The sequence below is a fragment of the Ranitomeya imitator genome, chromosome 2 (assembly GCF_032444005.1).
Source record: "Ranitomeya imitator isolate aRanImi1 chromosome 2, aRanImi1.pri, whole genome shotgun sequence".
NCBI classification, from domain to species: domain Eukaryota; kingdom Metazoa; phylum Chordata; class Amphibia; order Anura; family Dendrobatidae; genus Ranitomeya; species Ranitomeya imitator.
Window position 1 is genome coordinate 833,167,817 of NC_091283.1, and position 72,089 is coordinate 833,239,905.

Below are 72,089 nucleotides of genomic sequence, written 5' to 3' on the forward strand. Positions count from 1 at the left end.
AAAGTGCTCACCACATATCTAGATAAGTTCCTTGGGGGGTCTAGTTTCCAAAATGGGGTCACTTGTGGGGGGTTTCTACTGTTTAGGCACACCAGGGGCTCTGCAAACGCAACGTGACGCCCGCAGACCATTCCATCAAAGTCTGCATTTCAAAAGTCACTACTTCCCTTCTGAGCCCCCACGTGTGCCCAAACAGTGGTTTACCCCCACACATGGGGCATCAGCGTACTCAGGAGAAACTGGACAACAACTTTTGTGGTCCAATTTCTCCTGTAACCCTTGGGAAAATAAAAAATTCTGGGCTAAAAAATTATTTTTGAGGAAAGAAAACGTATTTATTATTTTCACGGCTCTGCGTTATAAACTTCTGTAAAGCACTTGGGGGTTGAAAGTGCTCACCACACATCTAGATAAGTTCCTTTGGGGGTCTAGTTTCCAAAATGGGGTCACTTGTGGGGGGTTTCTACTGTTTAGGCACACCAGGGGCTCTGCAAACGCAATGTGACGCCCGCAGACCATTCCATCAAAGTCTGCATTTCAAAAGTCACTACTTCCCTTCTGAGCCCCCACGTGTGCCCAAACAGTGGTTTACCCCCACACATGGGGTATCAGCGTACTCAGGAGAAACTGGACAACAACTTTTGTGGTCCAATTTCTCCTGTAACCCTTGGGAAAATAAAAAATTCTGGGCTAAAAAATTATTTTTGAGGAAAGAAAACGTATTTATTATTTTCACGGCTCTGCGTTATAAACTTCTGTAAAGCACTTGGGGGTTGAAAGTGCTCACCACACATCTAGATAAGTTCCTTTGGGGGTCTAGTTTCCAAAATGGGGTCACTTGTGGGGGGTTTCTACTGTTTAGGCACACCAGGGGCTCTGCAAACGCAATGTGACGCCCGCAGACCATTCCATCAAAGTCTGCATTTCAAAAGTCACTACTTCCCTTCTGAGCCCCCACGTGTGCCCAAACAGTGGTTTACCCCCACACATGGGGTATCAGCGTACTCAGGAGAAACTGGACAACAACTTTTGTGGTCCAATTTCTCCTGTAACCCTTGGGAAAATAAAAAATTCTGGGCTAAAAAATTATTTTTGAGGAAAGAAAACGTATTTATTATTTTCACTGCTCTGTGTTATGAACTTCTGTGAAGCACTTGGGGGTTCAAAGTGCTCACCTCACATCTAGATAAGTTCCTTTCGGGGTCTAGTTTCCAAAATGGGGTCACTTGTGGGGGGTTTCTACTGTTTAGCCACATCAGGGGCTCTGCAAACGCAACGTGACGCCCGCAGAGCATTCCATCAAAGTCTGCATTTCAAAACGTCACTACTTCACTTCCGAGCCCCAGCATGTGCCTAAACAGTGGTTTACCCCCACATATGGGGTATCAGCGTACTCAGGAGAAACTGGACAACAACTTTTGGGGTCAAATTTCTCCTGTTACCCTTGGGAAAATAAAAAATTGCGGGCTAAAATTCATTTTTGAGAAAATAATTTTTTTTTTTTATTTTCATGGCTCTGCGTTATAAACTTCTGTGAAGCACTTGAGGGTTCAAAGTGCTCACTACACATCTAGATTAGTTCCTTTGGGGGTCTAGTTTCCAAAATGGGGTAATTTGTGGGGGATCTCCAATGTTTAGGCACACAGGGGCTCTCCAAACGCGACATGGTGTCCGCTAATGATTGGAGATAATTTTCCATTTAAAAAGCCAAATGGCGTGCCTTCCCTTCTGAGCCCTGCCGTGCGCCCAAACAGTGGTTTACCCCCACATATGGGGTATCTGCATACTCAGGACAAACTGGACAACAACATTTGTGGTCCAATTTCTCCTATTACCATTGGCAAAATAGGAAATTCCAGGCTAAAAAATCATTTTTGAGAAAAGAAAAATTATTTTTTATTTTCATGGCTCTGCATTATAAACTTCTGTGAAGCACCTGGGGGTTTAAAGTGCTCAGTATGCATCTAGATAAGTTCCTTGGGGGGTCTAGTTTCCAAAATGGGGTCACTTGTGGGGGAGCTCCATTGCATAGGCACACAGGGGCTCTCCAAATGCGACATGGTGTCCGCTAACAATTGGAGCTAATTTTCCATTCAAAAAGTTAAAAGGCGCGCCTTCCCTTCCGAGCCCTGCCGTGTGCCCAAACAGTGGTTTACCCCCACATATGAGGTATCGGCGTACTCGGGAGAAATTGCTCAACAAATTTTAGGATCCATTTTATCCTATTGCCCATGTGAAAATGAAAAAATTGAGGCGAAAATAAATTTTTTGTGAAAAAAAAGTACTTTTTCATTTTTACGGCTCAATTTGTGAAGCACCTGAGGGTTTAAAGTGCTCACTAGGCATCTAGATAAGTTCCTTGGGGGGTCCAGTTTCCAAAATGGGGTCACTTGTGGGGGAGCTCCAATGTTTAAGCACACAGGGTCTCTCCAAACGCGACATGGTGTCCGCTATCGATGGAGATAATTTTTCATTCAAAAAGTCAAATGGCGCTCCTTCCCTTCCGAGCCTTACCATGTGCCCAAACAGTGGTTTACCCCCACATGTGAAGTATCGGTGTACTCAGGAGAAATTGCCAAACAAATTTTAGGATCCATTTTATCCTGTTGTCCATGTGAAAATGAAAAAATTGAGGCTAAAAGAATTTTTTTGTGAAAAAAAAGTACTTTTTCATTTTTACGGATCAATTTGTGAAGCACCTGGGGGTTTAAAGGGCTCACTATGCATCTAGATAAGTTCCTTGGGGCGTCTAGTTTCCAAAATGGGGTCACTTGTGGGGGAGCTCCAATTTTTAGGCACACGGGGGCTCTCCAAATGTGACATGGTGTCCTCTAAAGAGTGCAGCCAATTTTTCATTCAAAAAGTCAAATGGCGCTCCTTCCCTTCCAAGCCCTGCCGTGCGCCCAAACAGTGGTTTACCCCCACATATGAGGTATCAGCGTACTCAGGACAAATTGGACAACAACGTACGTGGTTCAGTTTCTCCTTTTACCATTGGGAAAATAAAAAAATTGTTGCTGAAAAATCATTTTTGTGACTAAAAAGTTAAATGTTCATTTTTTCCTTCCATGTTGCTTCTGCTGCTGTGAAGCACCTGAAGGGTTAATAAACTTCTTGAATGTGGTTTTGTGCACCTTGAGGGGTGCAGTTTTTAGAATGGTGTCACTTTTGGGTATTTTCAGCCATATAGACCCCTCAAACTGACTTCAAATGTGAGGTGGTCCCTAAAAAAAATGGTTTTGTAAATTTCGTTGTAAAAATGAGAAATCGCTGGTCAAATTTTAACCCTTATAACTTCCTAGCAAAAAAAAATTTTGTTTCCAAAATTGTGCTGATGTAAAGTAGACGTGTGGGAAATGTTATTTATTAACTATTTTGTGTCACATAACTCTCTGGTTTAACAGAATAAAAATTCAAAATGTGAAAATTGCGAAATTTTCAAAATTTTCGCCAAATTTCCGTTTTTATCACAAATAAACACAGAATTTATTGACCTAAATTTACCACTAACATGAAGCCCAATATGTCACGAAAAAACAATCTCAGAACCGCTAGGATCCATTGAAGCGTTCCTGAGTTATTACCTCATGAAGGGACACTGGTCAGAATTGCAAAAAACGGCAAGGTCTTTAAGGTCAAAATAGGCTGGGTCATGAAGGGGTTAATTCCATGGTGCTGTACAAGGGGTTACATATAGAGTTATAGATATCATTTACAGTAAACAAATTTACAGTGACAGACTGGTACAGAGGGGAGAGGACCCTGCCCTTGCGGACTTACATTCTATGGGATAGTGGGGATATAGTCCATTTTCAAGAATTCCATGATAAATATAAGTAGTGTATGAAAAGTGCCGGATTATACGGTTCACTAAGGTAAATTTAGTTTTCATTTAGGCTCCCAATAAATGTGAGAATATCTTTGTTTTCTTTGAACATACATAATTCCCATTTGTTATGATAACACCCTTGTTTTCTGTGCTACTGGGACAGTAGAGCTACAGCAGAGCATTGGGTGAAAACTGAATGGCCTCAGCGACAGAGTTTGGCATCTGGCGATAAGAATGTCATCCATGATCCTCTAGTGCAGTGGTTCTCAACCTTTCTAATGCCGTGACCCCGCAATACAGTTCCTCATGTTGCGGTGACCCCCAACCCAAAAAATAATTTTGGTGGCTACTTTAAAACTGTAATTTTATTAGTTATGATTCGGAATGTAAATATCTGATATGCATTATGTATTGTATTCTCATTGCTACAAATCAAACATAATAAATAATCACAAAAACAATTACCGTATATACTCGAGGAGGCTGCGGCACCACTATACCAAGACCAATAATATCACACAGGAAGAAACACCACCACACCATGACCAGACCACATAGGGACCAAATAATACTATATACAAGGGACAAATACCGCCTCACCATGACCAGATCACATATTACCACCACTTGGTGACCAAATAGCACATACAAGGGACAAATACCACAACACCATTTCCAGACCACATATTATCACCACATAGTGACTGAATACTACAATACTGATCAGTAATAAAAAAAAACACAATACTATCACCATAAGTGCCATTATACACAGGAGATCTGTACTTAGTATGCAGTGTCTGTGTAGAGAGGTAATACAGAGATCACTGGTGACATTATACACAGGACCTCTATATAGTATACAGTGTATAGTGTCAGTGTATAGGTAACACTGACTCACCAGTGACGTCTCTAGGTGAAGTCCTTCATCTTTCATCCAGCACAGACCGCCATCATTTCTTCTAGCCAGGACTCATTTCTGCAGGAAATAACACAGTTATCTCGAGCTCCGCTTGTAGAACACATTACTTCATTTTTAATAACTTCTACATTACACCACGAAGAAAAAAAGGCGATATAGTGTCACTCTGCACAGTAACAGGACCGCCCCCCCATTTAAAACAGTATACTAAAAAAATAAAATAAATACATCACTGCAGTAATAATATCCCTTAATTAGCCCCTATGGTAATAATATTCCCCACCCTGGCCCCGTTTATCTCATTCCTGGCTCCAGCCATATGTTCTCGCATCCTGCCCTCATGAGTATCCATTCTACCCCATATGATCTCCCCATCCTGCCCCATCAGTCTCCATCGTATCCATCCTGCTCCATGTCTTTCATTCTGCCCCGTGTCTCCAATCATACCCCGTATCTACATTCTGCCCATGCCTCAAGTCCTGCCCCCAGTGTGTCCAGCAATCTGCCCCAATGTGTCCAGCAATCTGCCCCAGTGTGTCCAGCATATTACCCCCAGGTTGTCCAGCAATCTGCCCCAGTGTGTCCAGCATATTACCCCCAGTGTGTCCAGCAATCTGCCCCAGTATGTCCAGCATTGCCCCAGTGTGTCCAGAAATCTGCCCCAGTGTGTCCAGCATTGCCCCAGTGTGTCCAGCATTGCCCCAGTGTGTCCAGCATTGCCCCAGTGTGTCCAGCATTGCCGCCAGTGTGTCCAGCATTGCCCCAGTGTGTCCAGCATTGTCCCAGTGTGTCCAGCATTGCCCCAGCGTGTCCAGCAAATTGCCCCAGTGTCCAGCATTGCCCCAGTGTCCAGAAATCTGCCCCAGTGTCCAGCATTGCCCAGTGTGTCCAGAAATCTGCCCCAGTCTGTCCAGAAATCTGCCCCAGTCTGCCCAGAAATCTGCCCCAGTCTGTCCAGAAATCTGCCCCAGGGTCTCCAGCATTGCCCCCAGACAGACATAAAGAAAAAAAAAAAAAAAAGTAAAATCCTCACCTCTCCCGTTCCCAGTGCAGGTCCGGTGCAGTCAGCGTCTCTCCGGCTCTGCAACACTCAGGACAGAGAGGCAGAGCGCGCAGTGATGACGTCATCGCACCCTCTGCCCTGAGACGTCGCAGAGTCAGAGGGCGCTGAAGACGCTGGCTGCAGCTACCGCGCAGCCGCAGGAACCAGGAGAGGTGAGTATTAGCGCTGGCACCGGGGGAAGGGGGCGGGCGCCCGAAGACTTAAAGGGCCCACGGTTTTTTTTTTTTCTCCTTCTGCAGCGCCGGCCGACCCGCCCCCCGCAGTGTGCCGCCCGGGGCGGCCCGCTTCCCCCCCCGCACCCCCCTTCCTACGCCACTGGGAAGGTGGATGGGGAGGTGAGAGAGGTGGCGACCCCTGTGGTTTGGTCGTTCGACCCCCCCCTCGGGGTCGCGACCCCCAGGTTGAGAACCGCTGCTCTAGTGGATAGGAAGGACATTGTCTTTCCTCCCTTACACATAAAACTTGGATTGATGAAGCAGTTCGTCAAAGCTCTCAATCACAGTGGAGAATGCTTTAACTATATATGGTCAACTTTTCCTGGTCTTAGTGAAGAGAAGAAAAAGGCTGGAATATTTGATGGACCTCAAATAAGAACACTTATGAGAGACCCAAATTTTATCACATCAATGCATGAGACAAAAGAAAGAGCTTGGAATGCATTTTGTAATGTGGTGCAGAATTTTCTAGGGAATAAGAAGGCAGACAACTATGAAGAGATAGTGGAAGAGCTACTAATGAGTCTGCGGAATCTTGGATGTAGAATGAGTATCAGGATTCACTATTTACACAGCCATTTGGACTTTTTTTTTCCAGAGAACCTTGGGGATGTGAGCGAGGAACAAGGGGAGCATTTTCATCAGGACATTAACCCCTTAAGCCCCAAGGGTGGTTTGCACGTTAATGACCGGGCCAATTTTTACAATTCTGACCACTGTCCCTTTATGAGGTTATAACTCTGGAACGCTTCAACGGATCTTGGCGATTCTGACATTGTTTTTTCGTGACATATTGTTCTTCATGATAGTGGTAAAATTTCTTCGATATAACTTGCGTTTATTTGTGAAAAAAACGGAAATTTGGCAAAAATGTTGCAATTTTCCAAATTTGAATTTTTATGCTCTTAAATCACAGAGATATGTCACACAAAATAATTAGTAAGTAACATTTCCCACACGTCTACTTTACATCAGCACAATTTTGGAACCAAATTTTTTTTTTGTTAGGGAGTTATAAGGGTTAAAATTTGACCAGCAATTTCTCATTTTTACAACATCAATATTTTTTAGGGACCACATCCCATTTGAAGTCATTTTGAGGGGTCTATATGATAGAAAATAACCAATGTGACACCATTCTAAAAACTGCACCCCTCAAGGTGCTCAAAACCACATTCAAGAAGTTTATTAACCCTTCATGTGTTTTACAGGAATTTTTGGAATGTTTAAAAAAAAAATGAACATTTAACTTTTTTTCACAAAAAAATTACTTCAGCTCCAATTTGTTTTATTTTTCCAAGAGTAACAGGAGAAAATGGACCCCAAAGGTTGTTGTAAAATTTGTTCTGAGTACGCTGATACCCCATATGTGGGGGTAAACCACTGTTTTGGTGCATGGCAGAGCTCGGAAGTGAAGGAGCGTTGTTTGACTTTTCAATGCAAAATTGACTGGAATTGAGATGGGACGCCATGTTGCGTTTGGAGAGCCCCTGATGTGCCTAAACATTGAAACCCCCCACAAGTGACACCATTTTGGAAAGTAGACCCCCTAAGGAATTTATCTAGATGTGTGGTGAGCACTTTAACCCACCAAATGCTTCACAGAAGTTTATAACGCAGAGCCGTCAAAATAAAAAATCATATTTTTTTTACAAATATGATCTTTTCGCTCCCAATTTTTTATTTTCCCAAGGGTAAGAGAAGAAATTGGACCCCAAAAGTTGTTGTGTCATTTGTCCTGAGTACGTCGATACCCCATATGTGGGGGTATACCACTGTTTGGGCGCATGGCAGAGCTCGGAAGGGAAGGAGTGCCATTTGACTTTTCAATGCAAAATTGACTGGAATTGAGATGGGACACCATGTCACGTTTGGAGAGCCCCTGTGTGCCTAAACATTGAAACCCCCCACAAGTGACACCATTTTGGAAAGTAGATCCCCTAAGGAACTTATCTAGATGTGTTTTGACAGCTCTGAACCTACAAGTGTTTCACTACAGTTTATGACGCAGAGTTGTGAAAATAAAAAATCATTTTTTTTCCACAAAAATTATTTTGTAGCCCCCTGTTTTGTATTTTTTCAAGGGTAACAGGAGAAATTGGACCCGAAAAGTTGTTGTCCAATTTGTCCTGAGTACGCTGATACTCCAAATGTGGGGGGGAACCACCGTTTGGGCGCATGCAGAGCTCGGAAGAGAAGGAGCGCCATTTGGAATGCAGACTTAGATGGATTGGTCTGCAGGCGTCACGTTGCATTTGCAGAGCCCCTGATGCACCTAAACAGTAGAAACCCCCCACAAGTGACACCATTTTGGAAACTAGACCCCTTAAGGAACTTATCTAGATGTGTTGTGAGAACTTTGAACCCCCAAGTGTTTCACTACAGTTTATAACGCAGAGTCGTGAAAATAAAAATTTATTTTTTTTCCCCACAAAAATGTTTTTTTAGCCCCCCAAATTTTTATTTTCCCAAAGGTAACAAGAGAAATTGGACCCCAATAGTTGTTGTCCAATTTGTCCTGAGTACCCCTGTTTTGGCGCACGGGAGAGCTCGGAAGGGAAGGCGCACTGTTTTACTTTTTCAACGCAGAATTGGCTGGAATTGAGATCGGACGCCATGTCGCGTTTGGAGAGCCCTGCTGTGCCTAAACAGTGGAAACCCCCAATTCTAACTGAAACCCTAATCCAAACACACCCCTAACCCTAATCCCAGCCATAACCCTAACCACACCCCAAACCCTGACACAACCCTAATCCCAACCGTAAATGTAATCCAAATCCCTAACTTTAGCCCCAACCCTAACTGTAGCCCTATCCTTAACTTTAGCCCCAACCCTAACTTTAACCCCAACCCTAACCCTAACTTTAGCCCTAACCCTAGCCCTAACCCTAATGGGTAAATGGAAATTAAAAGATTTTTTTTTTTTAAATTTTATGATTCCCTAACTAAGGGGGTGATGAAGGGAGGTTTGATTTACTTTTATAGCGGGTTTTTTAGTGGATTTTTATGATTGACAGCTGTCACACACTAAAAGACGCTTTTTATTGCAAAACATATTTTTTGCATTTCCACATTTTGAGAGCTATAATTTTTCCATATTTTGGTCCACAGAGTCATGTGAGGTCTTGTTTTTTGCGGGACGAGTTGACGTTTTTATTGGTAACATTTTCGGGCACGTGACATTTTTTGATTGCTTTTTATTCCGCTTTTTTGTGAGGCAGAATAACCAAAAACCAGCTATTCATGAAATTCTTTTTTAGGGGGCGTTTATACCATTCCACGTTTGGTAAAATTGATAAAGCAGTTTTATTTTTCGGGTCAGTACGATAACAGCAATACCTAATTTACATATTTTTTTTTATGTTTTGGCGATAAAAACCATTTTATAAAAAAAATAATTTTTGCATTGCTTTATTCTGAGGACTATAACTTTTTTATTTTTTTGCTGATGATGCTGTATGTCGGCTCAATTTTTTGCGGGACAAGATGACGTTTTCAGCGGTACCATGGTTATTTATATCTGTCTTTTTACTTGCGTGTTATTCCACTTTTTGTTCGGCGGTATGATAATAAAGCGTTGTTTTTTGCCTCGTTTTTTTTTTCTTACTGTGTTTACTGAAGGGGTTAACTAGTGGGACAGTTTTATAGGTAGGGTTGTTACGGACGCGGCGATACTAAGTATGTGTACTTTTATTGTTTTTTTATTATTTAGATAAAGAAATGTATTTATGGGAACAATATATTTTTTTTTTTCTTTATTTAGGATTTTTTTAAAACTTTTTTACTTTGTCCTAGGGGGGACATCACTGTATAGTGACAGACTGCTGATCTGACACTTTGCAGAGGACGGTGTCAGATCAGCGATCTGACATGCAGGGGTCCTAGCTTACCAGCGCCTGCTCTGAGCAGGCACTTGGTAAGCCACCTGGATGCAGCCCTGCGGCAATTTTGGATCCGGGGCCTGCAGGGAGGAGACGCTCGGTACAAGGTGAGCATATTGCCTTGTACCGATCGTCTCAGGGAGGCACGCAGGGAGCCCCCTCCCTGCGCAATGCTTCCCTGTACCGCCGGAACACTGCGATCATGTTTGATCGCAGTGTGCCGGGGGTTAATGTGCCGGATGTCAGCTGTGATAGTCAGCTGACACCCGGCCGCGCTCCCCCCGTGAGCGCGGCCGATCGCATATCACGTACTATACCGTCACTGGGAATTAAGTCCCAGGTCACCTTGACGGGATAGTACGTCATATGGGATTAAGGGGTTAAAACAATGGAAGAACAGTATCAAGGCCGGTGGGACTCATATGATGGCTGACTATTGCTGGAGCTTGATGAGAGACAACCCAGAAGCCGCACATCACAGATCAGCCAAGAAAAGAAAGTTCAAATAATAACTGCCATGTGTCATTCATCTGTGTGCCATATATATATATATATATATATATATATATATATATATATATATATATATATATATATATTTTTTTTAGTTTAATTCTGTAAGTATATTTGATTTGCTGTACATAGACTTTGTAATCTTTGTTATTCCTTGATTAAAAATATACAATGTAGTATCGAAAATCATGTGTTTTTATCATAAAACATTAGATAGGAGTAATTTTCATCAAAAATTGAAAATATCTCGAAATCCTGATGTGATAGCCAAAAACGGAGTTCATATTCGTAATCAGCAGCCAAAATTGACTTAAAATATGTTTTAAAACCTTTTACCAGAAAAATTGCGTTGACCAGTGTTATCTATCTATATATTTATCTAGCTATCATTATTATTATTATTATTATTATTATTTATATAGCACCATTGATTCCATGGTGCTGTACATGAGAAGGGGTTACATACAAGTTACAAATATCACATACAGTAAACAAACTAACAATGACGGACTGATACAGAGGGGCGAGGACCCTGTCCTTGTGGGCTTACATTCTACAGGATTATGGGGAAGGAGACAGTAGGTTGAGGGTTGCAGGAGCTCCGGTGTTGGTGAGGCGGTAGCTCCGGTGTTGGTGAGGCGGTAGCTCCGGTGTTGGTGAGGCGGTAGCTTCGATAGTGATGAGGCGGCAGCGGTGTCAGTGCAGGCTGTAGGCTTTCCTGAAGAGATGAGTTTTCAGGTTCCGTCTGAAGGATCCGACTGTGGTTGATAGTCGGACGTGTTGGGGCAGAGAGTTCCAGAGGATGGGGGATATTCGGGAGAAGTCTTGGAGGCGATTGGATGAGGAGCGAATAAGTGTGGAGGAGAGAAGGAGGTCTTGGGAGGACCAGAGATCACGTGAGGGAAGATATCGGGAGATTAGTTCAGAGATATATGGAGGAGACAGGTTGTGGATGGCTTTGTAGGTCAGTATTAGCAATTTGAACTGGATACGCTGAGGGAATGGGAGCCAGTGAAGAGATTTGCGGAGGAGTAGCGAGGAGAGAGATGGATTAGTCGGGCAGCAGAGTTAAGGATGGACTGGAGAGGTGCAAGGGTGTTAGCAGGGAGGCCACAGAAAAGGATGTTGCAGTAGTCAAGGCGGGAAATGATGAGGGCGTGCACAAGCATTTTAGTAGATTGGGGGTTGAGGAAAGGACGGATCCTGGAGATATTTTCTATATTATCTATCTATCTATTATTTATCTATTATCTATCTATCATCTATTATTTATCTATCATCTATTATCTATCATCTACAGTATTATCTATTTATTATCTATTATCGATCTATCATATGCAATTTGTTCTCATCGATCTATTGACAGACATTAACCAAGTGGAGATTTGCCAATAGTACGGCCTGAGCTATTCACCTTGGGAATACCGTGCACGATCAGTCATTTTGACGGACTGCGATTTTCTTTAGACCTGTTATTTTTTCTAGGCATCGTTATGGAAGTATGTTAAACTATGTGACGCACACGCCTCATTCTCTGTGTCAGTCTAGATGAAGGTTAGTAAACATTACCCCCTCATGTTATGTCAGCCGCCATCACAGAAAGCCTCATATACCATAAAAGAAAAGAACATGGCCTTGCTGTCCATAGCAACCAATCAGAGCTCGGCTTTCATCCGTTGCAGTGCTCAGGAAAAATGAAACCAGAGCGCTGATTGGTTGCTATTGGCAACATTCACTTTTTGTGAGGTTGAATGTGTGACTAGGATTTTGATAGGCCCGATCGCATCAGCCGTACAAAGCGACAAACGCAGCCGCGCGTCCTGTGACAGAGCCGACTGTACTGCTGCTTTCTCATTCTGATATACAACTGTACAGAAGGCATTGGGTATATATGTGCATATACAGTAGTGTTCAAAATAATAGCAGTGTGTTCAAAAATACGAGTTAATCACAATCTTTATCCTAGTTTTTATTTCCAGCATTGGGGACATTGCACACTGTTTCCTAATTCAAAACATGAAGACAAATAGATAGAATTTTTAACTGCTGTACAGAAAATAACAAAAAAAAAAAGTTGATCTGTTCTAAAAAAATAGCAGTGTCTGCATTTGTTTTTCCAAACTCACATTATGGACTCTTTTTTTTTTGAGGAATTAGCATCCCTGTGAATCACTGTTCAAATATTTGGTTGTTCCCACAGTTTTTTAGAACGGGTTCACATCTATGTTGCATGGAGTCACCCAACTTCTGGCCCGGTCACCTGTGATTCCAGCCCAGGATGCTCGGCGACATCACACAATTTATTGCCATTTGTTGACTTTGCCTCAAACACAGCATTTTTTATGTCACCCCACAAGTGTTCTAGCAGATTAAGGTCTGGGGATTGGGCCTCTCCATGACCTCAATTTTGTTGGACTGGAACCCAGATTTTGCTTGTTTACTGGTGTGTTTAGGGTCGTTGTCTTGTTGAAACCCACATTTCAAGGGCAAATCCTCTTCAGCGTAAGCCGAAACGTGACCTCTTCAAGTATTATAATATCTGCAGACTTATCCATGATCCCTGGTATGTGGTAAATAGGTCCGGCACCATAGTAGAGAAACCTGCCCATATCATGATGCTTCACTGTCTTCAGAGGGTACTTTGGCTTGAATGCAGAGATTGGGGGTCGTCTGACGAATTGTCTGCGGCTCTTGGACCCAAAAAGAACAAATTTATTTTTATCAGTCTACAAAATGTTTCTCCATTTCTCTGTAGGCCGGTTGATGTGTTCTTTGGCAAATTGTATCTGCTTCAGTACTTTTTTTTTTTTTAACAGTGGGACTTTGCGGGGACTTCTTGCTAATAGATTAGCGTCACACCAGCATCTGTCACAGTCCTCCCAGGTAACGTGAGACTGTCTGTGATCATCCTGGAGCCGATCATTGGTGAGACTGGTTGTGATCATCCTGGAGCCGATCATTGGTAACGTGAGACTGTCTGTGATCATCCTGGAGCCGATCATTGGTAACGTGAGACTGTCTGTGATCATCCTGGAGCCGATCATTGGTAACGTGAGACTGTCTGTGATCATCCTGGAGCCGATCACTGGTAACGTGAGACTGTCTGTGATCATCCTGGAGCCGATCATTGGTAACGTGAGACTGTGATCATCCTGGAGCCGATCATTGGTAACGTGAGACTGTCTGTGATCATCCTGGAGCCGATCATTGGTAACGTGAGACTGTCTGTGATCATCCTGGAGCCTAACATTGGTAAAGCGAGACTGTGATCATCCTGGAGCCGATCATTGTCTGAGCCTTTACCATTCTGGCTATTCTTCCATCCATTAGAATGGTCGTCTTCCGTTTTCTTCCATGTCTCTCTGGTTTGGCTTTCCATTAAAGCAATGGAGATCATTTTAGCTGAACAGTCGATCATTGTCTGCACTTCTTTACAAGTTTTATCCTCTCCAATCAACTTTTTAATCAAAGTTCGCTATTTTTCTGAACAATGTCTCGAAAGACCCACATTCCTCAGACTTTCATGGAGAAATGCATGTACAACATGTCCTGGCTTCACCCTTAGATAAGGGCACCGGACTCACACCTGTTTTTTTCTCAGAATGATTGACCGCACTAATTGAACTCCACACTGATATTATTTTGAACACACCGCCTTTCAATTATTTTAATATACAGACTCAAAAAACGTGCAGATCATGACTGCGGTGACTGGGGGTTTTCTTAGAATCTACTGCACCAACTGGTAAATTGTTTGACATTTGGTGATATAATTTATACCAAACACAGGGATTAGTCTGGTTAGTCATATTGGGTTGCTAGTGTAGATATTTATTTACTTCTTTCTGTTTGTTACCTGTGAATTGTGTCAGAACATTCTGGAGCCTTTAAAAAAAAAAGTTGTTCTCCGGGACCCCCTATAACTGCCTGAAACAAAAATAGCTTGCAGCACTTGCTACAGCATCGCTGTATTTTTCTGCTCGCTTCAAAGCTCTTGTTACAGAATCACTGTGTTCTTCTGCTCGCTTCGGAGCCCTTACTACTGCATGGCTGTATTCTCCTGCTCGCTTCGGAGCCCTTGCTACAGCATCACTGTATTCTCCTGCTCGCTTTGGAGCCCTTGCTACAGCTTCGCTGTATTCTCCTCGCTTCGGAGCCCTTGCTACAGCATTGCTGTGTTCTCCTGCTCGCTTCAGAGCCCTTGCTCCAGCATCACTGTGTTCCACTGCTTGCATCGTAGCCCTTTCTACAGCATCACTGTGTTCTGCTTGTTTTGGAGCCATTGCTACAGCATTGCTGTGTTCTGCTCGCTTCAGAGCCCTTGCTACAGCATTGCTGTGCTCTCATGCTCGCTTCAGAGCCCTTGCTACAGCATTGCTGTGCTCTCATGCTCGCTTCAGAGCCCTTGCTACAGCATTGCTGTGCTCTCATGCTCGCTTCAGAGCCCTTGCTACAGCATTGCTGTGCTCTCATGCTCGCTTCAGAGCCCTTGCTCCAGCATCACTGTTTTCCTCCTCTCTGCATTCCACACCACTTTCTGGATACACAGTACTCTGCATTCCCACATTTTCGCGCACCACACATGCATGCTTTTAACAGTGCTCTGCTCCCTCTACATGCACACTGTGCAACATTCTGCAATCTCATGCTCCTTTCATCATCTCATTTTGCAGGGTTCTGATGTTTTTGTTTATTCCAAAAATAAACGGCAGCACGGTCGCTCAGTCGTTAGCACTGCAGCCTTGTAGCGCTGGGGTCCTAGGTACAAATCCCACCAAGGACAACATCTGCAAATAGTTTGTATGTGCTCCCCGTGTTTGCATGAGTTTACTCCCACATTCCAAAGACATACTGATAGGGGATTTTAGATTATGAGCCAATGGGGACAGAGCCGATAATGTATGTAAAGCGCTATGGAATTAATGGCGCTATATGAGTAAAATAAATAAAAAAATTCCAGAACTCTGTGCCCTCTGCAGCAGTCGTCTTCCTCTCCTGTGTGGTTCATGTTGTAGGGTTTTGCTCTGTTAGAGTGCTCTGCATTTTTAACTCTTCTCTACAGAGACAGTATTGTGCATCCTCTACCAGCATAATTTAGGGTTCTGCACCTGACACGCAAGCTCCATGTTGCAGTCTAGCACAGTCCTCCAGAACTCTCCTACACAAAGTACTTTACCTCGCACACTACTACACTTTCCAGCATGCTCCATCAGCACATTCTACAATTTTGTACTCTTCTGTCACTCCACAATGCTTTGCCAGCTCTAGAATACCATCTAACACTATTGTATAGGTTTTACTCACTTGCACGCCTCACAGTGCTCTGCATCCTCCACTACATGTGCCAGTGATCTGCTCTATTCAGCACCCCTCACAAGCACCTTACAGGAATTTGCTCTCTCCTTTGATTATGTCAAGTACTGCACCTTCTACCAGCACACAATGCACCATTCACTACCCTCTAAGGCTATGTTTCCACGTAAAGTACTGGCAGCGCTTTGAACAGAGCGGAACCCCACTCCGTCCAAAGCGCTGCTGGCTTTTGTATGCACGGTGATTCCGCATGTGTTCATTGAACCATGCGGAATCACCGTATCCTATGCATAGAATGGTGCTATTTATCTTGCAATGACTGAGCATCTCCGCAAGATAGACATAGGGTACCGTCACACAGTGGCATTTTGATCGCTACGACGGCACGATTTGTGACGTTCGAGCAATATATCCGTGACGTTCCAGCGATCTCGCTGTGTCTGACACGCTCCTGCGATCAGGGACCCCGCTGAGAATCGTACGTCGTAGCAGATCGTTTGAAACTTTCTTTCGTCGTCTAGTGTCCCGCTGTGGCGGCATGATCGCATGGTGTAACAAAGGTGTGCACGATATTGTATACGATGTGCGCATAGTAACCAACGGCTTCTACATTGCACATACGTCATGAAATTATCGCTCCAGCGTCGTACATTGCAAAGTGTGACAGCAGTCTATGACGCTGGAGCGATATTGTTACGATGCTGGAGCGTCACGAATCGTGCCGTCGTAGCAATCAAAATGCCACTGTGTGACGGTACCCATACTGTGCTCCAAATTAATATGCAAATTGGATTTAAGTGTCAAAGATTTAATTGCTTTGTTTTTTCAAATAAACTTGTGGATGGTTATTGTGTCTCAGGGATCAGTGGATCACTAAAATCAATCTTAAACACATGTGACAATTAGTTTTCCAGGTGATTGTAATTAAAGGAAAACTACTTAAAAATGATGTTCCACATTATTAAGCAGGCCACAGGTTTCAAGCAATATGGGAAATAAAAAGGATCTCGCTGTTGCTGAAAAGCATTAAATAGTGCAATGCCTTGGACAAGCTATGAAAACATTAGATATTTCACGAAAAAAAGAGTGATCATCGTACTGTGAAGAGATTTGTGACTGAAACAGAGCACAGACAGAGTTCATGCAGATAAAGGCATAATGAGGAAGGTTTCTGCCAGGCAAGTTAATTGGATTAAGAGAGCTGATGCCAAAATACCATTACAAAGCAGCAAACAGTTATTTGAAGATGCTGGTGCCTCTGGAGTCCCTTGAACCTCAAGGTGTTGGATCTTTCAAAAGCTTGCTGTGGTGCATAAACCTACTATTCGGCCACCCCTAAACAGTGTTCACAAGCAGAAACAGTTGCAGTGGGCCCAGACATACAGGAAGACCAATTACCAAACAGTCTTGTTTACTGATGAGTGTCCAGCAACCCTAGATGGTCCAGATGGATGGAGTAGTGGATGGTTGGTGGATGGCCACCATGTCTCAACAAGGCTGCGACGTTAGCAAGGAGGTGGAGGAGTCATGTTTTGGACCGGAATCATGGGGAAACAGCTGGTAGGGCCCTTTAAGGTTCCAGAAGGTGTGAAAATAACCTCTGCAAAGTATATAGAGTTTCTGACTGACAACTTTCTTCCATGGTCTAAAAAGCAGAAACGTGCCTTCAGGAGCAAAATCATCTTCATGCTGACGATGCCCCATCTCATGCTGCAAAGAATCTGAGTCATTGGCTGCTATGGGCATAAAAGGAGATAAACTCATGGTGCGGCCACCATCTTCCCCTGACCTCAACCGTGCAGAAAACCTTTGTAGTTTCATCCAGCAAAAGATCTGTGAGGGTGGGAGGCCGTTCACATCAAAACAGCAGCTCTGGAAGGCGATTCTGATTTCATGCAAAGAAATACAAGCAGAAACTCTCCAAAAACTCACAAGTTAAATGGATGCAAGAATTGTGACGGTGATATTGTGAAGGAACATATCCCTTCCTTTCCTAAAAAATAAGACTGAACTCCAGCGTTTTCTTGAACTATATATTTATTGTATCAGTAGATACCGGACGCATCCCGCATAATGCAACCTCTCTGCAAAACCCTGAAAAACAGTTCAAAATATAATGAGTTTGACAGATTCCACACTGGATACGCTATTACTACAGAAAACACTGTAGTGCCCGGAGCTGCACTCCCTCCCTCCCTGTCAACACAAGAAGCAGAACTTCAAGATCTATCTACTGCATGTGTTCTGGCCAAAGACAAGCAGACTAATATATACACAGACTCACAGTATGTATTTGATATTGCTCATGATCTCAGAGCCCTATAAACCAATCAAAAGTTTATTACTACTGCCAGGACTCCAATAGAGAATGCTGAAACTATTAAAACCCTCATAAACTCAATCAAATTACCTACTCAGATGGCCATTATCAAAGTTAAGGAGCACGGTCCTAGAAACAGTCCACAGACTGTTGATAACGCCTTTGCGGATATGCAAGCAAAAGCCGCTGCTTTTCTACCTGTTGAACAGACCATACCAGCTATGGTGACCACACGCTCTCAACGTAAACAGTTACAAGAAACACTGACTCTACAAAAACCTAATGATCTATGCCAGACTGAGGTTTTCTGTCAAACCCCACAAAACCGCTTAATAACAATACAAAAATATCTCCAAAGGAAGAAATAAAACAATAAAAGCTGCGACCCGCTGGCTACTGCGGGGGTCTGCAGGGGCAACCTATCAAGCACGGACACAAGAGTTTGAGACACCCGAGTTAGATCCGTTACGGATTGTGACAGAGGAAGCCCAGGCTGGGGTGGAAGCTTCGCTTTCAGGAGGAACAGCAGGGGGGTCCCTGGGCGGTGGGCATAACAGATCGGAGAGGACTGACCTGAGAGAAGCTTGCAGTTACAAGACGAAACAGAAAGTGTTTGACTAAGGCAGAAGTAGGAGGGAGAGAGCAACCTCCCTTAGAATTAGACATGACAAACAAACGGGTCCCTGACGAATGCCAGGTTGACCGGGGAGCAGAGGAGAGTGCCAGACTGCAGAGCAGAGCTACTCACGGCGGCGAAGCGTTTTCCTGATGGAGGCTTTGAAGATGCTATCCCGGAACCATAGTACTTCACTACAGGCTGTAAGAAGGGGCTTGTGAGACACTCTTCTGTTCAGTGTTGCAGGGCCGACGGAAGACCGCCAAGAATGAGGACGCCAGGACCTGCGCTATTAGGAAGAGGCAGAGCAGATTGCTCCTGGCGCCAAAAGGGAGACTACAGCGGCGCATGAGAAAGAGGGCGGTGCTAACCACCAGGACAGTAGGGCCAAGATGGCGCCGGTGGGCAGAGCTCGCCGAGATAAACCCGTTGGGTGGGAGAAAAGCCAGTCAGAGGGAAAAAGGAAGTGAGCGGAGTCATGTCCGGAGTAGGCCCCGGGAGAAGCTGGGGCCTAAATTAGAAGCCAGTGGCCGCCAGAGTGGACCGCGTAACCACGAGTCAGGTCCAAAAGGTACAGCCGCTGGGGAAAGCGGCCCGGCTGCCTGTAGGGGGCCGCGCCACACAGAGCAAGTATACGGCCACAGGCAAGGCAATGCGACTGCCTGTAAAAGTGCGGCTGCCGTGGAGGAAGCAGCGCGGCTGGTCAAAGGGCCGCTGCGCATACAAATCGGACTGTCGTCCAGGCTACTGCGGGGGTCTGTGCCAGGAAAAGTGCAGTAACAGCAGCGCAGCTGCCTGTAGGGCGCCGCACATAGTAAAGATGCGGCCGCAGGAGAAGTAGTGTGGAAGCGCCCATATTTCCCAGCTCTTGTAGCAGAGAATCCGCAGAGACCCCCAAGGAGAGACCGATGGGGAGGGAAAGGATACTCACCTAAACATCCCACGCTGTCCGTTACTAACCTTAAAACGTGGAAGGTATTAGACGTCCGTGGAGCTGGTGATGGACGTCCTCGTCTCCTCCAACCGACAGGCTCTGGTGGGCGAGTGGGTGGGGGATGGAGCTAGGACCGGACTTCTGAACACGCTTGTGTGCCAGGATCATGGTCCTGCTGTCAGATCTATGAGGATACGGGGTGGCAGTACACGCTGTACTCATAGTCCGTATTGTGGGATTACAGGTGTGACTGTTCACCCTGTATCCCTCCAGAAGAAAACCTGAAAGAAAACGACGCACATTGAGGTAGAAAAGGGTCTAATGAAAGACCCGTGTCCACCTCCTACTGATACGAAGCTAAACTGAAGTGCATAATGCCAGTCTGTGGGGTGTACACTGCAGAGGAGCTAACTTTTTTTGTGCATAGTGTCAGCCTCCTAGTGGCAGCAGCATACACCCCATGGTTCCTGTGTACCCCAATGAGAGGCGATAGAGAAAAAGGTAATTTTCATATTAATTTGGAACATGGTGTATAAAGACGCGCCACATGTCTGCCACCTGCATCTTTGAACGCATAATGGAGATGGGATTTCATAAAATCCCATTCACTATGCTGTAACATCTGGACGCTGCAAATGTAAGCAGCGTTCAATCCGCAGCCAATACGCCACGTGGAAACATACCCTAACACTATTTTATAGGTTCTGCGCTCTCACACACCACATGGTGCTCTGCACCCTCTACCCACACACAGAGCAGCAATCAGCACGCTCCTGCTCGCTCCATGGTACAGGCCATCACTTGGTCCAGAGTTTTTCACTGCTCTGGAACCCGTCAGGACCAGACAATATTCTGTGGGCACACATACAGCGCTCCGCATCCACTGCTGATTCTTCTCTTCTAACTTACGGATTTGTCATCAGCTGCATAGATTATATATATATATATAACACAATGTATATGAAGGTTTATTTCTATACAATATACTAGAAATGGGAACAGGAGATGACAGCAGTAGTGACGATTACATCCGCCTCCCACATCACAACAGCTGAATGCACATGGTGGGTTTTGTCTCTTCCCAAGTCTGACTTTATTTTATTTTTTTTCAGAAGTGAAGATATTACTGATGGATCCAACAAGGTGACGGGAAGGAAAACAAGAAATGGCAATTCAGCAGGGCCAAAATGATGGGTATGGTAACCTGTTCGAAAACAGGAGGAAATTAATGATGAGAAATTAGCAAGATCAAGGAAGAGCATTATAGCGATGGCGAGGTCCGGGAAGGCTAAGAACCAAGAGAGGCGTGAGGCCTAAAACGGTGCGAGACCTGGACAGAGACCAGAGTGTTAAGATGGTAGAAAAATAGGAAGACAGGAACAGAGTGGCGAAAGGGCGGGATGGCAGCAAGGTGGCGAAAGGGCGAGCGCGCAGGGCAGGAGCAGGGTGGTAAAAGGGCGAGAGCGCAGGACGGGAGCAGGGTGGCGAGAAGGTGAGAGCGCAGGACGGGAGCAGGGTGGCGAGAAGGTGAGAGCGCAGGACGGGAGCAGGGTGGTGAGAGCGCATGACGGGAGCAGGGTGGTGAGGTGAGCGCAGGACGGGAGCAGGGTGGCGAGAAGGTGAGAGCAGGACGGGAGCAGGGTGGCGAGAAGGTGAGAGAACAGGACGGGAGCAGGGTGGCGAGAAGGTGAGAGAACAGGACGGGAGCAGGGTGGCGAGAAGGTGAGAAAGCAGGACGGGAGCAGGGTGGCGAGAAGGTGAGAAAGCAGGACGGGAGCAGGGTGGCGAGAAGGTGAGAGCAGGAAGGGAGCAGGGTAGGACCAAGGTAGTAAGACAATAAAAGCAGGAAAGAAGCAGGGTGGTGGAAGGTAAGAAAGAAGGACAGGTAGGAGCAGAGTGGAGATGGGGTAAGAGAAGGATGAGAATAGGGTGGAGAGAAGGTAATAGAACAGGACAGGAGCAAGGTGGCAGGAAGGTAAGAGAATGATGGGAGCACATGGCGAGAAGGACAGGAGCAGGCTGATGAGAAGGTAATAGAGCAGGAGAGAACCAGTATAATTTTGGAAGAAAACAAACAACTCAAGTAATTGAGAATGGAGAAGACCTGACTTGAGAGTTGGGGTCTCACAACCTGGAAGGTCCCCAATACGTTAAAATGTATCAGACGTCATAACAAAAAAATCCTAATCAGCTAGAGCAGTAAATAAGCAGTGGATAGATATACACACTTTGTTCTGTATATATTTATACGTAGTATTGACCAGGACACAGGCGTCACCTCCCCTCCCTGGCACATGAGCAGAACTAACTAATAGATATTTTAATTAATCAGACACCTCCTCTCCTCAGACTGTCAGTCCTAATAAATGGCCTCCGCACCTTAATCCTATGCAGTGCACTGTCAGGAAAGGTGTCAGCTCAAGATCAGGAGCAAAATATGGATAAAATAATACATAATACAGAATTTCCCCCCTCCCCATTTTATGTATCAGGGTATAAAATAAAGACAAAAAAAAAATCATAAACCATACAACCACCCCTCCCGCCCCATGTGTCCCATACGGCCAGTATTGCTGGATATAAACTGCAGTTCTTCCAAAACACGAGCGGTGCATGGCATCCTCCGGTTCAGCGACCTATATGAAGTCATTGTTGGGATGCAGTTCACTGGATATAACACTGTTCGGACACTGCATGTCTCCGTGTGCTGTTATTGTATACTATGAGCAAGCAGCAGAAGTGTTGACTTCAAGACTTCAGCATGATTTCCGGCCGTTGTCAGGGCTCCAATAATTTCATAGCATGAAAAACCTCCGTTATACTGAGGTTGATTACGAGTCTGTTTTCTCCAAAGTTCCTGCCAACGATGGGAATTTTATCCCACCCAACAAGAATAGTCTGGTTCCAGACCTTTAACATACCCCTCCCCCCATGTGTCTGGTCAAGGACCTTTTATTTTCTCTTCCCTCCCACCTGTAGGGATAATTGTGTCCAATTCTTGTATAACTAAGAGCTGGCTAAATGTTCCACTTGGATGGTGCTGGTGGCGACGGTCAAACATAAGTCCTTGTGGTGATCAGTCTTGAAGGGACTCATGTCAAAGGAGCACTGGGGACCGTCGGACGTGGGGGCCTGAGACACGGGTGTGAAATGCGCTTGTGAAGTTAGGACTTGCGTAGGAGGCGGCTGCGAAGCATCTGGAGCGTTGTGTTTCCTCATGTGTTTCATCAGATACGTTTCCTGGAGACAAGGGAACAAGAAGAAAATGAGCGAGTGTGTAATCATGGGGATGAGCTTATGGGGCATCTACCACCATACTTCCCTTTAACCACTTCACGACACCAGCTATACTTGTCTGGCGGATGTCGGCTGGATTGCACAACTAGCACCTGCCCCCAACAGCAGTGACTGGAGTTAGCTCCCATTGCTGCTGTCAACCTCTGACTGTAGAATTTAAAGGGAACCTGATTGAGGGGGGGATGAAGGTCTCCATCACCACCATCTCTGTAATCCTATTAAGTCCAGACTTTGAGGAGATCATTAAAGGAGTAATCTAATCTTCCCATCTACCTCCTAATTGTTGGGGCTAAAAATTGAGAGTTTGGACCTTGAGCTGAGCATGAGCATGAGCTGAGCGGCGTGTTCAAGCTTTAAAGCAAAAAGCTGTGCTCCTTGCCCGTGTATATGGTAGCTCCGAGACAGCAACGGTGGCTATTAATCTAAACGAGCTGTGAACTATAATTAAAAACGTCTTCGTTCTCAAGAACAAAGAAGATTTATAATAAAGAGGTGAAGTTGAAATCATCATAATAAAATGATATATATATTTTATATACAAAGTTCATTTTTTTTTTTTCACTTCACATCGTAAAACTATACGGACTATGGTACCGCCATAATCATGCTGATCTGGTGAATAGCGTTGGCAGGTCAAGTTCTCAGCGCAATAAAATTGTTAAAGTAATTTTAAAAAATGGCACAATTTTGCTTTTTTTCCATCATTTTAAAACAATTGGAATTTGTTTTTGTTTTTTAAATTACATCAAGTGATTCAGTGGGTGCTGAGATATTGCTAGGGTAGTGCATAATTTTTTTTTTTTTTTATAGTCCGATGATCTGAACCCCAAGAACCTGACAGTTCTGAGGCCCTTTTCAGTCCCCCTGCACAGCGATGCATCCAGCTGGGCAGGGAGGAATAGGGGGCACCATTCACTTGAATGAAGCAAGTCCTTTTTATTCTCAGGAAACCAGATCACCGCAGATCATGAAGTGATGGCAAATCCTAGTGACATACCATCACTTTATCAGACCCCCGGGTCAAACATTGTTTACACAATAGTCCTTTGGAATTAGAGAAAGCAGGCGGCTGAGAAGGGCCATAAGACTCACTGTAACAGACAACTGAAGGTTAATGATAGGACATGGTCATAATAAAATATATTAACACGCACCGAAGTGTACGCTCGGCTGCAGATGGAACAGGTATACACTTTTGCGTGTTTGACGGTGTGAGTAGACAGGTGGACCTCCAGGGAGGATGAGTCGGTGTACGCTCGGTGACAGTTGTGGCACTTGAAAGGTTTATCTTTGTTGTGCTGCCTCCTGTGAGACTGAAAAGACAAAAAACACAAAATAAAGAGACAGATAAAAAAAAAAAAAAGACACAAAAATTATGCGGCAAGGAAACATCAGCTTTTGTTGACTTTCCCCTATGTAGCTCATGTAGGATTAGGTCGGCAATTAAGGGGATAAAAAGGAGCAGTGGAGGGTGGTCTCAGGTCCTGGGGCAGAAAAGAGAATTGGAGACCACCGAGTGGATCATGCATCTCTGATGACAGGAGATCCATGGGGGTCCCACTACTCACACTATATATATATATATATATATATATATATATATATATATAATGTATATATGTATATATGTGTATATATATATATATATATATATATATATATATATATATATATATATATATATATATATATATATATATATATATATATAGTGACGTTGCAGCGTCCTGGATAGCGATCTCGTTGTGTTTGACACGCAGCAGTGATCTGGATCCCGCTGTGCCATCGCTGGTCGGAGCTAAAAGTCCAGAACTTTATTTCGTCGCCAGGTCGGCGTGTATCGTCATGTTTGACAGCAAAAGCAACGATGCCAGCAACGAGCATAGGGCCCCTAGATGTGTGTCGGATCGGTACACTCCGGCTGTTTGACATGGAGCTAACAACCAGCGAGAACGAGAAGTGAGTCGTCGTTACGTCACTGGATCGCTCCTGCATCGTTCTGGAGCTGCTGTGTTTGACGTCTCTACAGCGACCTAAACAGCGACGCTCCAGCGATCTAGTTTAGGTCGGCTCGTTGTCTATATCGCTGCAGCGTCGCTGAGTGTGACGGTACCTTTAGTCATGGTTTACTTTTGGAATCACTTCAAAAATGTTACTGATCGTAAAGGATTACTTTAAAAAAAAGTTGTACTAAGTTTCAGGCTGCAATCTTAGTCGTTCATTTCCAGACCCCCTGATCTGCAGTTAGCATTCTTTTTCTAAATTCTGACTTTTCTCTTATAGCTGTGTCTCTCCCAGTAATACATGCTGGATGTCAGGTCTGTGCATCCAGGGTGCCGCTGTCTTCACTAGTTCTTCTGTATCAGCACAGCTTCATTCCTGGAACAATTTTCCCTTCTTCTGACCATAAGGGATCTTCTCTCCCTTGTGCAGATGAACACTGATGATGAGCGGTGTGTGACTCTGCCTGTCCGTCCGCAGTCTGCCTTGTGTGCTCCCTCCCCATCTAAAATACATACAGTCATGGCCAAAAGTATTAACACCCCTGCAATTCTGTCAGATAATACTCAGTTTCTTCCTATAAATGATTGCAATCACAAATTCTTTGGTATTATTATCTTCATTTAATTTGTCTTAAATGAAAAAACACAAAAGAGAATGAAGCAAAAAGCAAAACATTGATCATTTCACACAAAACTGCAAAAATGGGCCAGACAAAAGTATTGGCACCCTCGGCCTAATACTTGGTTGCACAACCTTTAGCCAAAATAACTGCGACCAACCGCTTCCGGTAACCATGAATGAGTTTCTTACAATGCTCTGCTGGAATTTTAGACCATTCTTCTTTAGCAAACTGCTCCAGGTCCCTGATATTTGAAGGGTGCCTTCTCCAAACTGCCATTTTTAGATCTCTCCACAGGTGTTCTATGGGATTCAGGTCTGGACTCATTGCTGGCCACCTTAGAAGTCTCCAGTGCTTTCTCTCAAACCATTTTCTAGTGCTTTTTGAAGTGTGTTTCGGGTCATTGTCCTGCTGGAAGACCCATGACCTCTGAGGGAGACCCAGCTTTCTCACACTGCACCCTACATTATGCTGCAAAATTTGTTGGTAGTCTTCAGACTTCATAATGCCATGCACACAGTCAAGCAGTCCAGTGCCAGAGGCAGCAAAGCAACCCCAAAACATCAGGGAACCTCCGCCATGTTTGACTGTAGGGACTGTGTTCTTTTCTTTGAATGCCTCTTTTTATCTCCTGTAAACTCTATGTTGATGCCTTTACCCAAAAAGCTCTACTTTTGTCTCATCTGACCAGAGAACATTCTTTCAAAACGTTTTAGGCTTTTTCGGGTAAGTTTTGGCAAACTCCAGCCAGGCTTTTTTATGTCTCTGGGTAAGAAGTGGGGTCTTCCTGGGTCTCCTACCATACAGTCCCTTTTCATTCAGAAGCCGACGGATAGTACAGGTTGACACTGTTGTACCCTCGGACTGCAGGGCAGCTTGAACTTGTTTGGATGTTAGTCGAGGTTCTTTATCCAACATCTGCACAATCTTGCGTTGAAATCTCTTGTCAATTTTTCCGTCCACATTTAGGGAGGTTAGCCACAGTGCCATGGGCTTTAAACTTCTTGATGACACTCCGCACGGTAGACACGGGAACATTCAGGTCTTTGGAGATGGACTTGTAGCCTTGAGATTGCTCATGCTTCCTCACAATTTGGTTTCTCAAGTCCTCAGACAGTTCTTTGGTCTTCTTTCTTTTCTCCATGCTCAATGTGGTACACACAAGGACACAGGACAGAGGTTGAGTCAACTTTAATCCATGTCAACTGGCTGCAAGTGTGATTTAGTTATTGCCAACAACTGTTAGGTGCCACAGGTAAGTTACAGGTGCTGTTAATTACACAAATTAGGGAAGCATCACATGATTTTTCGAACAGTGCCAATACTTTTGTCCACCCCCTTTTTTATGTTTGGTGTGGAATTATATCCAATTTGACTTTAGGACAATTCTTTTTGTGTTTTTTCATTTAAGACAAATTATATGAAGATAATAATAACAAAGAATTTGTGATTGCAATCATTTTCAGGAAGAAACTGAGTATTATCTGACAGAATTGCAGGGGTGTTAATACTTTTGGCCATGACTGTAGCCTGCGTGATTCGCCCCCTACCGTCCTGTACAGGACCTGCTCCAGTCTCCATCTTATTATTTGCTGGGTACATTTTTCTCATCCCCCCTTGTTGCAATTTTTAAAAACCACTAGCAGAAAAGCCTTCAGATCCCGGAGGGGTGCACCGTCGAGTGCTATCGGATTCAGCAGGACAGCCAGATATGTGAAGGAATTATGCACACCTTACATGAGGAAATTTGTAGGAAATTGTTTTCTTTTTTAATGCAGACTATTGAGAAAGTTAACTAATTTTGTAAAGGTGACCATGGATCTAGACCTCCGGTTAGCGAATGTAAACAATCTAGGACTTCATAAAGGAGGTTTTAAGCCTGTCCTGCGTACATGTGTGCACAGACCGTTACTACACCGATACCCTGGAATAAGCCGTACATTGGTGGTTTATTGGGGCTCTTAGGAGCCGACCATACATTGCAACATTTCTCTGCAGGAAAACTGCAGAAGTATAGAAAATTGCAAACTTTATACAAGTGTTGCCCTGACTGCACCCGAGACCCTATTGTAGGCTGCTATCCACGGTCACCGTGCCGTCCTTTACATGATCCCTTGCTCAGTCTGCATTTGTCGGACGTCCTGGTGCTGTCAGTATCTTGTTCCGTCTTCTGTAGTTCTAGCAGAAGTACCGCGGATGTAATGCGTACGATGCAGTCACCCACCTTGGCATCACAGCCTCTTATAACGACCGCACCACAATGATACGAGACGAAGACCAAACTAAAGGTGGGAAGAGACATTACCTGCAGATTTGACAGCTGGGTGAACGCCTTGTCACATCCAGGATGTACGCATTTATAGGGTCTGTCGCCTGTGTGAATCCTGCAGAGAAGAAAAAAAACAAAAAAAGAATGGCATGAATAAAGCACACTGGCAATGGCGGCAGGCGTGGGACGGCGGCGCAGGGAGGGGAGGAGGATGTTAATGGGAGGAGGGCTGGAATGAGCAGACAGGATGTCATCCCTCCCCTGACCCGGTTTCCATTCAGACACGTGTGCATGCGGTTGGTGGAGGGGAAGGAGGGTGCATGCTGGTGTCGGGGCTCCCCCAGCTCTCTCCTCCTGCCCCCTTACCGTGTATGTTGCTGGAGGTGAGAGAGCTGGCGGAAGGCCTTCTGACAGTAGCGGCAGTTGTAGGGCTTGGCCCCCGAGTGGATGCGCACGTGCTGGGTCAGGTAGGAGCTGTTGGCGAAGGTTTTGGAGCAGTGCGGGCACTTGTGAGGCTTGGACACCACAATATGCACCTTCGTGTGGATTCTGCCAGAACAACACAATGGTTGGGACAGAAAATAATTTCCGGGAACGGTGTATGCAGCCTGCCAATTATCAGCACGAGGCCAGTGGGGGGCAAAACAGCGGCAGGGGAGGGGCGCATGGGGCAATACGGGTCTATACATAACACTGGGATGGCAGGGTACGGTCACCAACTTCTGCAGCTTTCCGAATATTTCTCACAGCTGATGGCCCAGACTATATGCTGCGAGATCAATACGTCAGCCGCACGTCACAGTCCGGCTCACAGCCGATACTGTGGATTTGTAGCAAACCCTCAGCTGTGAGATGTATTAGCCCTGTACAGGTGTTCAGCCAAGAATGGTCTTCATTCACTTACTGCAAGCAGAGATCTTGAAAACCGAAAAACAAAAACTAAGGCTGCTGACACAGGTCCTGCAGCCAAAGATCGCTCGCTGCCGAATCGCAGGTGAATAGTCCAAAGCTGAAAAAAAAAATAAGAATCCAACGGGTTCTCACCTTTTGCGACTTTGTTTGGGGCTGCATTCACCTGCGATGTGGCCGCATGTATCGCAACTTGTACAACTAGCTTTAGAAAGTTGCAGAAATTTCCATTCTATAATCAAAGGGGCCGTCACATCAGACAAAACCCGTTGCATGCAGGTCGCCCACTCCCGCACCCATTCTCTGCCAGGGAAGTATAGTAGGACAAGGTGGCCAGTCCATTTACTACATGGAGGGTCTCGAGAAGGCCAGAATGGGGTATACGATTCTGTAGCATCTGTATCCCACGGTGGGTTATACAGAGGGGCTGTCTTCACGAGACAACCCCTTTAGATGGGAACCTCCGCTAAGTCCCATACACCGGAAAGAGATGGGGCTGCAACACCCGGCGTATAAATGGCGCTAAGTGATTCAGCCCCCTCATTCTTGTCCTGGAGGGTCAGATGTCCTTCTTATGGATAGGGAAATAAAGGTTGAGTTCAGGAGAACCCCTTTTTCTTTTGAAGGCGTTAACTACACGTAAGCGTTGACTATAGAGTGGAGCCGGACAATATGGTTGCACAGTTAGAACTGCCGATGACGGGTTCTGCGCTTTACCCCAACCCACTAGAGAAGCGGTGGGCCCGGGGATGGACTGTGTGCATGTAGAGATGTACATGGTGCGTACACTGTTAGGTGGGTGGGGAACATGCTGGTGTCGGGGCTCCCCCAGCTCTCTCCTCCTGCCCTCTTACCGTGTATGTTGCTGGAGGTGAGAGAGCTGGCGGAAGGCCTTCAGACAGTAGCGGCAGCTGTAAGGCTTGGCCCCCGAGTGGATGCGCACATGCTGAGTCAAGTAGGAGCGGTTGGCGAAGGATTTGGAGCAGTACGGACACTTGTGGGGCTTGGAGACCGCACTATGCACCTTCGTGTGGATCCTGCCAGAACAACACAAAGGTTGGGGTCTGCGACCATGGTGAAGATGATGGTGGTGATGCGGGTGTCATATGTATGCAAGCGAGGGTGATCCTGCTGCTGTAAGAGGGTCCTAATACGTGAAAATACTCCGCTCCTAATAACGTATATCAGGCCTGAGCTCACCTGCTGCAACACACCTGACTGTGCGGCCCGGATAGTATGCGAGGCCTCTGCAAAACTCATTAAAGGGCTTTACTTTTCCTTTCACTCCCCGACCCCAATGTGTAGCTTGCTGCTTTCATTAATTCATTATATAACACAAGTCTCAATCTTGTGGCTTTCCAGCTTTGTGGAACTACAACTCCCAGTTTCAGGATAGGATCTACACCAAAAGCAAAAGGGTGGAATAGACCCATCGGAGGGAAAAATGCAAAGATTCGGCCAAATTTCACCATCTTGGTGAAAGTGGGCACGGTCAATTGTGGCCTGGCACAGCCACAACAGAATACACTGGAGGTTTGAGACTGCCCAAAAAGTGAGCAAAATTAATTAAAAGGAGCTTCCAAGACTTTGCTCAATCCTTAGGTTCAGTCATCAACTTCAGATCAGGGGTCCGACGTTAGATACTTAACCGATCAGCTGACTGTACATTGTATAGATCAGCGGATCGATTTGCAGGACCATGACCCAGCGACCATCGGAGTACAGCCCTGCTCACCTCCTCTCTGCGTCCCCGACAGGTAGTAGGAGGTGCAGATACATCGTGGGACGCATCCGTTACTATAGGATTTACAGAACGCCAGGTTGGACTTTGCTTTCTTCTCCAACGCTTTTCTAAGTAGAAAACTCATATATTGGATGGATAAAAAACTGGGAGAGTTGGAAGCCTTTTTAAGGGGTTTCTAGCGGGAGAAGTCCTCAGTATCGGCTGATTACAGATCCCGCGGCTGCATGTTCTTGTTGTATGGCGTCAGAATGGCGCAGCAACCTACACTCTAGTGGCCGTTCTCAGGTACTGCAGCTCTCCTGGCTTTGAATCTGTGCTCCCTTACACCCCACACTTGGTATAATTCACTGCCTATAATCTGCTCAGCGTATTCCTTTGACCATTATATGAGGGGAGTGACTATGTGGCAATGATAATGTATAATGGCTACCTTCTGTGGAGGATGGACTCGGCTGCAGGGGGGAATCTTTTTTCCACAAAAGCCTTACAGGTTGAATATCAGGATCACCAATTCTTGTAGATGGAGCAATTAAAAATATATATCCAAAAATGGAGCTGTAATGTATACATGAACAAATGATCATCTCGCGGGACCCTGATCCAGCGGCAGTGAGACCATTCAGTGGCCGTGGACGGGATCCCTGGAAATTGCCTATTTTGATTAGCCGGCTCAGCACCGTCATCATTGTTGGTGTGACACGCACGACGTCAGGTCGGCTAATTAAAAGAGGAGCTGGCAGTACAAGTACACAGGAGGGCTCCCGCCCAGCGGCCACGGAGTAGACTTGGGTCCTGTGAATGTGTTCACTTATTTCTAATATTGGGGCTGAGGTGCGGGGGAAGTGATGTGCCCTTACTGCTGTAGGGGCGATGGAGCGGTGACCTGGGCGCCTGCCGTGTGCTGCACCCGAGCGAGCAAGTAGCTGTTAGCGGGAAGAAGAGACAAGGCACCAGTATGGAGCAGATATGGATGAAACGTGAACATGGCGGAGGGAAGGCTAGACAGGATATTAGTGATGGAAATGGAATAGACAAGGGATGAACATGGCACAATGAAACGAAGTCCATGATGTGAACAACAAGTAGGGTGAATAAGAAGCAACGGCAGAGAAAAAGATACCAGCTGATGTGGGGCAGAGCAAACAAACAAAAAAAAAAAAACGGGGAATGTAGGTTATGGGGAGCCGAGAATGCAAATCAACCTGATGGAAGTTTGGAGGCTGCAAAACTGTAGAACAAGAAACTGGAGAGAGCCAGAGATCGGCTGCAAGGAGGGGAGAACATACTGCAGAAAGACGGCCGCTGCAGCCTGAATCTGACCCAGAGATGAATGCAGACCGCTCTCTGCAGACCCGACATCACAGCCACATCCACCAATTCATCCACTATGGCAGGTCAGAAGCGAAATCTACTGTTTGGGCCAATATCGGGATGTCTTGGGGCTGGAAGTGGTGGCCACCCAGAAGCAATAACTCTATTATTATATTATTACTTGTATCGGGTCTGGGGTCTTAACCTTTAGGGGCTTAATGTAGGATCTGATCGATTTTACCAGCCTGGTCTTGGTTCTGATAGTACACAGGGTTTTGGGTCCGATACATTGTCTGCATGAGTTTTGGGGACGGGATTTCACATTAACAATAAATCTTGCTGTAAGAGCTACTGCAAAGTTTAAGAAAAGTTACCCAGAAGACATCTTTACTGTTGACCTTTATGGGACCACAGACCTGTTAAGCGGACTCTTTCCAAAAAAAAGTTGTGTCCAAGACATCTATTTGGGGGACCTGTTCTTTGTATAGATCGTCAATGTCAAGATTGATGGGGGTCCAAAACTCTAAAGCCCACCAATTGAAACCCAGAACAGCACCGTACACTGTAGTGGCTGTTCTCAGGTACTTCACCGATGCCTCCACCTTGTGCCAGTCATTACACTGGCTACCCATTCACTACAGGGTCCAGTATAAACTCATCTCTCACCCACAAAGCTCTCCACAGTTCTGCACCGCCTTATATCTCCTCTCTCATCTCCGTCTATCGCCCTACACGTGCCCTCCGTTCTACAAATGACCTAAGACTAACGTCCCCCGTAATCCGAAACTCGCACCTCCGTCTTCAAGACTTCTCTCGTGCTGCGCCAGCATTCTGGAATGCACTTCCCCAGACGATCAGACTGATACCTAGCCCCGACCTATTCAAGCGCGCTTTAAAAACCCATCTCTTCAAACAAGCCTACCACATCAACTACTCGGTAAACTACCTTTGTCCTGTTCCCTCCTTCCAAATATTACTCTGAATCTGCACCCTACAATTCATCTGTCTCCACACCCTCCATGCACACGATAACTGCACTTGATACTTGACTATTGCACTTAAACAAACGGGCTGATGACCGGATCATGCAGCTTTGTATGAAAATCCCTATTTATTATAATTGCCAGACCTGAAATAACAAGCACTTCTCACCTATTGTGTCCCCCAATTCCTTGTAGATTGTAAGCTTGCGAGCAGGGACTTCTCCCCTAATGTCACTGTTTAAATTGTCTTAACTTGTACTGAATTTATTGTCTGTACATGTCCCCGCTTAATCGTAAAGTGCTGCGGAATATGTTGGTGCTATATAAATAAAAATTATTATTATTACTGCAGCTTAGCTCCTGCTGAAGTGAGTGGCGTCCGATCGGCAGTACCCACAACGGTTCTATGAAGTTTTCTACACTGTTTACAGGTGGCCACCTTGGCAGCAGCAAACCGAGGGTCCTTGACAGCACCGACTGTCGTTCCCGCACCGATCTGATATTGATCAGCTATCCTAACAATAAGTCCTTGAAACCACTTCAGTACTGGATCTAATGGCTTGAGGTACCAGAAAAGCATGGGAAATGCAGATGGATAAAGTTGGAAGCAGCAGTCAGAGGAAATGTTAAGATTGTAAAGTGTCCTCTGTTCAGAAGAAGTTAATAAGGAATATTAGGGGTAAACAAGAGGGTGGAAACGATGGCAGAAAATGAAGGGTGAACGTTGACACAAAGGACTCAAGTGACATCGGAAGCAGAAAACAACAATACATGGTGGTGTGATCAGAAAGATGGTGACGTCTCAGCGCCGTATACAAGGACACATGACTGCTGTGTACATGGAGGAGGCAAGAAACACGTGACACGATGTCCGAATGGAAACTCTCCCTGGTATCGATGAAAATAAGTGTGAGACGGGCGGACTCCGCACCCTGCAATATCATCACATTCACATCCTATATCGACCTGCCGCTAGAACTGGGACCCTCAGCCAGGGTCCGAGAGAGCCCCTATTAGAGAAGTATCCATCATCCTGTAGATTAATGTAGATAACGTGAAATGAATGTGTCAGCCTCATCCAGTTTGCACCTAGTTCACACATGTCCAAACCGGCAATGTGTCCCTGCTCCTCTTACCGTGTGTGCTGCTGCAGGTGAGACAGCTGGCGGAAGGCTTTCTGACAGTAACTGCAGGTATACGGCTTGGCCCCAGAATGGATCCGCACGTGCTGAGCCAAGTAAGAACTGTTGGCAAAGGTTTTCGAGCAATGAGGGCACTTGTGGGGCTTGGCCTCCGTGTGAGATTTGGAGTGAATCTGCATCTCGGACTTGGAGTAGAAGGTGATGGCGCACATCCGGCATCTGAAAAAGATTGTCAGCTCTGGTGATTATAACATAGGGGGAAGGGGGAGGGAATATGATGGAGGAATAGCAGACGACGTACACAAAGTTACTGAAGACAGGTGAGAACCTGCTGCATTAAAATGGCATTTCTTCCTTAAAAAATAATAAAATGTCCTAGTGATCACCAATTTGGGCCTCAAAAGGGATCACTTCTGGCCGAGATGGGAATATCTAGCCATATGCGGAAGCCAGAGGTGGTCGTGATAAGGGAAAACGTCAAACACGCACATATAGTTTTGCAAATAAGGTTTTGTTTTAAAGTTGCACAATAAGCTGCAGGAGCAAAAATAAAAAAAATGATAATATTTTTTTAGATAGAAGTGCATAATACTATATTAGCATTATGGCTTAAAGGGACTGTTCAACAAGGCCAACCCCCTTAACTTGGTGGCAGATACGTCCCCTGATGCTAAACCAGTCCCCAGGGGTCCAGCGGCTAGGTCTCAGGCCTGCGATTCTTACGGCCGGTCAATGCAGCTGCTGGGAAGTCCACGTGGGCCCCTGTGGAGAAGCCATTATTTGCCATTTATATTCCCTAGTGGCCCACTAGTCGCACATTACAACGTGATCATTACCTGTAGGTCTTCCCATCTTTATGGTGGTCTTCATCGTCTTCATTGGACAAGTCATACGGGTCGTGCAGCTCCGGTAGTGTAGGTTCTGGGATCCTCTTCTTCTTCCGCCCGCGGCCTGATCTTTGGATACCTAAAATTCCCATCTCTGGGATCTTCGCCTTGGTGAGTTCAGACACGACTTGTAATGCCTGGGAGCCGGGCAGGGTTGACACAATCATGGTGGAAGGGGCAGAAATGGGAAATGTCTGACCAGAAGATGATGGCGTGGTCACTAGAGATCCAGAAGGAGATGTAATGACCAGGCCAGCTGCAGGAAGAGAGCACAGAGACACGTCAGGAGAGTGGACGGGGCATTATTAACAGTACACCTGGGGTAACTTTAGCTGCTTTTAGTCAATATGCTGCCATCTTAGCTCCTTATTCCTTTTCTTATGCAGTCACTGTGTACTCCACTGCACGCAGTATCTTTGGCTGGTAATTCCCAATATGATTCTGCATCTTCAGACTGCATTTTCTCTAACGACCCAGAATTTGCACATAAAAGTGCTGAAACTCACACGGTCTGTCTATGCTAGAGGGTCCAGTGACTTCAATGATATGCAGCTTCAGTCAAGTTTTCTCTGCCTCCTGCTTGTAATAAGAGCAGACAAGGAGAAACCTATCACAAGCAGGAGACAGTGACATACACATAAAAGGCAGGAGATCACGCAAAGTGCTTACAGATGAGGGCAAAGCGAGTCTGTATTTCTGCAGCCAATCACTCCATGTACTCACTTACTATATCATATTCCTTGATCAGATAGGAGGAAAGGAACATACCAAAGAACAAGGAGGATGGGATATAGAAGAGACATGTTTGAAAGCTGCCAGGAGGGATCTGATGGGTGATTATGTCATCCTGTATTTCAGAGACTGATATGCTCTTAGACAGAAGAGCATGCTTTGGATTAGTGGGCATTACCTGTCAATATGTCAACTGAGCTGGGAAGAAAGTGCTAAAATATTCCAGATAGAAAAAGAGAAATTGAAGATCTGTTTTGATGACAGTGGAAGAGCAGCATGCGTCAGTGATTCTGCCGTCATGAAGGACAGAAATCCTGATGGACCTGATTGTAAGTAAACACGATCTGTCTGGCATCAAGTGAACATAGCCTGACAGATGACTCTGTAACCCCAACATAAAGCCACTCACTTGCTGTCATAAGCCCTGTTGTGGGCACAGGCAGGACGGTGATGTTCTGTGTGACCGATGCCTGACTGTGAGGAATCCCATGAATCTCCACCTTGTTATCTCCATCTACGCTGATGCCTGCAGGTAGGGACATGGATGTGGGTACAGTCAGCAGCGTGGGGTAGTGTGTGCCCAGGTTGCAGCCTTTCTCCTGGATCAGTTGCTCTTTTACTTTGTTTAGGAACATGGAGTTATCAATCTGCTAAAAAAGAAAAGAAAGGAAAATTATTGTCATTTGATTGCAATCCTAGGATGCTCACTAAGTTGCTGCACCACGCAGGCGTCTGGCAGACTTTTATTAAAAAAATTTTTTTTATTATTATTTGACCTCCATCAGAAGCAGTTTTTTGTAAGGAAGCCAGAAATTGTTTGCCTTTTTTTTTGTCCCAAGCAAAGCCTATGCTACAAGCTCAGCGCTTACAAGCCATTTGTTATACAGCTTGTCAGTGCTTCGTCTCAGAAATTGGACGGATCATTACAGCCCCTTGTGGTCCTCCGATGCTCGCAGCACGTGAGAGCGCACAGATCGGCCAGAGGAGCAACCCCCTGAGCAAGCCGGAAGGCAGGCAAGGAAGCGGTGCGCTCCTGAAGATTTGATTTTGAGAAAACTCATGGGACAGGACCCACTTTCCTGTGGTGCTGCGACCAATCTGTTTTCAGGATCAGCGCAGGTCACTAAAGTCGGACCCCCCCGCCTAGTGATCGTATGCATATTTTGCCCATTAGCCATATATATCAGTCACTTACCTGTCCAGAGACCGTCGGGACAGCAGGCCAGAAATAGGAGGAGTTAAAATGAGACTCCTCCATGGCTCCTGTGAAGAGACCGCAGAGAGTAGGTGATACCTTTCATAACAAAAAACAAACTACCAAACACTTCAGTTTCCACAAGACTTTCTTGTTCTACATATTTCTATATATGGAGATGCATAATATAGTATAGATTATGAGCAGGCAGTCAGAGAATAATTATGGGACAAAATGACCTTAATATTATATATGGCAGCTATGGAGCGGTTATTCAGGGCATGGCTGCAAGGTAAGGGGCATGCTCTGCGGAGCAAAAAGGAGAACGAGATTTTGCCAAATCCCATTCTCTCAATGCGCAGAAAATCAGCAGTGATCTGGTGGATTTTTAATTCTGCAGCAATGTCGCTGCTGATTTCTTCCTCTGCAGTGCAAAAAGGTGGGGAAGGAATCCCGGGAGTAGAGGGGCCGCTCTCACCGCTGCACACTCCTTGGCGTCGAGCCTCTGCAGAGCAGTCAAGGGAGAAGTGTTCGGATCAGTTCATGAAGAAAACCCAAAATCTGTAGGAAAAAAAACATGTAAAAATCAGACATGAAAGCAATTTGGACCTTCAGCATATACAAATATTTGCATACTGGGCAAGTGATGCCGATCGCTGTGTCACCCGCTCCAACCCTTCAAAAAAGGGTTATTCCCGGCTTCAAAAGTTATCACTTGCTGAAATCGAGAGCATAACCGTGGTCCCTTCATTCTGCTGACGACCATGAGCGAGAGGTGATCAATTATAGAGACTCAGACTTTATAATAAAAAAAAAGTCCCCGGTGACAGACTTCCCCTTTAATAGACTGCATTTGAACCCATTTTCTCCGTCGGGGAGAAATCTGCAGGTTGAGCAGCGGATAAGCGAGTCACAAGTCTTCATTTATTATAAATGTCAGCAGTGGAGTGTCGCCGGCGCCGCAGCCCTCGCTTTAATCACTCGCGTGACATTATCCCTCGCAGCAGCCACATCTATATCTGCGCCATCCATTATTTACTCCGCCATATAGCGCTGGAAGTTATATCGCCAGCGTTCACATTTCTTGTCGTCTCTACACAAGACGGATGAATATTTAACGATGCTGATTTTTACGTCCTGGCCTCCAAATGGTCACTTTAATGGAAGAGATGCCGGGTCCTGTGGAATAAATTGGCCGCATCCTGAGCGGTAAATGTTACGGACCTACAGGAAAAAAAAGGTTCTTGAACCCCTGCATGATTACATTTAATTTTTAGGCTTTCACTTCTCCCCTGCTTCCATAACTTTAACGTTTTCTGTCTAAAATCCTGTGTTTTTTTTTTTTTAAGGTAACAAGCGGTAGATTTTAGGTTAACTAAGCGGCACAAAAATGGCCGCAAGTGTGTGAAGTCAGACCGCGGGCTTGCTTGTCGTAATGCAACTTTGTTCGCTTTGGAATATGCATTTTATACAAATGTTATTGATAAATTGTGGCTGTAAAATAGAGCTTTCCTTTAAATGCAGCCGCCGAGTGCACCCATGTATAAAAGTGCGGCCCACGACGGCCAGAATCCTGCTACGCAGATATGTACAATGATCCCTGAAGTTTTCGCCGAGGTTCACAAAGTTTCTCCAGTGTCAGGACTGAACTGTAGGAGACTCCACGTCCGGTCAGACGCCAAGAAAAAGAGAAGCTTCGAATGAGAAAGTCAGACGCAGGAGGCCTCCGCTCCCTCGCAGGGGAGGAGGAGCGGCCGCAGATATTTTCCCAGGTTAGACCAAAAAATGCATCTGGGTGTAAAAGGAGCCGTCTGTCTGGAGGAAAGTCATCGCTGTAATTTATTCCATATGACACGGGGGAGCCATAACAAGGGCAATTTGTTTCTTCGGAGAGGACGCTACGGCCATTTAACATGAGACCAATAACCGAGGAACAAAACGAGAAATCCTCAGAAACGGGAGGAAGGAGAATATATATGTAATAAAAATGGAAAAGAAAAAAAAAAGCGGCTGTTGGCTCCTCCGAGCGGAGGTCTAGGTCCCTTGTGCACTTTTAGAGATGAGCAAATCGATTTGCATGACATTAGTAATCCGCGACCGGCGGCAAGGAAGCCTGAGAACCGCCTGCTACCTGCCGGCGTGATGTCACGCGAGAAGCACACCGCAACGATGACATCATGTGGGGTCTACAAATTAGAAGAGAGCCCGGATCTGCCGGCCTCGGGTACGAGGGTCAGATCATTGCCAGCACAGAGGAGTCTGACTCTGGAGGTCCCAAATACCTCTAAGAATGAATTAGGAAATCATAGCAGGGGTCTCTTGCTCAGGACCCCTATATTAGTCATTTTCATCTGGGTTTTTTCTGGTACTGCAGTTCAGTTCTATTCAAGTGAACGTGATGAATTGCAATACCCCCAAAAAACCGCAGTCAGAGGTGGCACTGTTCTTGGGGGGGGATCCAAACAAGTGAATAGAGGAAAAGGTCATCCTTCTACGATCAGTGCAAATCCAAGTCATGGGAGCCGCACCTGTCCCGAAAAATAAGGATGCAGCGCTGGTGTCGGACTTTCGTCCCATTTTTTTTATCATTGTAGCTGCGCTGCAGTTCCTTGCACTCTCAGCAGGGGTGCTGTTGCACAAGCAAAACCAAGACAGGGGTGCTGCGCTGCACCCCCTTCATTCCCAGGAACTGTGGGGTCCCAGTGGTCAGACCCCCACGATTTATAAAGGGACACGTCATCACTTTAGAAGCTGCAACCACTAAACCTGTCAATTGGGAATATTACTGGGCAGCGAAATGATGGACGCCTCCACTGAACCCAGGCCCATCATGTGACGGATCCGGCACTGCGATGTGGTTTGTTGTAAATGGAAACTACATCACAAATGTGAACAGAGCCCTTATCCAGAGCAGGGGGGAGTTATTATGGATTTTTTTTAACCCCTTCATGACCCAGCCTATTTTGACCTTAATGACCTGGCCGTTTTTTGCAATTCTGACCAGTGTCCCTTTATGAGGTAATAACTCAGGAACGCTTCAACGGATCCTAGCGGTTCTGAGATTGTTTTTTCGTGACATATTGGGCTTCATGTTAGTGGTAAATTTAGGTCAATAAATTCTGCGTTTGTGATAAAAACGGAAATTTGGCGAAAATTTTTAAAATTTCACAATTTTCACATTTTGAATTTCTATTCTGTTAAACCAGAGAGTTATGTGACACAAAATAGTTAATAAATAACATTTCCCACACGTCTACTTTACATCAGCACAATTTTGGAAACAAAATTTTTTTTTGCTAGGAAGTTATAAGGGTTAAAATTTGACCAGCGATTTCTCATTTTTACAACGAAATTTACAAAACCATTTTTTTTAGGGACCACCTCACATTTGAAGTCAGTTTGAGGGGTCTATATGGCTGAAAATACCCAAAAGTGACACCATTCTAAAAACTGCACCCCTCAAGGTACTCAAAACCACATTCAAGAAGTTTATTAACCCTTCAGGTGCTTCACAGCAGCAGAAGCAACATGGAAGGAAAAAAATGAACATTTAACTTTTTAGTCACAAAAATGATCTTTTAGCAACAATTTTTTTATTTTCCCAATGGTAAAAGGAGAAACTGAACAACGAAAGTTGTTGTCCAATTTGTCCTGAGTACGCTGATACCTCATATGTGGGGGTAATCCACTGTTTGGGCGCACGGCAGGGCTTGGAAGGGAAGGAGCGCCATTGGACTTTTTGAATGAAAAATTGGCTGCACTCTTTAGCGGACACCATGTCGTGTTTGGAGAGCCCCCGTGTGCCTAAAAATTGGAGCTCCCCCACAAGTGACCCCATTTTGGAAACTAGATGCCCCAAGGAACTTATCTAGATGCATAGTGAGCACTTTAAACCCTCAAGTGCTTCACAAATTGATCCGTAAAAATGAAAAAGTACTTTTTTTTTTCACAAAAAAAAAATCTTTTAGCCTCAATTTTTTCATTTTCACATGGGCAACAGGATAAAATGGATCCTAAAATTTGTTGGGCAATTTCTCCTGAGTACAAAGATACCTCACATGTGGGGGTAAACCACTGTTTGGGCACATGGTAAGGCTCGGAAGGGAAGGAGCGCCATTTGACTTTTTGACATTCGAGCTCCCCCACAAGTGACCCCATTTTGGAAACTGGACCCCCCCAAGTAACTTATCTAGATGCATATTGAGCACTTTAAACCCCCAGGTGCTTCACAGAAGTTTATAACGCAGAGCCATGAAAATAAAAAATAATTTTTCTTTCCGCGGTAAATCCACAGATAAAACGCGGTGCCTTTTACCCGCGGATTTTTCAAAAATGGTGCGGAAAAATCTCACACGAATCCGCAGCGTGGGCACATAGCCTTAGGGTTAGTTTTGGAATTAGGGTTGTGATTAGGGTTATGGCTACAGTTGGGATTAGGGTTAGGGGTGTGGGGGGGTTAGTGTTGGAGGTAGAATTGAGGGGTTTCCACTGTTTAGGCACATCAGGGGTCTTCAAACGCAACATGGCGCCACCATTGATTCCAGCCAATCTTGTATTCAAAAAGTCAAATGGTGCTCCCTCACTTCCGAGCCCCGACGTGTGCCCAAACAGTGGTTTACCCCCACATATGGGGTACCAGCATACTCAGGATAAACTGCGCAACAATTACTGGGGTCCAATTTCTCCTGTTACCCTTGTGAAAATAAAAAATTGCTTGCTAAAACATCATTTTTGAGGAAAGAAAAATGATTTATTTTCACGGCTCTGCATTGTAAACGTCTGTGAAGCACTTGGGGGTTCAAAGTGCTCACCACATATCTAGATAAGTTCCTTGGGGGGGGTCTAGTTTCCAAAATGGGGTCACTTGTGGGGGGTTTCTACTGTTTAGGCACACCAGGGGCTCTGCAAACGCAACGTGACGCTCGCAGACCATTCCATCAAAGTCTGCATTTCAAAAGTCACTACTTCCCTTCTGAGCCCCGACGTGTGCCCAAACAGTGGTTTACCGCCACACATGGGGTATCAGCGTACTCAGGAGAAACTGGACAACAACTTTTGCGGTCCAATTTCTCCTGTAACCCTTGGGAAAATAAAAAATTCTGGGCTAAAAAATTATTTTTGAGGAAAGAAAACGTATTTATTATTTTCACGGCTCTGCGTTATAAACTTCTGTGAAGCACTTGGGGGTTCAAAGTGCTCACCACACATCTAGATAAGTTCCTTTCGGGGTCTAGTTTCTGCATTTCAAAAGTCACTACTTCCCTTCTGAGCCCCGACGTGTGCCCATACAGTGGTTTACCCCCACATATGGGGTATCAGCGTACTCAGGAGAAACTGGACAACAACTTTTGGGGTCAAATTTCTCCTGTTACCCTTGGGAAAATAAAAAATTGCGGGCTAAAAAAAATCATTTTTGAGAAAAGAAATTTTTTTTTTTTTCTATTTTCATGGTTCTGCGTTATAAACTTCTGTGAAGCACTTGGGGGTTCAAAGTGCTCACCACACATCTAGATTAGTTCCTTTGGGGGTCTAGTTTCCAAAATGGGGTCATTTGTGGGGGATCTGCAATGTTTAGGCACACAGGGGCTCTCCAAACGCAACATGGTGTCCGCTAAAGATTGGAGCTAATTTTCCATTTAAAAAGCCAAATGGCGTGCCTTCCCTTCCGAGCCCTGCCGTGCGCCAAAACAGTGGTTTACCCCCACATATGGGGTATCAGCGTACTCAGGACAAACTGGACAACAACATTTGGGGTCCAATTTCTCCTATTACCCTTGGCAAAATAGGAAATTCGAGGCTAAAATATAATTTTTGAGGAAAGAAAAATTATTTTTTATTTTCATGGCTCTGCGTTATAAACTTCTGTGAAGCACCTGGGGGTTTAAAGTTCACAGTATGCATCTAGATAAGTTCCTTGGGGGGTCTAGTTTCCAAAATGGGGTCACTTGTGGGGGAGCTCCAATGTTTAGGCACACAAACTCAGAATTGCTGTATAATGTTCTCTACACTGCAACATCTCACCCTAATGCTGGATTCATAGCTACACTGCTCAGTATCGTTGGATAATGTCTTCCATGGTGTAGTTTCTCACCCTAGTGCTGGATTAACAGCTACACTGCTCAGTTCTACTGTACGATGTCCTCCATGCTGCAGCTTCTCACCCCGGAGCTGGATTTACAGCTACACTGCTTAGTACTAATGTATCATGTTATCCATGCTGCAGCTTTTCACCACAGTGCTGGATCAACAGCTACACTGCTCAGTAGTGCTGTATTAGGTCTCCGATGCCTCCGTTTCTGTGCCGGATTAATGCAAATTTCAAAGTATTAATGTAAGCTTTCTTTATAAACATTTAATCAAATGAAATTAATTCAAAAATTGGTTTTCTTAAGGACCATTACACAATTTTCTTTCCACTTTGGTTACCTTGCTCATGGGACCATTCTAGCCCTGGTATAATTGCAGGCTACAGATTGTTCCATTTACAGAAAACTGAAGCCTCCTCCATGTAAGGCTGCAAAGTACAAAGTATACTAGAGGGCTGACACCACATTTCCCGGCAAGTCATGAGCCGCACACTGATCATTAGAGGTACAGAATAGCTGGGCCCGAACAGCCAGTAATTACTCCCTTCTTTGCTCCACCTATCGAATTTTATTTTATTATTTTTATTGGGGATGGGGGGGGGGGGATCTGTAACATGCACTTTTTAGCATGAAAAAAAATCTTATAGCTTGGTGGCACAATCCTCTGAGGAGCAACCCAAAACAGAATCCTTCTCAATCACAGAGATCTGCTCTCTCCTCCAGCCCGAAACTGACTTATCTGATCGGAGTAGGGTAGAAGAGCCGGAAGGCTGCGGAGAGTCGTCAAGGAAGTGTGTGCAGGTACGTGGCCCGATTCTAACGCATCAGGTATTCTGGAATGTACAGCCCATGCGGTACGCAACACAGCCCACGCGGTACGCAACACAGCCCACGCGGTACGCAACACAGCCCACGCGGTACGCAACACAGCCCACGTAGTATAGAACACAGACCACGTAGTATGTAGCAATGTGGGCACCATATTCCTGTTAAAAAAAAAACAATTAAAATAAAAAAGTAGTTACCGTATATACTCACCTTCTGTCGGCCCCCGGATCCAGCCCAGGCCTTTAGCAGCAATAACCCGTGATCATGTAGCGATCTCGCGAGACCACCACGTGATCTTGGGTCATTGCTGCAATGCATTCTTGGGACTGGAGCGCGAGGAGTGGGAAAGGCTGTCGCGGACGCTTTAAGGTCAGAATATGCTTTTTTATTAATATTTTTAACATTCTATGTTTTTACTATTGATGCTGCATAGGCAGCATCAATAGTAAAAAAGTGAAGCGGTGTTTAAATCCCTCCCCAATCTCGCTGCCGGCTGCGACCTATCAGCGACCCAGGATTTCCGTTACAGACAGACGGAAGTACCCTTTAGGCAATTATGTATTTAGATAGGTCATTAATAAGCCTGGAAAACCTATAGCACATAAGCATGGCCCCATCTCTGAGTCCTTCAGCTTCTACGTTATTATTACTGTGCAAACCTTAGACCAGACAGGCAGACAGTGTGCCGATGTAACACAGTCACGTGTTAAATTCACATAGTGATGGATGCCCAACAGCAGTCGCCAGCACCCAAAGGGAACCAAACAGCAATTACACCACGAAAAGCTCATAAAATATTTTTATAAATGTCTGTGATAGTGCCCTTAGGCTTCTATGTAAAAAAAAAAGAAAAACAGAGGAAAAATGCACCCCATACAGCTTTCTTTCGGCACCATTTTTTGCCTCAGTCTTTCAGTAAACCCCTGTAGACACGTATAATGTGAATGACCGCAGCGCTCGCAGTGTAAACAGTGACCAGACGGACAGAAAAAGCTGCACATGTATCTAAGGAGCACGAGATGAATCAGAATATTGGCTCACGTTTAGATGCTAGATTTTAGCAAAAATAAAAATTTGCAGAGCCACAAGACCGGATCGCAGCGAACGTCCTCCTACCTGCCGGCACTTGTTTGGAGTAGAAGGACTGTCGAAACGTCGTGTGTGGCCAAGCCGCTTCCACCGCAGCGTCTAAGGTCCGCAAACACATTAGATCGAAGCCTGAGGCACCTGACGATTTTAGAGGCACGGGCCAAGTGTCTAATGTGTAGGACTGTCACTAGACATACGACAAATTGGGAGTACTAACTTACAACCCCCAATCCTTTTGATTCCCCAGAAGATGAGCGACCGCCCGAAGTGTCTGGATGCAGCCTACTCCGTTTTTGACACTGAAAATATACTAGACTGAACGTTCAGGAAAGACGGAAATATGAAAATCAAAAAACGTACCCTGAATCAAATGATACCTTAGGCGATGTGCTCACGGGATGATTTTGCAGAGTTTTCAAAGCAGAAGCTATGCAAAAAAAAATCAATGTTTTTTTAAAAGGATTTGGAGAGTTTCTGCTCAGTTTTTGCTCTAAAACCTCCCAAAAAAAAAACAATAAATCTGTGTGCACATAGCCTCAGGCGTATGAGAACCTCTGCTCCCAAACCAAATCTGCGCCACCCATGACCTCTACTCAGCGAGTGACACTGGCAACACTCATCGAAGTGCAGTATCCAATAGCAATAAATCGATGGCGTCGGCTCATGTACATCCTTAGGTCTTTTTTAAACTATAGCAATACCATGAGTTTCAAGAATTTTTCATCGCCTTTTTTAATCGCCAGATTACATAGTAACATAGTAACATAGTTAGTAAGGCCGAAAAAAGACATTTGTCCATCCAGTTCAGCCTATATTCCATCATAATAAATCCCCAGATCTACGTCCTTCTACAGAACCTAATAATTGTATGATACAATATTGTTCTGCTCCAGGAAGACATCCAGGCCTCTCTTGAACCCCTCGACTGAGTTCGCCATCACCACCTCCTCAGGCAAGCAATTCCAGATTCTCACTGCCCTAACAGTAAAGAATCCTCTTCTATGTTGGTGGAAAAACCTTCTCTCCTCCAGACGCAAAGAATGCCCCCTTGTGCCCGTCACCTTCCTTGGTATAAACAGATCCTCAGCGAGATATTTGTATTGTCCCCTTATATACTTATACATGGTTATTAGATCGCCCCTCAGTCGTCTTTTTTCTAGACTAAATAATCCTAATTTCGCTAATCTATCTGGGTATTGTAGTTCTCCCATCCCCTTTATTAATTTTGTTGCCCTCCTTTGTACTCTCTCTAGTTCCATTATATCCTTCCTGAGCACCGGTGCCCAAAACTGGACACAGTACTCCATGTGCGGTCTAACTAGGGATTTGTACAGAGGCAGTATAATGCTCTCATCATGTGTATCCAGACCTCTTTTAATGCACCCCATGATCCTGTTTGCCTTGGCAGCTGCTGCCTGGCACTGGCTGCTCCAGGTAAGTTTATCATTAACTAGGATCCCCAAGTCCTTCTCCCTGTCAGATTTACCCAGTGGTTTCCCGTTCAGTGTGTAATGGTGATATTGATTCCCTCTTCCCATGTGTATAACCTTACATTTATCATTGTTAAACCTCATCTGCCACCTTTCAGCCCAAGTTTCCAACTTATCCAGATCCATCTGTAGCAGAATACTATCTTCTCTTGTATTAAGTGCTTTACATAGTTTTGTATCATCTGCAAATATCGATATTTTACTGTGTAAACCTTCTACCAGATCATTAATGAATATGTTGAAGAGAACAGGTCCCAATACTGACCCCTGCGGTACCCCACTGGTCACAGCGACCCAGTTAGAGACTATACCATTTATAACCACCCTCTGCTTTCTATCACTAAGCCAGTTACTAACCCATTTACACACAATTTCCCCCAGACCAAGCATTCTCATTTTGTGTACCAACCTCTTGTGCGGCACGGTATCAAACGCTTTGGAAAAATCGAGATATACCACGTCCAATGACTCACCGTGGTCCAGCCTATAGCTTACCTCTTCATAAAAACTGATTAGATTGGTTTGACAGGAGCGATTTCTCATAAACCCATGCTGATATGGAGTTAAACAGTTATTCTCATTGAGATAATCCAGAATAACATCCCTCAGAAACCCTTCAAATATTTTACCAACAGTAGAGGTTAGACTTACTGGCCTATAATTTCCAGGTTCACTTTTAGAGCCCTTTTTGAATATTGGCACCACATTTGCTATGCGCCAATCCTGCGGAACAGACCCTGTCGCTATAGAGTCCCTAAAAATAAGAAATAATGGTTTATCTATTACATTACTTAGTTCTCTTAGTACTCGTGGGTGTATGCCATCCGGACCCGGAGATTTATCTATTTTAATCTTATTTAGCCGGTTTCGCACCTCTTCTTGGGTTAGATTGGTGACCCTTAATATAGGGTTTTCATTGTTTCTTGGGATTTCACCTAGCATTTCATTTTCCACCGTGAATACCGTGGAGAAGAAGGTGTTTAATATGTTAGCTTTTTCCTCGTCATCTACAACCATTCTTTCCTCACTATTTTTTAAGGGGCCTACATTTTCAGTTTTTATTCTTTTACTATTGATATAGTTGAAGAACAGTTTGGGATTAGTTTTACTCTCCTTAGCAATGTGCTTCTCTGTTTCCTTTTTGGCAGCTTTAATTAGTTTTTTAGATAAAGTATTTTTCTCCCTATAGTTTTTTAGAGCTTCAATGGTGCCATCCTGCTTTAGTAGTGCAAATGCTTTCTTTTTACTGTTAATTGCCTGTCTTACTTCTTTGTTTAGCCACATTGGGTTTTTCCTATTTCTAGTCCTTTTATTCCCACAAGGTATAAACCGCTTACACTGCCTATTTAGGATGTTCTTAAACATTCCCCATTTATTATCTGTATTCTCATTTCTGAGGATATTGTCCCAGTCTACCAGATTAAGGGCATCTCTAAGCTGTTCAAACTTTGCCTTCCTAAAGTTCAATGTTTTTGTGACTCCCTGACAAGTCCCCCTAGTGAAAGACAGGTGAAACTGCACAATATTGTGGTCGCTATTTCCTAAATGCCCAACCACCTGCAGATTTGTTATTCTGTCAGGTCTATTAGATAGTATTAGGTCTAAAAGTGCTGCTCCTCTGGTTGGATTCTGCACCAATTGTGAAAGATAATTTTTCTTGGTTATTAGCAGAAACCTGTTGCCTTTATGGGTTTCACAGGTTTCTGTTTCCCAAGTAATATCCGGGTAGTTAAAGTCCCCCATAACCAGGACCTCATTATGGGTTGCAGCTTCATCTATCTGCTTTAGAAGTAGACTTTCCATGGTTTCTGTTATATTTGGGGGTTTTAAGATTAAAACTGCCATAGTGAAAGCCTACTGCATAAAAACCACATACACGAAAAACAATGTGTGCATAGACATCTCAGTACTTCAGAATAGACTTTAAAATATATTTCAGAAAAAAATAAAGCTGTGAAAAACGTTGACAAAAAAGCATGAAAATCACAGCAAACATCTGTGAGTTATAAAATTATAACAAGTCCATTTCGCCCCATATTTGAAGTCTCTGATAAATTGCTCATTAATGAGATGTGATGAAAGTTACTTGTAAAACGTTTACCTAATAATTAAAAGTTCTGCAACTTTCCAAAATGCCTCAAGGGCGCTTTATTAAAGGGAACCAGTCACCAGGTTTTCCTTACAGCCAAGTCCACCTGTAAGGCTATGTTGTTCACACAAAGGTTAGGAGACTTCAAGAATCTCATGCACACACATATTGCTTTTTATTACTGACCGATTTGGAAAACTGCGGTGCTTTTGCAAACTGCAGCACGTCGCTAATTTCGGGCATTTTTTCACCCATAGAAAGCAATGACTAAGTGCAAAAAAAAAAGCAATCAGGTTTTGGTGCAAGAGCCTTAACTTGCATCATGATTTTTCAGGGGGACTAAACTTTATCAACATGCACAAGGGACAACAAAAACACAGCAAATACGCAGCAAAGAAAAAAAAAAAAAAAGGCAGCAAAACCTGATTTTTGTAAGCAGCTTCTTAAGGGTATGTGCACACGTTACAGATTTTTTTTGTGCGTTTTTTTCGGCGGTTTTCCACGGCAAAACCGCTTAAAAAACGCATCCCATCATTTTGAATGCATTCCGCAATTTGTGCACATGCTGCATATTTTTCCGCGATAAAAACACATTGCAGAAAAATATGCAGCGTGTTCATTAAGTTTGCAGATATTTTTGCAGATTTCCCGCTATTTAATGCAGTGGGAAGCTCTGGAAAAAAAGCAAAAAATCCACACAAAAAAAACGGAAGAAAACCGTGAGAAAAACGCATGCGGATTTTCTGCATAAAATATCGGGTTTGGTTCAGGAAATTTCTGCATAAAATCCTGACGTGCGCACATAGCCTTACTGCCAAGAGAGCAGGTTTTGCCTGCAGAAAAAAAAATGCAGCAAAAACGCAACATGTGAACTTAGCCTATGTCGTCTTTTCTACACTCCACTACCGGTTTATAAGGGCCCATTTCCTCCACGTATCTAAACAGATTGGGTGTCGTTGGTCTGAGCTCGGCGCGTCCTGTCCCTGCAGTCGTCATCCGTCCCTGCAGTCGTCATCTTTCTGCCGTTACCGATGTCTCCCAAGTCATATAGACTGTTCAAATCCTGCGCCTGCACGGTAGGGAACCAGAGCTGCGCAGGCGCAACAGGCCCTGAGCATGTCATCAGTCACATTTATCAAGGCAGGAGGATGACGAGTGCAGGACAGAAGAGGGGCCGAGAAAAGGCCAGCAACACCCAGGCAGATACCCCTCCATCATGTAATACCATCAGGGAGGCGTCTGATGGGCTCCAGGTTTATTCTGCAGCGAGACAACGACCCCAAACATCCAAAGTCATTAAAGGGAACCTGTCAGCAGATTTTGCCGCTATAAGATGCGGCCACCGGTATTCAGGGCTTATCTGCAGGATTCTATAAAAGCCCCTGATACGACCTGCAAGAGAAGAAAAATAAAGTTATATTATACTCAACCGGGGGGGGCGGTGGTCCGGTCCAATGGGTGTCGCAGGTCCGGCACCTCCTATCTTTTTTCAACGCCACCCTCCTGCTTCTTCACCGCGCCCCGTCATCGGTGCTCCTGCGCAGGCATACTGATCTGCCCTGTTGAGGGCACAGTAAAGTACTGCAGTGCACAGGCGCTTGCCCTTTCTGACCTTTCCCGACGTCTCAACAGGGCAGAAGTACGCCTGCGCAGGAGCACCGATGCCGGGGAGCGCTGAAGAAGCAGGAGGGCGGCACCGGACCCGCGACACCCATCGGACCGGACCGCCGCACCCCACCCCCCACACGGTGAGTATAATATAACTTATTTTTCTTCACTTGCAGATTGCTGCAGATAAGCCCTGAAAGGCAGTGGCCGCATCTTACAGCGGCAAAATCTGCTGACAGGTTCCCTTTAAGGCTGCCGTCACACTAGCAGTATTTTGACAGTGTTTTATATCAGTATTTGTAAGTCAAAACCAGGAGTAGAACAAATAGAGGAAAAGTCTAATAGAAACATATGCACCACTTCTGCATTTATCACCCACTCCTGGTTTTGGCTACAAATACTGATGTAAAATACTGACCAAATACAGATAGTGTGACGGCAGCCTAAGGGCGAGGAGTCCTGGAAGTGATGATCCCGACCCCACAGAGCTCTGATCTCACATCATCCCGTCTGTCTGGGATCACAAGGAGAGACAGAAGGATCCACACAAGTCTCATACACAGAAGATCTGGGGGACATCCTCCTGCCGAGATCCTTCATATCATGTGTACAAGTGATGAGCAGAAGTGATGAAGGCGACGGGCCGTCACCACATACTGATGATGGAGGCAACGGGCCGTCACCACACACTGATGATGGAGGCGACGGGCAGTCACCACACACTGATGATGATGGAGGCGACGGGCCGTCACCACATACTGATGATGATGGAGGCGACGGGCAGTCACCACACACTGATGATGGAGGCGACGGGCCGTCACCACATACTGATGATGGAGGCAACGGGCAGTCACCACACACTGATGATGATGGAGGCGACGGGCCGTCACCACATACTGATGATGATGGAGGCGACGGGCAGTCACCACATACTGATGATGATGGAGGCGACGGGCAGTCACCACACACTGATGATGATGGAGGCGACGGGCCGTCACCACACACTGATGATGATGGAGGCGACGGGCAGTCACCACATACTGATGATGATGGAGGCACCATATACTGATGATGGAGGCGACGGGCAGTCACCACACACTGATGATGGAGGCGACGGGCAGTCACCACATACTGATGATGATGGAGGCGACGGGCAGTCACCACATACTGATGATGATGGAGGCGACGGGCAGTCACCACACACTGATGATGGAGGCGACGGGCAGTCACCACACACTGATGATGATGGAGGCGACGGGCAGTCACCACATACTGATGATGATGGAGGCGACGGGCAGTCACCACACAATGATGGAGGTGAAGGGCGGTCACCACATACTGATGATGGAGGTGACGGGCAGTCACCACATACTGATGATGGAGGCGACGGGCAGTCACCACATACTGATGATGGAGGCGACGGGCAGTCACCACACACTGATGGAGGCGACGGGCAGTCACCACACACTGATGATGATGGAGGCGACGGGCAGTCACCACATACTGATGATGATGGAGGCGACGGGCAGTCACCACATACTGATGATGATGGAGGCGACGGGCAGTCACCACATACTGATGATGATGGAGGCGACGGGCAGTCACCACATACTGATGATGATGGAGGCGACGGGCAGTCACCACATACTGATGATGATGGAGGCGACGGGCAGTCACCACATACTGATGATGATGGAGAAGACGGGCAGTCACCACATACTGATGATGGAGGCGACGGGCAGTCACCACATACTGATGATGGAGGCGACGGGCAGTCACCACATACTGATGATGGAGGCGACGGGCAGTCACCACATACTGATGATGGAGGTGACGGGCGGTCACCACATACTGATGATGGAGGTGAAGGGCAGTCACCACACACTGATGATGGAGGTGACGGGCAGTCACCACACAATGATGGAGGTGAAGGGTGGTCACCACATACTGATGATGGAGGCGACAGGCAGTCACCACATACTGATGATGATGGAGGCACCACATACTGATGATGGAGGCGACGGGCAGTCACCACACAATGATGGAGGTGAAGGGTGGTCACCACATACTGATGATGGAGGCGACAGGCAGTCACCACATACTGATGATGGAGGCGACGGGCAGTCACCACATACTGATGATGGAGGTGACGGGCAGTCACCACATACTGATGATGATGGAGGTGACGGGCAGTCACCACATACTGATGGAGGCGACGGGCAGTCACCACATACTGATGATGATGGAGGCGACGGGCAGTCACCACACACTGATGATGGAGGTGAAGGGCAGTCACCACATACTGATGATGGAGGTGAAGGGCAGTCACCACATACTGATGATGGAGGTGAAGGGCAGTCACCACATACTGATGATGGAGGTGAAGGGCAGTCACCACATACTGATGATGGAGGTGAAGGGCAGTCACCACATACTGATGATGGAGGCGACGGGCAGTCACCACATACTGATGATGGAGGTGAAGGGCGGTCACCACATACTGATGATGGAGGCGACGGGCAGTCACCACATACTGATGATGGAGGCGACGGGCAGTCACCACATACTGATGATGGAGGCGACGGGCAGTCACCACAGACTGATGATGGAGGCGACGGGCAGTCACCACATACTGATGATGGAGGTGAAGGGCAGTCACCACACACTGATGATGGAGGTGACGGGCGGTCACCACACACTGATGATGGAGGCGACGGGCGGTCACCAGATACTGATGATGGAGGTGACGGGCGGTCACCACATACTGATGATGGAGGTGAAGGGCAGTCACCACACACTGATGATGGAGGTGACGGGCAGTCACCACACACTGATGGGATTCACATTTCCCTTGGTAGCCATCTTTGCATTTTGCTATTGTTACCATCATCTATTCTTGTAGTTCGGAAGCTTCTGACTTTCCAGCATTTTTTTCCTGCCCCTTTTGTGCAGTCCTGTATATAGGGAGGTGTTATATACAGTAATGGTCGCACACAGAGATATTACACATCATGTACAAAAAGAATCTGTAAACAGAACTTAGAAAGTGCTGAGGGCCTGGGACTTGTAGTTCTCCTGGCACAGGTAGATAAATCATCTGTAGCCCCCTGGACAGACGTGCGGGGGCGCTGGACGAGGCCTGCGGGTATGAGCCGGGCAGAGACCCCGGCCCGGGGGCAGCCGGGAGGACCACAGCCATTCCCAACACGGGCAGGATGCTGCGCACGGGCACAGCGAGGGGCTGCAGCGCTCAGGACCCCCTCTACACCCCGACTGACTGGACCCAGAGCCGAACATGACGTCAGATGGCGGTACTGACCCACAATTACCTCACACGTTATCACCTCGCTCCCTCTCAGCCTCCGGGTCCCCCAGCTCCTGGCGCCGCTTCCGCTTCCGGCCCCCCCACCTCAGTGGCGGTGGAGTATAGGCGTGTGCCCGATCTGCGCGCGCCCGGCGTTTCCTGGCGCTCAGGCTTCAGTGTCGACCATCTTGCATAAGGGCACGTTTCTGATTCAGAAAGTGTCCGTAAAGTATTATAACCCCGCCAGACTACCCCGTTTAACGTTCATAGAGAAATGTCCGCTTACTGTGATCTGTTTTAACAGAGCAAACCAAACGCTCTCGCCAGCGGAAAATATAACTGCCCTCTAACAAGATGGCGGCCGTCGGAGCCAATCGATGACGTCATGTACGCGACGTCTGTAGACGGAGAATTCCGCCAGACTTAGCTCCTCCTTCTGCCTGCTGGACCTGGGCGTTTTTTTTTCTTCTTTTTTTAGCCGCCATTTTTTTTTTGCAGCAAATTATCTTTATTGACAAATTGTTTATTTTACAGTGCAGCAGCAGAATCATCAGGAGGCTGAGGAGGGAGAGAGCAGAGATGTGACTGGGGATGTCAGCAGCTGATATATGTCCTGGGGTCACATAATTATGGGGCCGCTCCTCACTTTTTCTCCTCGTTTTCTCAGATCCATAACTTTATTTTCTTCTGGTCTATAGACTTTTTTTTACCCGTTACGAGCCACAGTTTTCATTGTCGCCATTTTCGCGTCCGTACGACTTCCCGATCTCTTTTTAGGCTGGTTTCACATTTGCGTTTTTTGCCGCTGCGTTTTAGCGCAAAAAAAACGCATGCGTTTTTTTTTCTATACTTAACATTAAAAACACATGCTTTTTTTGCATGCGTTTTGCCGACGCATGCGTCGTTTCTATGCTTGCGTTTTGTTGCGGAAATAATAATCTTTATTTTTTATATAGCGCTAACATATTCCGCAGCGCTTTACAGTTTGCAACCTGTAGTAATTTCTAGCGGTGTTTTTTTGCGGCAAAAAAAACGCATTGCTGTCTATGTAAACGCATGCATTTCAATCAAAAAACACAAGAATACACACTGATAAGCCATCCCCCAACCCTAACCCTAGGGATCCTAACCCTAGGGATCCTAACCCTAGGGATCCTAACCCAAACCCTAGGGATCCTAACCCTAAGGATTAGAGTTAGGATCCCTAGGGTTAGGATCCCTAGGGTTAGGATCCCTATGGTTACTAGGGATCCTAACCCTAGCTATTTCTGTTTATAGTGGGTTTTCTAGTTGATTTTGATGATTGGCATCTGTCACACACTTCTTATCATGCGTTTCAAAAACGCAAACGCAGGAAAAAACGCATGTAAACGCGTCAAAACGCCGCGCTTTTTTACCACATGCAAAAACGCATGCGTCTAAAAAACGCAGTGTTTTAACGCGTTTACATGCGTTTTTTGCACCACATGCGTTTGCGTTAAAAACGCTGCGTTTTTTAACGCAAATGTGAAACTAGCCTTAGTCCACTTTTTGGAGCGGCGCAGTGACCGTTACACGGCGATTCTCCTGCTTTGATTTTTCTTTCACCGTACGGGATAAATATCCTGATATTTTTTTACTTCTCACAGTTTCGCATGCGGCGAGACCAAATATGTTATTTTTTTGTTTTTCTTTGAAGTGTAACCAGTTATCCACTATATCACTTCAGATAGTCTCATGCCGCGTGTCCGCTGTTACCCCAGACCTGATTACTGTTCTCATTTTCAATAAAAACTGTTAAATATACAATTAGTCACTCGCCAAGGCTCCTCAAATGTCAGAAGGTGGGAAGGAGAGAACATAATTGCTCAAAGTCCCAATTTTTTTTTTCCGAATAAAATAATAAAACAGGTTAAAAAAAAACAAACAAAACTGTGCTTTACTCATTCTCACCTGGTCCGGTGCTGCAGCTCCCAGTGTCTGTTATTGTTTACAGCGCTGCAGCCAATCACTAAGCTCAGTGCGCAACTTGGGAAGAGCTGGTGATCTCACTGGCTGCAGACAGTGTTGTGCCTCTAATGGCTATAAACATAAGGATGAATGACCTCGGGGAGATCAAAACATCCAACACCGCGGAGACACCATCACGTGTTTCTCAACGCAGTGATCCAGAACACTGCCCCCATCCCTTATGGGAAATATGCAAATGCATGTAGAAAAGCTGCGGAGACACCATCACGTGTTTCTCAACGCAAGCAATAAATAGCCAGGTCTTTCACCGGGAAGGAACAACCACGGGAAGGGCAGCATCCAAAAAGGAAAACCACCTATGCCAAAACATGGTATCCATCCACAGACAGCTGTTTCGGGGTATTTGCCCCTCATCAGTGTGGAGTAGGAAACTGGCTATTAGGAGCAGCGCCTAGTAAAAGGACTATAAACATAATGATGAATGACCTCGGGGCGATCAAAACATCCAACACCGCGGAGACACCATCACGTGTTTCTCAACGCAGTGATCCAGCTCCTAATAGCCAGTTTCCTACTCCACCCTGATGAGGGGCAAATACCCCGAAACAGCTGTCTGTGGATGGATACCATGTTTTGGCATAGGTGGTTTTCCTTCTTGGATGCTGCCCTTCCCGTGGTTGTTCCTTCCCGGTGAAAGACCTGGCTATTTATTGCTTGCGTTGAGAAACACGTGATGGTGTCTCCGCGGCTTTTCTACGTGCCTCTAATGGTGGCACCTGGCATCGCACTTAGGCAATGATGGATAAAGGGCCATCCACTCCCTCTCCCATCACTCTCCCTCTGCGTCTGACGTCTCAGTGCAGTGGACGATATAGCATACATTATATATAGTTATATAGGTTGAAAATAAAATCTAGGTCCATCAAGTTCAACCTTTCTCATGCCGAGCAGTGCAGAGCTACAGACCACACAATGAGAACAGAACAGCGGGGGAATAAGGAGAGGTGAGTATTTTTATTTTTTGTAAATCAATGTGCGTGTAATGCTGGTGGGTAGGGTTGAGCGAAACGGGTCGTTCATTTTCAAAAGTCGCCGACTTTTGGCGAAGTCGAGTTTCATGAAACCCGATCCGACCCCTGTGCGGGGTCGGCCATGCGGTACGCGACTTTCGCGCCAAAGTCGCGTTTCAATGACGCGAAAAGCGCCATTTCTCAGCCAATGAAGGTAAACGCAGAGTGTGGGCAGCGTGATGACATAGGTCCTGGTCCCCACCATTTTAGAGAAGGGCATTGCAGTGATTGGCTTGCTGTCTGCGGCGTCACAGGGGCTATAAAGGGGAGTTCCCGCCGACCGCCATGTTACTGCTGCTGATCTGAGCTTAGGGAGAGGTTGCTGCCGCTTCGTCAGAAGCAGGGATAGCGTTAGGCAGGGTCCATTAACCACCAAACCGCTTGTGCTGTAGCGATTTCCACTGCCCAACACCACCTTCGGTGTGCAGGGACAGTGGAAGCTACATTTTTTTTTTTTTTCCCCCTCAGCGCTGTAGCTCATTGGGCTGCCCTAGAAGGCTCCCTGATAGCTGCATTGCTGTGTGTACGCCGCTGTGCAAACCAACTGCTTTTTTCAAAGCACAAATCCTCTTGTTCCTTCCTTTCTGCACAGCTATCTTGTTTGTTTGTCCACACTTTTTATTTAATTTGTGCATCAGTCCACTCCTTATTGCTGCCTGCCATACCTGGCTGAGATTACTGCAGGGAGATAGTAATTGAAGGACACTCCCTGTTTTTTTTGTTTTTTTTGTGGGAGATTAAGATTGACATTTCTGCTAGAGTGCCATCCCTGTGTGTGCCATCTCTCACTCAGTGGGCCATAGAAAGCCTATTTATTTTTTTGCTTGATTTGGGTTATAAAATCTACCTGAAAAAATCACTACATCAATCAGTGGGAGAAAACTATTGGCCTCAGGGCTTGTGTGCCACTCTTGACTCCTGTGTGCATCATCACTCACTCAGTGGGCCATAGAAAGCCCTTTTTTTTTTTTTTTTTGCTTTATTTGGGTTCTAAATTCTACCTGAAAAAATCAATAAATCAATCAGTGGGAGATTAATATTGGCCTTTGGGCTTGTGTGCCAGTCCTAAGCGTGCCATCTCTCTCTCTCAGATAGTGGGCCATAGAAAGCCTATTTATTTTTTATTTTTTTTATTGGGTTTATAAATTTTCCCTGGAAAAAAAAAAAAAAGTGGGAGATTAATATTGGCCTCTGGGCTTGTGTGCCAGTCCTGAGCGTGCCATCTCTCTCACAAATAGTGGGCCATAGAAAGCCTATTTATTTATTTTTTTTTGGTTTTATAAATTCTCCCTTACAAAAAAAAAGGGAGATTAATATTGGCCTTTGGGCTTGTGTGCCAGTCCTAAGCGTGCCATCTCTCTCTGTCTCTCAGATAGTGGGCCATAGAAAGCCTATTTATTATTTTTTTTATTGGGTTTATAAATTTTCCCTGGAACAAAAAAAAAAAAGTGGGAGATAAATATTGGCCTCTGGGCTTGTGTGCCACTCCTGACTCCTGTGTGCGTCATCTCTCACTCAGTGGGCCATAGAAAGCCTTTTTTTGTTTTATTTGTTTTCTAAATTCTCCCTGAAAAAATCATTTTATTTTCTTTGGTTTCTAAATTCTTCCTGAAAAAATCATTTTATTCTATTTTTTTTTTCCTAAAGTCTCCCTGAAAAAAAAACAAAAAAAAAAACAAATCAGTGGGAGATTAATATTGCCCTTTCTGCTTGTGTGCCAGTCTTGACTCCTGGGTGTGCCATCTCTCTCTCTCTCTCCAATTGTGGGCCATAGAAAGCCTATTATTTTTTTAGCTTGATTTGGGTTCCAAAATCTACCTGAAAAAATCACTACATCAATCAGTGGGAGATAAATATTGGCCTCTGGGCTTGTGTGCCACTCCTGACTCCTGTGTGCGTCATCTCTCACTCAGTGGGCCATAGAAAGCCTTTTTTTGTTTTATTTGTTTTCTAAATTCTCCCTGAAAAAATCATTTTATTTTCTTTGGTTTCTAAATTCTTCCTGAAAAAATCATTTTATTCTATTTTTTTTTTTTTCCTAAAGTCTCCCTGAAAAAAAAAAAAAAAATCAAATCAGTGGGAGATTAATATTTACATTTGCGCTTCAGTGACAGTCCTGCGTGTGTGGCATCTCTCTCATTTGTTGCCAACAACAACAGAGTGTGTAACATTGTGCCTGATTTTCGTTGTGGTCTCACTCACCTGTAAAGGGGTAGCTAAATCATACTGAAGTTATAGCTCACCGTGTAATTTGTGTGACAGCAACAAATACCGTTAGTTTGTTTACGTTTTTAAAACAATGAGGAAGTATGGTGGAAGAGGTCGTGGCCGGGGGCGTTCATTGTCAGCTGGTAATGAGGGTAGTGGTAGTGGTGGAGCATCAGCTGGTCGTGGGAAAAAAAATATTGCACCTAAGTCTGGAGCTGTGGAGCCAAGTTCATCGTCTGGCTACACAAGGCCTCGAACGCTCCCTTTTCTGGGAGTAGGAAAACCGCTTTTAAAGCCGGAGCAGCAAGAGCAAGTTTTGGCTTATCTTGCTGACTCAGCCTCTAGCTCTTTTGCCTCCTCTCGTGAAACTGGTAAATGTCAAAGCAGCGCGTCGTTAGTGGATGTTCACGGTCAGGGACAAGTCGCTTCCTTGTCCTCTTCAGCAAAAACAACAACAGAGAAGAATGCAGCAGGCGACACAACGGGTTACTCCATGGAGCTCTTTACACATACCGTCCCTGGCTTAGAAAGTGAAGCAGTTAACAGTCCATGCCCATTACAAGTTGAATCTGACATGGAGTGCACTGATGCACAGCCACAGCCAGACTACTATGCTGGTCCTTTGACTCAGACCACAACATTGCCATCGCAGGGTGCTGATCAAGAATCAGACCCTGATGAGACTATGTTGCCCCATCACGAACGCTATACCACCGACCGACACGGTGACACAGACGAAGTTGCACACGAGCTACAAGAAGAGGTAATAGATGACCCAGTTCTTGACCCCGATTGGCAGCCATTGGGGGAACAGGGTGCAGGCGGCAGCAGTTCTGAAGCGGAGGAGGAGGGGCCGCAGCAGGCATCAACATCGCAACAGGTTCCATCTGCCGGGCCCGTATCTTGCCCAAAACGCGTGGCAAAGCTAAAACCTGTTGGAGGACAGCGTGGCCATCCGGTTAAAGCTCAGTCTGCAATGCCTGAAAAGGTATCCGATGCTAGAAAGAGTGCAGTCTGGCATTTTTTTAAACAACATCCAATTGATCAGCGCAAAGTCATCTGTCAAAAATGTTCAACTACCTTAAGCAGAGGACAGAATCTGAAAAGTCTCAATACAAGTTGCATGCATAGACATTTAACCACCATGCATTTGCAAGCCTGGACTAACTACCAAACGTCCCTTAAGGTTGTAGCACCCTCGGCCAATGAAGCTAGTCAGCAACGCAACATCCCTTCCGGCAGTGTAGGGCCACCATTTTCCGCACCACCTGCAGTATCTGTGCAGGTTTCTTTGCCAGGCCAAAGCCGTCAGGGTCAGGGAATCACCAGTTTCGTAGTAGGAAACACTGCATCTAGGGCACCGGTGGCAACAATACCATCTCCCACCGTCTCTCAGTCTGCCATGTCCACCGGCACCCCCGCTAGTTCCACGATCTCCAGCTCTCCAGTCCAGCTCACCCTACATGAGACTATGGTTAGAAAAAGGAAGTACTTAGCCTCGCATCCGCGTACACAGGGTTTGAACGCACACATAGCTAGACTAATCTCGTTAGAGATGATGCCCTACCGGTTAGTTGAAAGCGAAGCTTTCAAAGCCCTGATGGACTACGCTGTACCACGCTACGAGCTACCCAGTCGACACTTTTTTTCCAGAAAAGCCATCCCAGCCCTCCACCAGCATGTTAAAGAGCGCATCGTCCATGCACTCAGGCAATCTGTGAGCACAAAGGTGCACCTGACAACAGATGCATGGACCAGTAGGCATGGCCAGGGACGTTACGTGTCCATCACGGCACACTGGGTAAATATGGTGGATGCAGGGTCCACAGGGGACAGCAAGTTTGGGACAGTTCTGCCTAGCCCACGGTCTAGGAAACAATTGGCTGTAGCCGTTCGCACCCCCTCCTCCTCCTCTTGGTCCTCCTGCAGAAGCGAGAGTTCGTCCACAGACCGCAGTCGCACAACCACTCCATCCGCAGCTGCCACTGTTGCACACCAGGTCTCCCATTATGGGGCAGCTACTGGCAAACGTCAGCAGGCTGTATTGGCTATGAAGTGTTTGGGCGACAACAGACACACCGCGGAAGTTCTGTCCGAGTTCTTGCAGAAAGAAACGCAGTCGTGGCTGGGCACTGTAGATCTTGAGGCAGGCAAGGTAGTGAGTGATAACGGAAGGAATTTCATGGCTGCCATCTCCCTTTCCCAACTGAAACACATTCCTTGCCTGGCTCACACCTTAAACCTGGTGGTGCAGTGCTTATTGAAAACTTATCCTGGTTTCTCCGACCTGCTCCTCAAAGTGCGTGGACTTTGCGCACATATCCGCCGTTCGCCTGTACACTCCAGCCGTATGCAGACCTATCAGTGGTCTTTGAACCTTCCCCAGCATCGCCTAATCATAGACGTTGCAACAAGGTGGAACTCAACACTGCACATGCTTCAGAGACTGTGTGAACAGAGGCGGGCTGTTATGTTTTTGTGGGAGGATACACATACACGGGCAGGCAGTAGGATGGCAGACATGGAGTTGTCAGGTGTGCAGTGGTCGAAGATTCAAGACATGTGTCAAGTCCTTCAGTGTTTTGATGAATGCACACGGCTGGTTAGTGCAGACAACGCCATAATAAGCATGAGCATCCCCCTAATGCGTCTGCTGATGCAAAGTTTGACGCACATAAAGGATCAGGCGTCTGCAGCTGAGGAAGAGGAAAGCCTTGATGACAGTCAGCCATTGTCTGGCCAGGGCAGTGTACAGGACGAGGTAGCGGGCGAAGAGGAGGAGGAGGACGAGGAGGATGATGGGGATGATTATATTTTTAATGAGGAAGCTTTTCCGGGGCCACTGGAAATTGGTGGCGCGGCAAAGCCGGGTTCTGGTTTTTTGAGGGACACAAGTAACATAGTAACATAGTAACATAGTAACATAGTTAGTAAGGCCGAAAAAAGACATTTGTCCATCCAGTTCAGCCTATATTCCATCATAATAAATACCCAGATCTACGTCCTTCTACAGAACCTAATAATTGTATGATACAATATTGTATGATACAATATTGTTCTGCTCCAGGAAGACATCCAGGCCTCTCTTGAACCCCTCGACTGAGTTCGCCATCACCATCTCCTCAGGCAAGCAATTCCAGATTCTCACTGCCCTAACAGTAAAGAATCCTCTTCTATGTTGGTGGAAAAACCTTCTCTCCTCCAGACGCAAAGAATGCCCCCTTGTGCCCGTCACCTTCCTTGGTATAAACAGATCCTCAGCGAGATATTTGTATTGTCCCCTTATATACTTATACATGGTTATTAGATCGCCCCTCAGTCGTCTTTTTTCTAGACTAAATAATCCTAATTTCGCTAATCTATCTGGGTATTGTAGTTCTCCCATCCCCTTTATTAATTTTGTTGCCCTCCTTTGTACTCGCTCTAGTTCCATTATATCCTTCCTGAGCACCGGTGCCCAAAACTGGACACAGTACTCCATGTGCGGTCTAACTAGGGATTTGTACAGAGGCAGTATAATGCTCTCATCATGTGTATCCAGACCTCTTTTAATGCACCCCATGATCCTGTTTGCCTTGGCAGCTGCTGCCTGGCACTGGCTGCTCCAGGTAAGTTTATCATTAACTAGGATCCCCAAGTCCTTCTCCCTGTCAGATTTACCCAGTGGTTTCCCGTTCAGTGTGTAATGGTGATATTGATTCCCTCTTCCCATGTGTATAACCTTACATTTATCATTGTTAAACCTCATCTGCCACCTTTCAGCCCAAGTTTCCAACTTATCCAGATCCATCTGTAGCAGAATACTATCTTCTCTTGTATTAACTGCTTTACATAGTTTTGTATCATCTGCAAATATCGATATTTTACTGTGTAAACCTTCTACCAGATCATTAATGAATATGTTGAAGAGAACAGGTCCCAATACTGACCCCTGCGGTACCCCACTGGTCACAGCGACCCAGTTAGAGACTATACCATTTATAACCACCCTCTGCTTTCTATCACTAAGCCAGTTACTAACCCATTTACACACATTTTCCCCCAGACCAAGCATTCTCATTTTGTGTACCAACCTCTTGTGCGGCACGGTATCAAACGCTTTGGAAAAATCGAGATATACCACGTCCAATGACTCACCGTGGTCCAGTCTATAGCTTACCTCTTCATAAAAACTGATTAGATTGGTTTGACAGGAGCGATTTCTCATAAACCCATGCTGATATGGAGTTAAACAGTTATTCTCATTGAGATAATCCAGAATAACATCCCTCAGAAACCCTTCAAATATTTTACCAACAATAGAGGTTAGACTTACTGGCCTATAATTTCCAGGTTCACTTTTAGAGCCCTTTTTGAATATTGGCACCACATTTGCTATGCGCCAGTCCTGCGGAACAGACCCTGTCGCTATAGAGTCCCTAAAAATAAGAAATAATGGTTTATCTATTACATTACTTAGTTCTCTTAGTACTCGTGGGTGTATGCCATCCGGACCCGGAGATTTATCTATTTTAATCTTATTTAGCCGGTTTCGCACCTCTTCTTGGGTTAGATTGGTGACCCTTAATATAGGGTTTTCATTGTTTCTTGGGATTTCACCTAGCATTTCATTTTCCACCGTGAATACCGTGGAGAAGAAGGTGTTTAATATGTTAGCTTTTTCCTCGTCATCTACAACCATTCTTTCCTCACTATTTTTTAACCCCTTAATCCCATATGACGTACTATCCCGTCCAGGTGACCTGGGACTTAATTCCCATGGACGGGATAGTACGTCATATGCGATCGGCCGCGCTCACGGGGGGAGCGCGGCCGATCGCGGCCGGGTGTCAGCTGCCTATCGCAGCTGACATCCGGCACTATGTGCCAGGAGCGGTCACGGACCGCTCCCGGCACATTAACCCCCGGCACACCGCGATCAAAGATGATCGCGGTGTGCCGGCGGTGCAGGGAAGCATCGCGCAGGGAGGGGGCTCCCTGCGGGCTTCCCTGAGACGATCGGTACACGGTGATGTGCTCACCGTGTACCGAGCGTCTTCTCCCTGCAGTCCCCGGATCCAAAATGGCCGCCGGGCTGCATCCGGGTCCTGCAGGGAGCACTTCCGGGTCAGGATCAGGCTGCAGCTGCAGCTCTAATCCTGCCCGGCTGTATGTCAGATCACCGATCTGATAGAGTGCTGTGCACACTGTCAGATCGGTGATCTGTGATGTCCCCCCCTGGGACAAAGTGAAAAAGTAAAAAAAAAAATTTCCACACTTGTAAAAAAAAAAATAAAAAAAAAATTCCTAAATAAAGCAGAAAAAAAAAATATTATTCCCATAAATACATTTCTTTACATAAAAAAAAAACAAAAAAACAATAAAAGTACACATATTTAGTATCGCCGCGTCCGTAACGACCCGACCTATAAAACTGGCCCACTAGTTAACCCCTTCAGTGAACACCGTAAGAAAAAAAAAAAAAAAACGAGCCAAAAAACAACGCTTTATTATCATAACGCTGAACAAAGAGTGGAATAACACGCGATCAAAAAGACAGATATAAATAACCATGTTACCTCTGAAAACGTCATCTTGTCCCGCAAAAAACGAGCCGCCATATAGCATCATAACCAAAAAAATAAAAAAGTTATAGTCCTCTGAATAAAGCGATGCCAAAATAATTATTTTTTCTATAAAATAGCTTTTATCGTATAAAAGCGCCAAAACATAAAAAAAATGATATAAATGAGGTGTCGCTGTAATCGTACTGACCCGAAGAATAAAACTGCTTCATCAATTTTACCAAACGCGGAACGGTATAAACGCCTCCCCCAAAAGAAATTCATGAATAGCTGGTTTTTGGTCATTCTGCCTCACAAAAAAATCGGAATAAAAAGCGATCAAAAACTGTCACGTGTCCGAAAATGTAACCGATAAAAACGTCAACTCGTCCCGCAAAAAACAAGACCTCACATGACTCTGTGGACCAAAATATGGAAAAATTATAGGTCTCAAAATGTGGAGACGCAAAAACTTTTTTGCTATAAAAAGCGTCTTTTAGTGTGTGACGGCTGCCAATCATAAAAATCCGCTAAAAAACTCGCTATAAAAGTAAATCAAACCCCCCTTCATCACCCCCTTAGTTAGGCTAGGTTCACATTGCGTTAATGGGTTAACGCTAACGGACAGCGTTGCACGGCGAAAATGTCACAATTAACGCCGTGCAACGGGTCCGTTAGCACAACCATTGACAGCAATGTGATTTTCAGGTGTAGCGCATCGCTAGAGCGTGCCATTTTCGGCTCGCGCTAGCAAGGTGCCATTCTTTTGTGGCGCGCCTCAGACGCTGCTTGCAGCGTCCGCGGCGCGCCCGAGGTCCGATCCCCGATCTTCCAGAGCGGGGACGTTAACGCGACCACTAAACACGACACCTAAAAAGACATTGTGTTAGCGCAATCCGCTAGTGCTAAACGGATTTCCCTAACGCAATGTGAACCTAGCCTTAGGGAAAAATAATAAAATTAAAAAAAATGTATTTATTTCCATTTTCCGGTTAGGGTTAGGGTTAGGGCTAGGGTTGGGGCTAGGGTTAGGGTTTGGATTACATTTACGGTTGGGATTAGGGTTGGGATTAGAATTAGGGGTGTGTCTGGGTTAGGTGTGTGGTTAGGGTTACAGTTGGGATTAGGGTTAGTGGTGCGTTTGGATTAGGGTTTCATTTATAATTGGGGGGTTTCCACTGTTTAGACACATCAGGGGCTCTCCAAACGCGACATGGCGTCCGATCTCAATTCCAGCCAATTCTGCATTGAAAAAGTAAAACAGTGCTCCTTCACTTCCGAGCTCTCCCGTGCGCCCAAACAGGGGTTTACCCCAACATATGGGGTATCAGCGTACTCGAGACAAATTGGACAACAACTTTCTGGGTCCAAGTTCTCTTGTTATCCTTGGGAAAATAAAAATTTGGGGGGCTAAAAATCATTTTTGTGGGAAAAAAAAGGATTTTTATTTTCACGGCTCTGCGTTGTAAACTGTAGTGAAACACTTGGGGGTTCAAAGTTTTCACAACACATCTAGATAAGTTCCATGGGAGGTCTAGTTTCCAATATGGGGTCACTTGTGGGTGGTTTCTACTGTTTGGGTACATCAGGGGCTCTGCAAATGCAACGTGACGCCTGCAGACCAATCCATCTAAGTCTGCATTCCAAATGGCGCTCCTTCCCTTCCGAGCTCTGCCATGAGCCCAAACAGTGGTTCCCCCCCACATATGGGGTATCAGCGTACTCAGGACAAATTGAACAACAACTTTTGGGGTCCAATTTATTCTGTTACCCTTGTAAAAATACAAAGCTGGGGGCTAAAAAATCATTTTTGTGAAAAAAAAAAGAATTTTTATTTTCACGGGTCTGCGTTATAAACTGTAGTGAAACACTTAGGGGTTCAAAGTTCTCACAACACATCTAGATAAGTTCCATGGGAGGTCTAGTTTCTAATATGGGGTCACTTGTGGGGGGTTTGTACTGTTTGGGTACATCAGGGGCTCTGCAAATGCAACGTGACTCCTGCAGACCAATCCATCTAAGTCTGCATTCCAAATGGCGCTCCTTCCCTTCCGAGCTCTGCCATGCGCCCAAACAGTGGTTCCCCCCCACATATGGGGTATCAGCGTACTCAGGACAAATTGGACAACAACTTTTGGGGTCCAATTTATTATGTTACCCTTGTGAAAATACAAAACTGGGGGCTAAAAAATTTTTGCGAAAAAAAAAATAAATTTATTTTAACGGCTCTGCGTTATAAACTGTAGTGAAACACTTGGGGGTTCAAAGCTCTCAAAACACATCTAGATAAGTTCCTTAGAGGGTCTAGTTTCCAAAATGGTGTCACTTGTGGGGGTTTTTAATGTTTAGGCACATCAGGGGCTCTCCAAACCAACATGGCGTCCCATCTTAATTCCAGTCAATTTTGCATTGAAAAGTCAAATGGCGCTCCTTCCCTTCCGAGCTCTGCTATGCACCCAAAAAGTGGTTTACCCCCACATATGGGGTATCGTCGCACTCAGGACAAATTGCACAACAACTTTTGTGGTCTAATTTCTTCTCTTACCCTTGGGAAAATAAAAAATTGGGGGCGAAAAGATCATTTTTGTGAAAAAATAAGATTTTTTATTTTTACGGCTCTGCATTATAAACTTCTGTGAAGCACTTGTTGGGTCAAAGTGCTCACCACACATCTAGATAAGTTCCTTAAGGGGTCTACTTTTCAAAATGGTGTCACTTGTGAGGGGTTCCAATGTTTAGGCACATCAGGGGCTCTCCAAACGCAACATGGCGTCCCATCTCAATTCCAGTCAATTTTGCATTGAAAAGTCAAATGGCGCTCCTTTCCTTCCGAGCTCTGCCATGCGCCCAAACAGTTGTTTACCCCCACATATGGGGTATCGTCGCACTCAGGACAAATTGCACAACAACTTTTGTGGTCTAATTTCTTCTCTTACCCTTGGGAAAATAAAAAATTGGTGGCGAAAAGATTATTTTTGTGAAAAAATATGATTTTTTATTTTTACGGCTCTGCATTATAAACTTCTGTGAAGCACTTGTTGGGTCAAAGTGCTCACCACACCTCTAGATAAGTTCCTTAAGGGGTCTACTTTCCAAAATGGTGTCACTTGTGGGGATTTCAATGTTTAGGCACATCAGGGGCTCTCCAAACGCAACATGGCATCCCATCTCAATTCCTGTCAATTTTGCATTGAAAAGTAAAATGGCGCTCCTTCCCTTCCGAGCTCTGCCATACGCCCAAACAATGGTTTACACCCATATACGGGGTATCAGCGTACTCAGGACAAATTGGCCAACAATTTTTGAGGTTCAATTTCTTCTCTTACTCTTGGGAAAATAAAAAATTGGGGGCGAAAAGATCATTTTTGTGAAAAAATATGATTTTTTATTTTTACGGCTCTGCATTATAAACTTCTGTGAAGCAATTGGTGGGTCAAAGTGGTCACCACACATCTAGATAAGTTCCTTAGGGTGTCTACTTTCCAAAATGGTGTCACTTGTGGGGGGTTTCAATGTTTAGGCACATCAGTGGCTCTCCAAACGCAACATGGTGTCCCATCTCAATTCCTGTCAATTTTGCATTTAAAAGTCAAATGGCGCTCCTTCCCTTCCGAGCTCTGCCATGCGCCCAAACAGTGGTTTACCCCCACATATGGGGTATCAGCGTACTCAGTACAGATTGTACAACAATGTTTGGCATCCATTTTATCCTGTTACCCTTGGTAAAATAAAACAAATTGGAGCTGAAATAAATTTTGTGTGAAAAAAAGTTAAATATTCATTTTTATTTAAACATTCCAAAAATTCCTGTGAAACCCCTGAAGGGTTAATAAACTTCTTGAATGTGGTTTTGAGCACCTTGAGGGGTGCAGTTTTTAGAATGGTGTCACACTTGGGTATTTTCTATCATATAGATCCCTCAAAATGACATCAAATGAGATGTGGTCCCTAAAAAAAAATGGTGTTGTAAAAATGAGAAATTGCTGGTCAACTTTGAACCCTTATAACTCCCTAACAAAAAAAAATTTTGGTTCCAAAATTGTGCTGATGTAAAGGAGACATGTGGGAAATGTTACTTATTAAGTATTTTGCGTGACATATCTCTGTGATTTAAGGGCATAAAAATTTAAAGTTGGAAAATTGCGAAATTTTCAAAATTCTCGCCAAATTTCCGTTTTTTTCACAAATAAACGCAAGTTATATCGAATAAATGTTACTACTAAAATGAAGTACAATATGTCACGAGAAAACAATGTCAGAATCGCCAAGATCCGTTGAAGCGTTCCAGAGTTATAACCTCATAAAGGGACAGTGGTCAGAATTGTAAAAATTGGCCCGGTCATTAACGTGCAAACCACCCTCGGGGCTTAAGGGGTTAAGGGGCCTACATTTTCAGTTTTTATTCTTTTACTATTGATATAGTTGAAGAACAGTTTGGGATTAGTTTTACTCTCCTTAGCAATGTGCTTCTCTGTTTCCTTTTTGGCAGCTTTAATTAGTTTTTTAGATAAAGTATTTTTCTCCCTATAGTTTTTTAGAGCTTCAATGGTGCCATCCTGCTTTAGTAGTGCAAATGCTTTCTTTTTACTGTTAATTGCCTGTCTTACTTCTTTGTTTAGCCACATTGGGTTTTTCCTATTTCTAGTCCTTTTATTCCCACAAGGTATAAACCGCTTACACTGCCTATTTAGGATGTTCTTAAACATTTCCCATTTATTATCTGTATTCTCATTTCTGAGGATATTGTCCCAGTCTACCAGATTAAGGGCATCTCTAAGCTGTTCAAACTTTGCCTTCCTAAAGTTCAATGTTTTTGTGACTCCCTGACAAGTCCCCCTAGTGAAAGACAGGTGAAACTGCACAATATTGTGGTCGCTATTTCCTAAATGCCCAACCACCTGCAGATTTGTTATTCTGTCAGGTCTATTAGATAGTATTAGGTCTAAAAGTGCTGCTCCTCTGGTTGGATTCTGCACCAATTGTGAAAGATAATTTTTCTTGGTTATTAGCAGAAACCTGTTGCCTTTATGGGTTTCACAGGTTTCTGTTTCCCAGTTAATATCCGGGTAGTTAAAGTCCCCCATAACCAGGACCTCATTATGGGTTGCAGCTTCATCTATCTGCTTTAGAAGTAGACTTTCCATGCTTTCTGTTATATTTGGGGGTTTGTAACAGACCCCAATGAGAATTTTGTTACCATTTTTCCCTCCATGAATTTCAACCCATATGGACTCGACATCCTCATTCCCTTCGCTAATATCCTCCCTTAAAGTGGACTTTAGACAAGACTTTACATAGAGACAAACCCCTCCTCCTCTCCGATTTTTACGATCCTTTCTAAACAGACTGTAACCCTGTAAGTTAACTGCCCAGTCATAGCTTTCATCTAACCATGTCTCGGTTATTCCCACTATGTCAAAGTTACCTGTAGATATTTCTGCTTCTAGTTCTTCCATCTTGTTTGTCAGGCTTCTGGCGTTTGCGAGCATGCAGTTTAGAGGATTTTGTTTTGTTCCAATCTCCTCACTGTGGATTGTTTTAGAAATGTTCTTACCTCCCTTCTGAGTATGTTTTCCTGGGTCGTCTTTGTTCGAGTCTAATGTTTTTCTTCCCGTCCCCTCTTCTTCTAGTTTAACGCCCTCCTGATGAGTGTAGCGAGTCTTCTGGCGAATGTGTGTTTCCCAGGTTTGTTGAGGTGTAGTCCGTGTCTGGCGAGGAGTCCATCATACCAGTAATTCACACCGTGGTCCAGGAATCCAAATCCTTGTTGTCTGCACCATCGTCTTAGCCAGTTGTTTGCATCAAGGATCCTGTTCCATCTCCTGGTGCCATGGATTTGTGGCATGGAAGTGACGTGGATTTGCCTGAAACTGCCCCTCAACCAAGCACAACCGCAGATTTGAGAACTGGAACTTTGGCCCACATGGCGGATTATGCCTTACGTATCCTCAAAAGGGACACACGCATAACTAAAATGATGAATGATGACGATTACTGGTTGGCCTGCCTCCTTGATCCTCGCTATAAAGGCAAATTGCAAAATATAATGCCACATGAGAACTTGGAACTAATATTAGCAACCAAACAATCAACTCTTGTTGACCGTTTGCTTCTGGCATTCCCTGCACACAGCGCCCGTGATCGTTCTCACACGAGCTGCAGGGGCCAGCAGACCAGAGGAGTTAGAGGGGCAGAAATCAGAAGTGGCGTTGGCCAGAGGGGTTTTCTGACCAGGTTGTGGAGTGATTTTGCTATGACCGCAGACAGGACAGGTACTGCAGCATCAATTCAAAGTGACAGGAGACAACATTTGTCCAGTATGGTTACAAACTATTTTTCATCCCTTATCGATGTTCTCCCTCAACCGTCATTCCCATTTGATTACTGGGCATCAAAATTAGACACCTGGCCAGAATTGGCAGAATATGCATTGCAGGAGCTTGCTTGCCCGGCAGCTAGTGTCCTATCAGAAAGAGTATTCAGTGCTGCAGGTTCAATACTAACAGAAAAAAGGACTCGTCTGGCTACCCAAAATGTAGATGATCTAACCTTCATTAAAATGAACCACAACTGGATTTCGAAATCTTTTGCCCCACCTTGCCCGGCTGACACCTAGCTTTCCTATGAAAAGGTCTTGCCTGTGGACTATTCTGAATGCCTTTTCCAATCTCGTAATTTTCTGCACCTGATTGTCCAGCATACGACATGTTTACACCTCACTAAATGGCCAAACTCCCCACACGGGGCCATGGTATTGACACTTGGCGACAGCACCCGTGAGAGTGCAGTTTGTCTGAAGAGGTGGGTGAGCCCGCTTTTGGTCGACGGCACTGCCACTGGGTCCCTCCTAGTACAATAAAGTGTCTCTGGCGGTGGTGGTGCGCACCCAACGTCAGACACACCGTTGTAATATGAGGGGCCCTGGGCCTGTACCGCCGGCCACAAGACAGTTTCCCCCCACCCCAGCTCAAACAGTGCTCTACCACTTGCAAAATTATCTCACAGCTCCACCAATGTTTAGTCTATGCGCTGACATCCTTCAATGCCTGCCACTGACAATACCATTGTATTGACATTTTTGTTATGTTAGGCCTTCGATGCCTGTCTGTGGTCACTCCTTCCACTAGGCGTCCACTGACCACACCACTGCTGCCCGTGTACCCCTGGAACCAATTTAGAATTGCCTACAGCCATGTGTTATTATTTTAGGCCTTCGATGCCTGTCTGCGGTCACTCCTTCCACTAGGCCTCCACTGACCACACCACTGCTGCCCGTGTACCCCTGGAACCAATTTAAAATTGCCTACAGCCATGTGTTATTATTTTAGGCCTTCAATGCCTGTCTGCGGTCACTCCTTCCACTAGGCCTCCACTGACCACACCACTGCTGCCCGTGTACCCCTGGAACCAATTTAAAATTGCCTACAGCCATGTGTTATTATTTTAGGCCTTCGATGCCTGTCTGCGGTCACTCCTTCCACTAGGCCTCCACTGACCACACCACTGCTGCCCGTGTACCCCTGTAACCAATTTAGAATTGCCTACAGCCATGTGTTATTATTTTAGGCCTTCGATGCCTGTCTGCGGTCACTCCTTCCACTAGGCCTCCACTGACCACACCACTGCTGCCCGTGTACCCCTGGAACCAATTTAAAATTGCCTACAGCCATGTGTTATTATTTTAGGCCTTCGATGCCTGTCTGCGGTCACTCCTTCCACTAGGCCTCCACTGACCACACCACTGCTGCCCGTGTACCCCTGGAACCAATTTAAAATTGCCTACAGCCATGTGTTATTATTTTAGGCCTTCGATGCCTGTCTGCGGTCACTCCTTCCACTAGGCCTCCACTGACCACACCACTGCTGCCCGTGTACCCCTGGAACCAATTTAAAATTGCCTACAGCCAGCCCAATTTTTTTATTTTAGGCCTTCGATGCCTGTCTGCGGTCCATTCTTTGAACTACTACTACACTGACCAGGGCACTGCTGCCCGTGTACCCCTGGAACCAATTTAAAATTGCCTACAGCCATGTGTTATTATTTTAGGCCTTCGATGCCTGTCTGCGGTCACTCCTTCCACTAGGCCTCCACTGACCACACCACTGCTGCCCATGTACCCCTGGAA

General features: G+C 45.3%; 1 protein-coding gene across 17 annotated transcripts; it reads right to left on the minus strand.

Moving 5' to 3' along the window:
* Positions 1–20,553: 20,553 nt before the first annotated feature.
* Positions 20,554–53,303, minus strand: ZNF384 (zinc finger protein 384). Of its 17 annotated transcripts, none has more exons than XM_069754127.1 (12): positions 53,208–53,300; positions 37,177–37,259; positions 36,699–36,766; positions 35,913–36,153; positions 34,721–35,027; positions 34,608–34,646; positions 33,879–34,103; positions 29,559–29,741; positions 28,162–28,344; positions 27,832–27,910; positions 24,058–24,216; positions 21,830–22,846 (listed from the first exon to the last, which is right to left on the minus strand). In XM_069754127.1, the coding sequence occupies exons 3-12, from the start codon at positions 36,759–36,761 to the stop codon at positions 22,613–22,615; spliced, it is 1,713 nt and encodes a 570-aa protein (XP_069610228.1). In that variant the 5' UTR covers positions 36,762–36,766; positions 37,177–37,259; positions 53,208–53,300; the 3' UTR covers positions 21,830–22,612. The 17 variants fall into 17 exon arrangements, with proteins under 17 accessions (XP_069610232.1, XP_069610231.1, XP_069610234.1 ...); XM_069754129.1 differs by having other exon boundaries at positions 35,913–36,150; positions 53,218–53,298; XM_069754124.1 differs by having other exon boundaries at positions 53,218–53,298.
* Between the last annotated feature and the right edge of the window lie 18,786 nt (positions 53,304–72,089).

Bases quoted from the DNA above. Each gene is read 5' to 3' on its own strand.
- ZNF384 (XM_069754127.1), bottom strand. From the start codon at position 36,761: ATGGAGGAGTCTCATTTTAACTCCTCCTATTTCTGGCCTGCTGTCCCG. The intron at 28,345-29,558 runs GTAAGAGGGCAG...TTGTTCTGGCAG, and splicing joins CACCTCCAGCAACATACACG to AATCCACACGAAGGTGCATA. The intron at 22,847-24,057 runs GTGCGTGTTAAT...CCTTGTCTCCAG, and splicing joins GCAGCCGAGCGTACACTTCG to GAAACGTATCTGATGAAACA.